This window comes from Ovis aries, chromosome 12, assembly GCF_016772045.2.
Source record: "Ovis aries strain OAR_USU_Benz2616 breed Rambouillet chromosome 12, ARS-UI_Ramb_v3.0, whole genome shotgun sequence".
Classification (NCBI taxonomy): Eukaryota; Metazoa; Chordata; class Mammalia; order Artiodactyla; family Bovidae; genus Ovis; species Ovis aries.
In genome coordinates, this window is record NC_056065.1 from 3,096,520 (window position 1) to 3,166,238 (window position 69,719).

Below are 69,719 nucleotides of genomic sequence, written 5' to 3' on the forward strand. Positions count from 1 at the left end.
GTGGAGGGGTCTAGACCCCGTCGCAGGAGAATCAGGGCAGCTGCCTCTGCAGAGGCCTCCTGAGAGACCGCCCCCTCCTTCTGCCCCTCGGCCACTCCCCTCAGGCAGCTTCTCTCCAAGAGGGGCAGAGCCTGTGGCCCACGGCCCCTTTTCTCTAAGGCAGGGGTCCACAGGCTTTCTGTGAAGAGCCACAGTGTAAATATTTCAAGCTTCGCGGGCCCTGTGGTCCATCCCGACCCCTCTGCTGTGATGTGATACGTGAGAGAATGAGCTCGTGGTTGTGTCGCAGTAAAAACTATAGACACTGAGATTTGAATGTCACATAATTTTCAGGTATCATGAAATATTATTCTGTTTTGAAGCTTTTAAACTATCTGAAAATGTCAAAGCACCCTTAGCTTGCAGGCAGCACAAAAACAGGCAGCAGGGCCTTCCCGACCCGGTTCCTGTTCTGAGACGCAAGTCTGTCTGTAAAGCACTCAGGCTTCAGCTCTTCCGTCTGACCGCGCCTTCTTTGTCCCTTGCTCTATTTCTCCTTCCGTCCCTCAGGGAGGCTGGAAGCGGGGGCCTGCTCTGTCTTCCTCTCCCGCCTCTCCCAGGGACCCTCGTTCTTGCTGCTCCAGGGACCTGCAGCATCCACCCACCTTCCCACCTCTCCTCAGCTACGAAGCTTTTGTGCAGCCACCCCAGATGGCCTCACAGTCCCTTACCTGTCTATTTTGGAAGTCTGACTTCTGCAAACCCCCTCACTGACGTGGAGCCCTCCAGGGGGCCCCCGGGTGTCACCGCCGCCCTGGCCTGGGTCTGAACCCTGGCGGTCACCAGCGGCACGGGGTCGCGGTCTTGTTCTCCTCCAGGCCCTCGTTTTGGCCCTGATCTCTGCTGCTTTGGTGGTGAGGCGATGCAGTGTGGCGGGAAGACTGAGTCAGGAGTGCCAGCTCTGAATTTAGGGGAGTCACAGGGTGTTGGGGTACATCAGCATACGCAGACCTGGGTCTCAGAAGAGATTAAGATTTGGGCAGAGAGTTCTCACCACCAAAAAAAAGTTAACTATGTGAAGCTATGAATGTGATAACTGAAGGGGCTGTGGTAATCATTCCACAATGTGTGTGTATGTATCAAATCAGCATGAATCCATGCTTTAAACTTACAATGTGTATATATATATACATATATATATATATATATGAGTCACTGTATTGTATACCTGAAACATTATAAATCAACTACACTTCAAGTTAAAAGTGCGGCGGGGAGGGGGGGAGCGGGAAATAAGCTGCTGTTGATAAGAATTTCTAGATTGTGTTTCAAGCTATTATAATGATTCAGTAAAAATAATCCAATATTTCTTTAAAAATTTATACAATGTTACATATCAGTTACGTCTCAATGATGCCAGAAAAATCTGGAATAACAAAAAAGTTATTTATCTGGGAACCAGCAGCATAGTCTCATGACCCTGGGAGATGCCTCGGCAGGGAAGAAGCCTGAAAAGCACCCACAGGGCCTGTCTTAACCCTTTGTGGCCAGGAGGTGGCAGCACAGGCCACTGAGGGGTGTTCTGAGGGGCAGGGAAGGGTGGCTGCACAGAGACACACAGCCCCCTCCAACCAGGAGGTCAGCCTCAAGCGGGCCGCTCAAAGAGGTCACGCCCTCTTCCCCAGCTCAGCGCACACACCATCTGCTGCTTGTCTGGTATTCAGGTGTGGGAGGAGACGCTGAATCACAGGGTACATGTGTACGGAAGTAGAGACACACATAGCTTTTGCCAACTAAAACCCTACTGGATGGGGATTGAGCAGGTGTCACACTGCCAGGAGCTCTGAATCAGGGGCCCAGAGGTAGCAGTCATTTAGGGAGTGGAGGAGGGGCGCTGGCTACTGCGTCCAGGATGCCTAGGTCCAAGCCCCTGCTTTACTGTCTCCTGGCTGTGTGACCACGGGCCAGTTACTCAGCCTCTCTGTGCTTCAGGTTCCTCAGCTTTATTCACTTGGCTGCACTGCGGCATGTGGGATCTTTCAGTGCGTGCATGGCCTTGTCTCTAGCTGTGGCGTGCAGGCTCTGGAGCACATGGGCTGGGAGCTACAGTGTGGGGGCTTGGTTGCCCTGTGGCGTGTGGGATCTTAGTTCCCCGACCAGGGATCCAACCTGTGTCTCCTGCCTTGGAAGGCATTTCCTTAACTACTGGAGCACCAGGGAAGCCCTGTTCAACTTTAAGATAGGGACAATGCTGGTATCTGTCTCCATAGGGTTGTGTAAGTATTAGATGATGAACTGATACCTGAAAACCCCTTAGAATGGAGCTGGCATATAAGGTGTTTCATATATATTAGCAATTAATGTTACCTTTAAAATCCACACTGAAGGGGAAACTTTCCAGGTCCCTCCTTCCCATGAAGAGGCCCTAAGATCTCAGCCTGAGGACTCAGAAAGGCAGCAGCCATGTCAGATCAGCCACTGGAGAAGGGTCCTGGGAGACACAGAGCAGATCACATCTCCCCAAACTCTCAGATTCCAGAGGCCACGCCAATGGTAAGGCCAGAGGGCACATACCTCCTTACCCTGATGTCCTGTGTACCTGAAGAAGGCCTAGCAGCTCCCTGTACCAGTCTCCAGGAGGAACTGGTGTTTGTGTGTGGATACATGCGTATACATACAGAAGATGGGGGGCTGTCTCTTTTTCCCTCACTACCCCGATTTTTCTCTGAATCTGAAGTCAAATGATGTGATGGAAAGAACCCCAGCTGGGCCTTAGGAGACCCAGGTGCCAGTCCTTGCTGTGTGACCTTGGGTGCCTTTCCCTCTCTGACCTCAGTTTCTCAAAGGTGCCTTCTAAGGCTGATGTTTCACAGTCTTTGAGTGGGCTTAAGACTCCTCTCCCTGGCTCCACAGCTGCACCCCAGCCTCCTCTCCCACTGTCTTCCTCACCTTCCCTCTCCCGACTCCAGTGTCCTTGTCAAAGGCTCCTGGACCTAGTAGTGAGGTAGGCTGCGAGAGTGAATGGAGGAAGACAGACAGCTTTCCAGCCTGTTAGTCTCTCTTTCCCCTCTTCCCCTGATGCTTCTCAGAGTTCGGGAGGTGGGCCCTGACTGCCAGTCTAGCAAACAGCTGGGCCTCTGGGAACTAGAGTCTAAAAACAGCTCAGGGGCAGACACAGCCAGAGGCAGAAGCCTCCGGCTTCTGGCCTCCGGGAGGGCGGCCTCTGGCCCCGCCTTGGGGTCCAGGCCTGGGACCTGCGGTGTCTGGAGGCTGCCCTGCCCATGACCAGAGCTCTACCTCGGCCCCGGCCAGCAGCCCTCTCCCCCAACGCTCTGGAGACATGCAGGCTTGCCCTGGAGGAAGAGGGTCGCGGAGTTGGAGGCTCCCAACCTCACAGAGCTTTATTCCTAAAGGGGCTGCTGGCATCTGGGAAGCCACGTTGACCACCAGGAGCCCGGGCTCACAAGTCTCTTCAGGATGAGAAAGAGGGGGATCCTCTCCTGCCCCGCTGGAGGTGCTGGCCGCCGAAGTGAGACGAGGCTCTGTCTGCTCTCCCTGATTGCTTGTCAGCAATAAACACTTCCCAAGCCTGGAAAACCATGAAATGATGAAAGGACAGCTTCTTCCAGACAGCGGGAGTCAAAAGAACTGAACCCAGACCAATAAGCAGGATTCAATAGATAACTTGGGGGACCCAATAAGACACAAAAATGCTGGGCCCCTGGTTTGAAAAGTATTCAAAATTTCAAGAAGGCAACAATAAAGCTTTAAACCAAGCATGGAGCCTCCTATGTGTGGGCCCCTCTGAGCATAGAGCCCTGTGTGATACATGATCACAGGCCCCAGCAGGCCACGCTGCCTGGAACCATCATTTACTAAGCGCCTACCATGGGCTAGACTCTTTATATGCAATATTTCATTTAATTCTCAAATAGCTCTATGAGGTAGACGTGTGTATGTCCTCTTCACAGATGAGCAAATTTAGGCTCAGGGAAGTTAAACATTTTGCCCAAGGGCACAGAAGCTAATGAGCAGTGATCAGTCACTCAGTTGTGTCCAATTCTCTCTGACCCTTTCGACTGTAGCCCACCAGGCTCCTCTTTTAGGCAAGAATACTGGAGTGGGTTGCTATTTCCTTTTCCAGGAGATCTTCCTGACCCAGGGATCAAACATGCGTCTCCTGTGTTGCAGGCAGATTCTTTACCTGCTGAGCTATGAGGGAAGCCCAGTGAGTGGTATGTGAATCCAGATTTTTCTAAGGCTAGAGCCTGTGTTCTTCTCTTGAGTGGTGCTGCCTCTGATGGGCGGTCTCTGGGGGCTGCTGGGAGCATGACCTCTGAGTGTGGGCACCCTGAGGTTGTGGCTGGGACTCCCTCCCCTGGCTTGACCTGCCCTATGCTGGGCTCTGGTGTCTGGAGGGCGTCTGCAGCCTGGTTTGAGCAATGTAGCATTGCAGAAGACACATGGGCTCTGGACTCAGACCTGGATTTGTATTCAGCCCTGCCTCTCACTGGGGACCTTCCCTGGTGGCTCAGACAGTAAAGAATCTGCCTGCAATGCAAGCAACCCAGGTTCCATCCTTGGATTGGGAAGATCCCCTGGAGAAGGGAATGGCTACCCCCTGCAATATTCTTGCCTGGAGAGTTCCGTGGACAGAGGAGCCTGAGGGGCTACAGTTCATGGGATTGTAAAGAGCTGGACATGACTGAGAGGCTAACGCTTTCACTCACTAGGGACCAGCAAAGTCACTTGACCACTTATAAGCCTCGGTTTCCTCATCTGTAAAGTGGGATAATAATGTCCACTTACTGTCATCACGAGCATTAATTCTGATCTGCACAGGGTGCCTGACACATAACAGGCGCCTGTAAAGCAAGTTCCCATCAGGAGTACACACTGGCTGCTAACCCTGTCCCTACTTTTCCTTTCTTCAGAAGCCTCCCCACCACCTCGGCCCCCTCCCTGCCCTTTGAAGCGCTGTCTCTAGGGCTTCTCCTCCAGGCCCGGCTAGTAAGAGAGATCCCTCAGCTCTTCTTTCTGGAAGAACCTGGCAATTACATCGGGTTTCGAAAGAAAGTGAAAGTGGAAGAAAGCAAAAGTGAAGTTGCTCAGTCATGTCTGACTCTTTTACAACCCCATGGACTGTAGCCCGCCAGGCTCCTCTGTTCATGGGATTCTCCAAGCAAGAATGCTGGAGTGGGTAGCCATTCCCTTCTCCAGGGGATCTTCCCAACCCAGGGATCGAACCCGGGTCTCCTGCACTGCAGACAGATTCTTCACCCTTTGAGTGTTTTCGGTTTCAAGGTTTATGGCTAATCGTGCCAGGGGGAGTTCCAGTGCCTAATGCAGGGAAATCACCAAATTCCTGGATTCTCAGTCTCAGGTCTGAGTCCTTTGCAGGAAGGTGGCCCAGCCCTGTTGCTGAGGAGCCATCCGCTTTCATTCCTCTGAGAGGCTCGCCAGCCCCCCTTTCCTCTTCCCATCCCCTTCCAGAGAAAAGCAGGTTGGCTGCTTTCCCGCAGGGAGGCTCCTTCCCCCGGAAGCCTCCCACCCACTGGGTCCAGGGCAGGATCCGGGGGGCCTTCTTATCTCGAGGGAGAGGTTTGGGTTTCTAACAGCTTCTGGCTGAGGTCCCTTATCTACTCGACTCTCACCCTCCTAGGGACAGTCCCTGGGGACAGAGTCCCCTTTCTGTCCCTCCCAGCCCGAGCCAGGAGGAGGCGGGAGATGGCTGCCCGGGGGCACACCTGTGGCCTGAAAGACCCTCCGGTGCCCAAGCAGATATTCATGGGAAGGACTGATGCTGAAGCTCCAATACTTGGGCTCCCTGATGCGAAGAACTGACTCACTGGAAAAGACCCTGATGCTGGGCAAGATGGAAGGCGGGAGGAGAACGGGACGACAGAGGATGAGATGGTTGGATGGCATCACCAACTCAATGGACATGAGTTTGAGTAAACTCTGGTAGTTGGTGGTGGACAGGGAGGCCTGGCGTGCTGCAGCCCATGGGGTCGCAAAGAGTCGGACACGACTGAGCTGCTGAACAACAACGACCCAAGAAAAGACAGCAGGGCCTCCCTCCCTGGCCCTCCCCCCGCACCCAGCTGGCTGCGGCGTCAGGCTGCCCTAGGTGACGCCTGCTCTTTTGCCCTCTCTCCAGGAGTAAATACTGGGTCAGGTTCAGTCACCAGCTGTTTAACTAAGAGCGGAGTCGTGAGTTCATAAATGGAGGGGATCCTGGGGAAGAAACGCAGTGTAGTATTACCACCCCCGAGTAGCCAGGGGCCAGCTCGCCGCGGCCAACAGCGGGCCTGGGATCCCGACCGTCCCAGTGCCCCCCTTCCCCTTGCCACAGTGGGCACTGCCAGATGCCCAGCTGTGAGGCCGGGCTGTCACGTGCGGAAGCTGGCTCCCCAGATGGGTCTCTCTTGCCAGGTGGTTTGGCACTCGGGTCTGCTCTGGGGCAGCCTGGTGTGTTCAGGTATTGTAGCTGGCCACACCTGTTCACGCAGATAGACTTATCTTCACCGCCTGGCCTCTCAGGTCTGTTTTCACCCGTTCGGACCCGACACAGCCAGATGTGCTTTGACCAGACATGCTTGCTCATGCAGATGTAGGGGCCTGCACCTAACTGATCACCCAGGTATGTCTGAGCTGATCAGGCTTATCTGCTCCCTCACGCAGACGGGGTGTGTTCCTGGGAGGCTCTGGCAGTCTTCACCATTCTGGTCATGGGCTCCCCCCAAAGTAAAAGGGATTGTGAGTATAACCCCCCCCCCCCACTTCCTCCTCACTCCTCCAGGAGGGGCCCCACACCGGGGCCCGTCCGGATTGCTTCTGGCTCCTGACCCCCGCTGACCCCTGCTGTCGGCCTGGCTCCCTCCCACTCCTCGAGCCACACCTGGCCACCCGGGAGCCCCAACCCCTCCCTGGCTGCAGGAAAAGGGGAAGCTGGACTGGGAGGAGCCCCCAGGAAAATGAGCCATGGCTCCAGGGAACAATGGTTCCTGGGCTGGGCTCCCAAGGTGTGGTGGCGAAGGGCTCCCAGTGGGCCTGGCGGGACAGGCTGGGCTGGGAAACTTGGCTCCTTTGGGCCGCTGTGGGAGGGGGGCCCTGGCCCAGGGCTGCTGATGAGCTGGGGCTCGGAGCGGGCGCTGGGAGGAGCACAGCCCGCCTGGAGTTGCTCCAGGCTCTGCCAGCCTCAGAGACCAGCGGTGTGAGTCACCCTCTGAGGCCGTCCGCAGCCTCCTGTCCTCTCGGTCAGGACTGGGGGGGCCGGGGTGGGTGGCAGCCTCAGCCTGGGCCAGTCAGAGCTGGGAGAAGCACCTGGGGGAGGGCAAGGCCCAGGTCTGAGCTCTCTTCTCTCAGCAGAGGCAGTTCCTGAGCTCTGTGCCCCGTTAAGACGAAATGCCTCACTGATGGATGCCAGACGGCGCCCACCTCCGTCCGCGCCCGCCCTCCGGGCTCCGGCTCAGTCTCCCCGTCTTTGGCCATCTTGCCCTTCGCCGTCTTTTCTCTGCGGTGCTCCCCTTTTCCGTCAGAACCGGGCTGCTGGAGCTGGAGGTCGGAACAGCACTCATCAGGGCCCAAGCCGCTTGGGCTGGGGAGGGGGCACAAGAGGGCACTCCGAGGGGCACGGTGCTGCCCTCTCCAGGCCCCGGGAAGCTGCCTGCCCTGCAGTCTCCCCTCTCTTGCTTCACCCTGTCTCCGGGGCTGGGCTGCCGCGTACGACGAGTGCTGTGGGCACCTGCAGTGTCCTCTCCCTCCTTCAGCGGGCGGTCGTGGTTGGTTGGAGACCCGTGGGCATCAGGGCAGGCCGGGCACCCAGCACGCCTCCCTGGGGGCCTCTCTTCACCTGTGCAAAGCGGATCTAGAAGAGAGGCTGGGGGCTTTGTGGGGGTGGGCAGAGAGCTGCTGGGACCAGCTCGGGGCCCTCTTGCCTTCCCAGGGAGTCTGCGTCCTCCACTTGGCAAAGCACAAGCTCTGTGGTGTCCAGCCCCACTGTCTCGTCCCTGGAGCATTCCTGACCATTAAGTGTGCTCATCTCTGCCCTAAGAGGCTTGGAGAATGATTTCTCCTACACACATCTTGTTATATTTCCATCTTGGGCACCTGCCTACCAGCCCAGCCCTTACTGTAATTCTGGCTACAGGGGCCTCCGGGGGCCGTATTGCCCCAGCCCTGAGTCCTCTCCCGGCCCCAGGTACCATCCCCACCAGCCCACGGGTGACTGAGAACCAGTGTGTGTGTGTGTGTGTGTGTGTGTGTGTGTGTGCGCGCGCACGCGTGCTAGGTGGCTTGGGTGCTTAAATGTTCTCAGACAAACCTGGAGCAAAGACTTCACCACCTCCTGACCTTCCTGGAGTTCACCTCCAGCCCAGAGTCTCCCGGGAAGCCCGTCTGGCCCATTGCTCCCGGTACCGGGTGTCCAGTGGAGAGAAGGCGGGGTCCCTGCCCTAGGCCCATGCCCTTTCACTTCCTTCCCCGAGGACTTCCCAGACCTCCTCCCAAGGTCACAGCAGGGCTGGGACTCTCCACTCAGACCTGCGCTCTGACCTCCCTTCCCCTGAGCAGGGCTCGCAGCCGGGCCGCCCGTGCCCTGCACCTGCCCCTCAGGATGGGCGGGTGGGCGCCTTGCCGAGGTCGGGGCTCTGTGTCTAATTATGGAGCAGGCGCTTGGCAACGGGGCGGCTCCCAGCAGGGCGTGTAGCGTCTCTGGCACGCGGGCTAATGAGATAGCGCCGAGCCGGCTGACAGGCAGGCTCTGTAATTTACGGGGGTCTAATTGCCGTGCAGGCTATTGCTTTTTAATGTGATCAGGAGCAAAGGCCTTCGTCGTCTTCTTTTTCCTCCCTTTAATCCGTCCAACTGGAAGAAACGGAGTTCTGGTCTCACCTCACATGTTGTTCCAGCCTGAACTCAATGGCCATGAGTGGTCCATTCAACCTTTACTTCTGAACCACCGTTCAGAGCAGGGTCCTGATCCACCCGGTGCTTGGGGGACGCAGGGCGGAAGGTGAAGGTGCCCGCAGCGCCCCTTGGATGAACACCCATTAGCACCTGTTACTGCGTGCCCTGCGGTCAGCACGCAGGTCAGTCTTGCCCACTGGACGAGACTGGCCTTTTCTGGACCAAGAATCCTTTGAGAGTCTCACGAATGCTCCTCTCACTCCCTCTCCCTCGAAAATAATAAGAGCTGACACTGATCGTCCTCTTACCCTGTTCCAAGCACCGTGGCAAGTCATTCTGTACGTCCCCCATTCAAGCCTCACTGTGACCCCAGGAGAAAGGCACTATGTGGTCCCCATCCCACAGACCGGGAAAAGGAGGCACAGAGTGGAGAGTAATTTGCCATACCACACAGATCAGACTCGGATCCAGCTGCTTGACTCCGCTTGAATGTGTTCATTTGTAGAGTCCCCCATGCAGTCTCCATCTCTGACACACACACACACACACACACACACGCACGCACGCACGCACGCACGCACACACACACCCCGAGTCAGTATTGGCATATAACAGGATGGGTTTTTACAGACTCTCTGAAGCTCTCTGCTGGCTCCAGGGTATAAAATTCTCCACGTTCAGGTCTCCTGAACCCAGACTGTGAGACAGCTGAGAGCAGGAACTCTAGCCGTCATCGTGACCGCTGGAGAGACAGCACTTAATTAGTGTTTACTGAAGGCAGGAAAGGGGAGGCGGGGGGGAGGACATCGTCCCTGCCTTTGAGAAGTTCAGGATCTAATTATTTGAACAGGATACACAGATTCAAAGAAGACTTTCACAACTCCAAAGAAGAGAGGACCCCCAAGCTGTCCAAGCAGAATCTGCTGGGCTCAGTGGACAAAATACACAGAGGAGAGAGGCCGCAGCTGCCGCTCTGGGGATCAGGGTGTTGGGAGGAACAGTCGGGCGGCGGGGCTGGAGCCCTTCGGGAAGAAGGCACCCGGATGCCCACAGTGCTCCTGACGGCTTTGTCTGCTGTCTCTCCGGAGCGGTGGGGCTGGGGAGTCGCCCAGGTTTTTGCCTGCTCTCCCCTCTCAGCACAGCCTAACAACTCAGCAGTCATAGCACCCTAATCTCCCTTCCCCGCCTCCATCACTCCTCGGCTCCTCACATCAGGCTTCTGCCCACCCCCGCCCGCAGAACTGCCCTCATCAAGGTCGCCGATGTTGAGTGACTGACCACCTCCATCTGCCCAGGGCTTTTCATCCTAGAGCTGGATGAGCTCTGGGAGAAGTGGGACTGTTTGATTCCTAGTTGCCAAATTCGATGGTGATTTTCAGTCCCTCACCAGCTTGACTGCCAGGCCCCTCCCGATGCCTCCTTCCTTCTTGGTACCCTCTCTGGTCAAGGCTGCTGGCTTGTTCTTCCCCTCCTTTGTCCGCTCTTTCCTCTGCCAATTCAGTCTCACCATTTTGATTCTCCAGACCTGTTAAATGCTAGATCCTGGGAATACAAAGGCTCGTTGTGGTGTCTGGCCTTAGGAAGCTCACAGCGTAGTACAGAAGACAGATAGAGTCCCCAGGTATCAGGAGGCCCTCGGGGAGAGAAGTGTGTAGACGGAGCAGAACTGATCCAGGCTGTGGAGTGATTGAGCCTGTCTGGACAGCATCGAAGAGGCGGTGACTCCTGAGCTGGGCTTTGAGGAACAAGGAGGCGTTAACTAGACCCCAGGAGGAAGCCTCTCTAGCTGGTGAGGACCACATAAGCAAAGCCACAGTGAAATACAGCAGGTGTGCAAGAGAACTCATGCAGATTGACATGGCCAGGCATACCCCAGCGGGGGAGGTCAGGATGAGCGGGCGAGGGAGGCAGAGGCTGGCTCACCCGGGGGCCTCGCAGGCCATGCCTCCACAAGCGACTCCCTGAATGAGCTTGAAAGAGGCCCGGAGTCCCCCAGAGGAAAGAGATAAACTGCGCCCAGGTGACTCTGGGAAGGGAGCCCCTCAGGTTCACCGAGCTCTGAAGGGCCTTGGGGGCTGGAGGCCCACTGTTTGGGAGCCATCACACAGCTGGGCAGAGGATTCCACTGTCTGCTCTTCACTCTTAACTAAGATCCTGCTGGCAGCTGACTGAAGGGAGGAGTCTGAGGTGTGGAAGCAAAAAGCCAGTGGAGCGCGAGGCTCGAAGCCTCAGCTTTCTCTTTGGCCCGAGTGCTCTCTGCAGGCAGTCTGCCGTCCGTACCGGCACCTCTTTCAGGCCCACCTCGCTGGTCTCCTGGACCTTTCCAGTCGCCTCCACCAAGACGCGCTGCAGGCCCCTTGAAGGCTGCCCAGCCACGGCCAAAATCAGCATCTGTGCCTGGCAAATGGTACGTCCCAAGTAAGTGTTCTCAAGTTGATCTGAGTTCCAACTCACAGTAAATTCATGAGCTGAATTTTAGGACTTGATTTTAGGTCTTTCTGGGGACCTATCAACTCTCTTTTTACTCAGAAGTCTCACATCTCTTCAGGTTTTTCTAAAAACGTAGCCTATAGTTTCCATCCCTATTAATTAGCTGAAAAGTGATTACATGCTCTGAGCACATAATGTAATACAAGCAGGAGCATTTGACGCTCGTCCATAGATGAGGAGACGGAGGCCCATGGCTAAAGCACGGGCTTGGAAAGTCTTGGTGAACCAGCTCTTTCTCCTCCCTCGTCCTGCATGGGGACCCTACTCAGTGTCCCAACCCCAGCCTGTGTTGCCTGCATTCTCATCCCAGTGTCTGTCCGGTCTCATTGCCAAGGGTCACTTTCCCATTTTCTTGGCTGTATGTGGTGTTTTCGTTGCCGTGGCAATGCAGCAACCTGAAGGCTGTGTGTGTGTGTGTGTGTGTGTGTGTGTGTAATGTTTGGGAGGTACTGCTGGATACAGGGGTGGGGTTCTAATTGGTCTGATGGTTGCTAGGGTCAACGGGACTGTGATTGGCTGGCTCTGTTTATGTGCCCGCCCTGTCCTAGAACCCTCTAGGGATGCAGCTGTTACCCCATCTGAAGTCTGGAGTGGTCGTGCAGTGTGCGTGTGTGTGTGTGTGCATGTGTGTGCACAGGCACAAGTACAAATGTGCCTGTCCATCTGGCACAGACAGTGAAGAGAGGATGTGATGTTCGGTGCGGTGATTAAGTGGAAACTCCTAGGCCTTCTACCAGAATCATAATGGAATCAGGTAAATGACATTTTTCTCCTACTCATCCTCACTCTCCACAGATCACTGGAAAACATTTGGCCTGGGTCTATTTAGAGGAGGAGTGAGAACTGGCTGAGTCCAGCCACATCCTGCTTTTCCAGCCCACTGGTACAGCCTAAGGAGCAAGGCCACAGGGGTCCAGCCTGTGGGCTCAGGTCTCTGCTGCCACGCTCCCTCCTCCCTGCCAAGGACACATATGCCCTTCGGGAGAGTTTCTCTCTGTCCTTACTTCTCAATTCTCTTGTCTTTGCTTGTCTCCTAGAACCCTAAGAAGGGCCCTTTGGCCAAACACTAATGATCTACACACGTGCAGATCTTCCTACAGTTAAGGAAGCACTTCTGCATTCTTTCTCTCATAGAATCCTCCCGAGAGGCAAGCATTCACTTTATTCCCATTTTGCAGAGGAAACTGAGGCCCAGAAAAGGAAATGACTCCTGCACCTTAGGGGCAGAGTGAGGTCAGGGCCCGCCAAGTGCTTCGGGAAACTGTGTCTGCCGGGGTGAGGGTGGGGTCAGAGAGGAGAGCCCGAGGCACTGGGGCAGGAAGGGGGTTTCTCTGCTGGCTGAGCTCTCCCTGTCTGGATGCTGCGCCTCCCAGGAGAAAGTGGGGCGGGCTTGAACTTTGGTTTTTCAGAAGCTGCCCACACAGTCTGTGAGGGAGAGCTGTTTCCAGCTTTGGCACTCAGCCCTCAGGGCGCAGGGATGTCTGTCCTACCTGCAGGGCAGTGGCTTGTCGCTGGCAGCAGGGAGGAGGGACTGAATGGGGCAAGGAGTGCCCTGGGCTGCCCCTGGGCCCCCACGGTCATGCTGCTTGGCCTCCCAGCCTGTCGTGCTGGGGCCGCCAGAGCCTCCCAGGAAAGCCGCAGACCCTCTAGGTTAGCAGAGCAGAGGGGTCTGCAGAAGAGGGGCCCCGGGGGCTAGGGTGCCAGGAGAAGCCCCAGCTGAGTCTTGTCTGACTCTCCGCAAGGAGACAGTTATTGGGCTGCAGAGAACGGAAGAAAGCATTGATTGGGCGCAGGTTTACATCTCACAACAGCCTCAGGAGAGAGGGACCGTTACCATCCTCATGTTGCAGACGGGCAAGCAGGAGACGTGAGTAACTGCCCAAGGTCACATGTCTATGTGGCTTTACAGCCCGAGGTCTTACCTGATGGGGCGGCAGGGCGGGGAGTCCCTCCTTAGTGGAGGACCCAGGCAGTGCGGTTTCTACTAAGCTCGGCTTGTTGAGAGATGGATGGAAAGAAAATAGGCACAGGAGAATGGTGGGGACATCTGAGGCTTTGGAGGCAACTTTCCAAAGAACAGAGAAAGGGAGCAGAAGAATCAGGATGAGCCACACACTCACACGTGCACACAGGCTCTTCACCCAGCTAGCAAACTCCGCCCACATGCCCATGGTCCCTCTCACCTGGCTTCCCCTCCTACCTGTCCATGTGCTCGTGCCCTTCCCGGGGGCTGCTGAGGCTCCATCTGCCACTCAGACCCCATAGAGACACCCATCTACAGCCCATTCCCCCCGCCCAACTCCAAGGAGCAAGGCTTTGCCGTCAAAACTGAAGATTTCAAAGATGCTGAAATGCAATCCCAGGTCAGGGGGTGGGGGCGACGGGACAGTCTGAGCAGGTCGCAGACTCTCCATCATTTCAGCTGTCCCCTCTCCTCTGTGAAGGTGTCCCTGAGTCTCCTGGGCCCCGTATCACCTTGCTGTGCAGCTCTTCCCCTGCACATCTCTCTTCCTGGGGACGCTCACCTGCATGAGAACAGGCACTGAGATTTAAATCCCAAGGATCCACTACAGACCCTGGCACATAGCAGATGCTCAATAAATGTTAGTTGAATGGACAAAGGTAAATACATCTACCATGTGCTGAGGTCCTGTTACAAGCCGAACCCTGTGCCTTGGCATACATTATGTTTAATATGTACCACAACTACACACTTTAATTTTAGTATCTTTACTTACAGATTGCAAAACTCAGCTCAGAAAGTTTAAGTCACTTGCCCAAGGGTACACAGGAGGTTCTGGGAGTCAAGGTGTCCCAAAGAAGTTCCCAGCTTGGCTTACCACACCAGGACACTCTGATCCCTTATCTTCTAGGCACAAAGTGCCATGACCCTGTCTCCTAACTGCCTCTCCTCCCCTCCTCTCTGCTGCTACTCCTCATGATGTTTCATCAGATTCGGCCTCCAAACTGGGCTTCTCATCTCCCAGTTCGACCCCACATCAGTCCTCCACTTGACTACCAGAGAGCGTATCCTAAATCACAGACTGGGTGATTTCTCTTTCCTCTGAAATGTTCTAGCTTGCCTCCTTTTGTAGGAGAGGACCCTGGCTCATTAGCCCTGGTGCACGTAGAAGGCTCTTCAGCCCCGAGCACCTGCTCCCTTTGTGAAGTCACCTCCAGCCCCACTCTAAGCTCTGGCCTCGCAGAGCTGTGTGGCCAGATTCTCCACCCTTGCACTTTGCACTTGATATTATCCCTGCTGGAAAAACACAAAAGCCCTTCCTCCCCTCCACTGTCCTCTCATCCTGTAACCCTGCGCTCAAGTAACAAAACAACCCCTCCAGGCGGCCACAGCTCTGACCTTGGCCCTCCAGCCCAGGAACTGGTCACTTACTGCCCCATGGGAGAGTGAGCTCCCTGAGGGCAGGGCGGCATTTCATTCATCTTCTGTGCCTAGAGAATCGGCTGTTGTTTGCAAAGAAGAGATGATCAGTAAAGTTTTGTTGAAACCTCTTAACTACATATACGCCCCTGGTTCCTTTAGCCTCATTCTCTCTAATCCTCTAAAATACAGTTCTTCAGCATAGCTCCTGCCCTGCCACTGCTTGGACCCCTCCCTGCATGCCTGTATTCTTATCACACAGGTGGATTATGGAGCCAGGCAGGTTGCTGTGCTTCTGAAAGCCTGGAGTCTCCAGATCCAGGAGACTTTGCTCCAGACCATCGTTCTTTGCACCCCTTCAGCACGCAGCAGATTTATTCTTATAGAGCACACGGGCCCAGGAAATATGCATGTGCTGGCAGAGAAGACAGAGGGAGCAAAGAGTTGGGAGGCCCTTCGCCGGGTCACTGTCCCAACGGGCCCACTGTCTCTCTTCTCCCTCCCAAGTCCAAGCCCTGTGGAGTCACGAGAGAGCTTGTGCAGCAAGCTGGATGCAGGCTGATGTCAGAGGGCAGATCTCAGGCCCATGTCTTCCAGAAAGAAATTTTTCCTATTCTCAACCACTCAGTCTCTCTCTCTAGAGAAAGGGCCCAGGCTCAGAGTCTAGGACTTAAAGAGTGGCAGTCACTTTCGATCAATCGTCAGAGAACATTCAGCAGAAACACATCCCCACTGTGGACTACCCCTCCTCAAGAGTCCTCTGCCAGGAGCCCCAGACTGCAGAGGCTACATCCACCGGCAGGGCAGAGGCCACAGACCTCCCGATTTGGTGACCATCTCCTCTCCTCACAGCCTTCAGGAGGAAGTGGTGCTGGGAGGGGGCCAGATTGGGCACTTGATCCCATCCCAGTTTTCCTTTGATCCCTGAAGTCTGATGGAGCAGGGATGGAGGTGGCCATTGGCTTAGGTCCTCATCGTGGTTTGCCACTAACTCTTTGTGAGACTGTGCCAATCCAATATCCTTTCTGGGTGTCAGTTTCCCCTTCTCTAAAATGAAAGTTGGCCTAGCACGAGGTATTCCGTAAGCCTTCTTGGGTAATCCTCAGTTGGCTCGCAGGGTTTTATTCCAAAAGGAGATACTGAATTACTCCTCGGGGTAGGAAGTGGGAGCGGTGATTATCTTTACTTATCTGTGTGCAAGTGTGTTAGTCACTCAGTAGAGTCCAACTCTTTGCAACCCTATAGACTGTAGCCCACCACTCCCCTAGCTATGGGATTTCTCAGGCAAGAATACTGGAGCGGGGAGCCATTCCCTTCTCCAGGGGATCTCCCGACTCAGAGACTGAATCTGGGCTTCCTGCATCACAGGCAGTCTTTATTGCCTGAGCCACCAGGGAAGCCCTTACTTACCTGAAGGTAAGTGATAAGTCCCATTGGACAGAAGGACAGCCCTGCCAGGACTGCTGCTGTCAAGAACTCTAAAGGCAAAAATGACCAACGGGACCTGTCTGTGCACATTAGCTCCTGGGGTGCCAGGTGCTGGGATCCAGCGTCAGACCCAGGCTGGGAGAGCTTCACTGAGAGGTGGACACTCAGCAAATCCCCCCCACCCCTCCAAAGCCTCCCCGGTGCCCTGGCCCCAGCCCTGGGTGCTCCAAGTCTGGAGACCTCATCCCCGGGTCACGGCGCTCAGGGCAGCCCCTGAGGGCTGACGGAGGCCAGGCGGAGGAACGAAACCGGAAGAGGCGCTTGGACCCTGGCTCCCAGATGTGAAAGAGGGGTGGGCACCAGGGCAGAGCGAGCCCCAGGGATTGGCAGCGGCTGTGGGCAGGGCGGGCGGGCCGGGGGCGGAGTCGGGCCGTGCGTGTGAAAAACTCCGGCGGGGGCCGCGCTCTCCCCTCCCCGCCCCGCCCTCCTCCCCCCTCCCCCTCCCCTCCTCCCCTCCTCCTCCCGCTCAGGTTGCAGCCTCTCCGGGGAGCCGCGCACCTTTCCCGACCGGCGGCCGCCGCTCCGGGCGCGGGCAGGGACCCCAGCAGGGCGCAGGGCCCGGCCCCTCGGCTGTCGCGGGCGGGAGCCGGCGCGCCGCGGCCCCCAGGACACGCGCGGTGAGTCCCGCGGGCGACTCGCGGCGGCCGGCGGGCCGGGCGGGCGGGCGGGCGGGGGGCCCGGGAGGAGGGGGCAGCGCGGCGCCGGGTAAACGGGGCAAAGGTAAGCCGAGCGGCTCTTAAAGGCGCAGGTCTGCTCCTGCCGGGGGCCGGGGCTGCAGGGCGACTCCAGGGCGACGCGGGGAGGTCGGCGATCGCCGGGCGGCTGGGCCGGCGTGCTGGGGGGCGGGCGATGCCCTCCCTGCGCAGGCCGGCTCCCGGCGTCCAGGGGCTTAGGACGGAGGGCTGCTTTCCCTTCTCAGGTCCGCCGCCCCTCCCGGGCGTCTCCAGCGGGACTCACTTTGGCCTCCCCCGAGCTCCTAGGAAGCAAAGTTTTTCACCTGGTCGGGAATCGGGCGCGTTCTCTGCTCCCTTCCTCTTGGGAAGGGCAAGGGTCAGGAGCCTCCGGTAATGGGAGAACCCGCCAGTGTGGGACCAGACCCCGCCTTGAAGGGCTTTCGGGGCTCCGGTGAACTTTCCAGAGAGGCAGGCTGGCGCGGGTGGGAGGCCAGGGCCCTAGGGTGAAGGTGGAAGGACAGGACACCTGAAGCCCTGCAGCTTCCAGCGCTAGGGGGTGTGTGGGGATGCAGGGGTTGAGGGGGCTCTTTTCTCCCTGGCCAACCAAAGGGGCAATGCCCCTTGCCCACCCGGCCGCAACAGGCAAAGGGTTAATTCAGTCATGGGAAGGGTGGGTGGCCAGTTGGGAGATGTGGCCTGAGGATTCTTGGGGAGGGGGGTAGATAATAGGAATCAAAAATCTGAAGTCAGCTCTGGCTGGAGGCCTCTCTTCTCTGCCTGTTGGGGGCCAGGGTTTCTGGAGCTGTCTGCAGGCCTTATGGTGGGAATCCTACAGTTGAGACAGCGACCGATCTCCATCTCCAGTGCTTGGGGTCAACACCCTGCTGGGCACCAGGGGCCTTTGATCCTCTCTGAACTCCTTCCCTACAGCATGAGTGGGAGACAGCTCCCCAGGACCTCATCCCCACCCCCAGCCCAGTCCTCAGCAGTTCCCCAACTGCGTCCTGAGCCCTGTGACTCACTGACACCACCGGCCTGGCCCGCCAGTGTCGGCGCCTCGTGAGATTCAGCGTGTTCATGGGGCATTTTCCACCGGGCTTGGGCACACAGCACGTTCCTGGACACTGGCCTGGGGGAGCAGAATCCTTAGGAGGATGCTGGAATATCTGGCTGACAGCCGCATCCTCAGAGATCCCCTACCTTTCCTCTGACCTGGGCGGGGGAGAGGGGGTGTCTGAGACCCCCTTGCTTAGGGTTGGGGGAAGGCAAAGATGGCCCCCCCACAATACTGGCTCCTAGGTTTGGGTCTGCATCCCAAGGTGTTCTGGAGAGAGAGTCACCTTGCCACGGGAGAGCTTCTGTCTCAGGTTACTCTGGTCCAGGCAGCTCCTGTGCACCTGATGAGCCTGTGAGCCTGATCTCCCCCCAGCCCTGCAAACTCCCCTCCCGCTGAGTTCCTGGGACTCTCCCCTCTGGCTGCCCATCCCCAGCCAGGAGCCTTCATTCTTCCCAAACCTACTGGGGTTTCCAGAGCCGGAGAAGTTTTCAGTAAGTTACATTTGATTTCTTAATGCCTTAGTGGCTGCCGTTTATCAATTATCTACTGGGGGCCAAGCAGTGTGTCACACAACTTCATGAGGTCGGTGTTATTTGTGCATGAGTGTTTGCTAAGTCACTTTAGCCATGTGCAACTTTTGTGACCTTGTGGACTGTAGCCCTCCAGGCTCCTTTGTCCATGGGATTCTTCAGGCAAAAATACTGGAGTGGGAAGCCATGCCCTCCGCCAGGGGATCTTCCTGATCCAGGGACTGAACCCGCGTCTCTTCCATCTCCTGCATTAGCAGGCAGGTTCTTTACCAGTAGCGCTGCCACAGCTGTTATTATTATCCCACTTTACGGTGAGGCAACAGGGACTCTGCGACACCGACTTTCCCCAGATCCACATGTGTGGGGTCCCACTTCCTCTGACCTCAAGGCCCCTGGCTCTTAGCCCATGCCCCCGTCAAGGGAGACCCCAGCCTACTCCGGAGATGTCTGGTCCTTGGAGAAGGAAGGATGAGGGCTGGGGCTCTGAGTAAGGAGGCTCCCACTTGTCCTGTGCTGGGCAGAGCGTGGCTTCTCCATGGGTCGTGGGAGAGAGGCACCCGATCTGAGGAGCAACTAAGTTCTTGGTCTAAGACCTCATGGGATCAGGCTGCCTGCCTTGGAAGTGCCCCCCACCTCCCCCACCTTGGGCCTCGAGGAGAGGGAGCTGCCTTTATGTCTGTATTTGTTTTCCCTACAGACCCAGACTGTCCTCTGGTGATTTGACTTCCCTGTGCCCAAGTAGACAGGCCCCATGCCTGGCTTGGCTCCTCCCAGCTCCTACCCCAGTCTGGCCTCTACTTTCTGGGATCACCCTGCTTTGGACTTTTGTTCAGTATCTCCACCTATCCCTTCTCTGATTCGTTTTTTCCTTCCCTGAGTTTGAGATCTAAAGGAGAGGGCCAGCCCAGCAAGCGCTCACTGTGTGAGTCCTCTCTCCCAGCAAACCCCTGAGCTTCTCCCAGCCTGTGTCCTCACCAGTGAAATGGAGGTTATAACAGGGAGGGTTGTTACCTGAATTAAATGAAGTAATGTACAGTGCCTGGCACCTGGCAAAGGGCAAATAACCAGTGGCTTTATTTGTTGTTTGGGAATGAATTCCTAGTTATCGCACTGTGCCTGGCTTTGGGTAGAGATGGAGGCAGGCTTTCCTAATCTTATTAAGCTGGGCCCTTAGCATTATCTTTTCCATTCCTCCAGACTGAGGAGGACATCCCTGTGTAAGAGAGTGGGGGCTAGGTGGATGAGAACTGGTAGATGAGAGCTTGCCAGGAGGGGACCAGGGGTCTGTGCTGTGGGACTCTACCCTCCCCTCTGTCTCAGCTTCCAAGAGGAGTAAGGTGGGCTGTCGGGGCTGGAAAGCTAACAGCCTCCTGCTCTGAGGGCCCTGCGCCAGGCCTCCCTTCCCTGGGGTAAGAAGACCCTCCCCCAGTGCTCAACTGTGGGCCCAGTTCTGCTCTGTTGTCTGGGAGGGAGTGGCTGGCCTGGATCCAGACTCACCTAATTAGCTTCGCCCCTTTGGGCGTGAGTCACATTTCTCTTCTGTCCACCCTGGACCCTTCGCCCTCCTGGCATCAGCTGCTGAGTAGGCACTTTCCCATCTCTGGGGGTGGGAGCAGACCAAGGTCTTGCCGTGGGCCCCACAGCGCATGTGCCCTCGCACGCACACAGAAGCCAGCTCTAAGGCTGGGCTCATGGCTGCTCAGACAGCCTGGGACCCAGGATCACGGCGGAGCCGGGGGCTGGCCTGTGGCTCAGCAGCAGACTACGAAGAGGGGGCGCTGTGGGAGCATCTCGGCCAGACCTCCCGTCGGAAGGAGAGCCCCCCAGCTCCTGACGTCTTCAGGGTCCCGTCTGCAGAGGAGGAGCGGTAAGGAGGTAGGGTGAGAAGCACCTTTGAACTCAAGAGGGTCTTCAGGCTCCCTGACAGCATGAGCGGCCCTGGTAAGACAGGACACCCTGGTCTTGGAGACATTGGCCTGAACCTCTGAAGGGCAGTGGTGAGCCTGGGAACTCTGGAGAGTGGTTTCACCCTGTGCTCCCACCCCACCCTTCTGATGTTAAATAAAGTCTTTCCTGGAAATAGAGGGATCAGTATAGACAAGTTCAGTTCAGTTCAGTCGCTCAGTCGTGTCTGACTCTTTGCGACCCCATGAATCGCAGCACGCCAGGCCTCCCTGTCCATCACCAACTCCCGGAGTTCACTCAGACCCGCGTCCATCGAGTCAGTGATGCCATCCAGCCATCTCATCCTCTGTCGTCCCCTTCTCCTCCTGCCCCCAATCCCTCCCAGCATCAGAGTCTTTTCCAATGAGTCAACTCTTCGCATGAGGTGGCCAAAGGACTGGAGTTTCAGCTTTAGCATCATTCCTTCCAAAGAAACCGATGCTTTTTAAAAATATTTATTTGTTTGGCTGCCTGGGTGTTAGTTGCAGCGCGCAGGATCCTCGCTCTTCCTGCAGCACGTGCGATCTTTAGCTATGGCATGCAGACTCTTAGTTGTGGCACGTGGGACCTGGTCCCCTAACCAGGGATCAAACCTGGGCTCCTTGCTTTGGGAGCTTGGAGTCTTAGCCTCTAGACCACCAGGGAAGTCCTGGGTGGCCTGCTAACGATGGCACGCTGGTATGTTCATTCATTTTTGTGTGTGGAGGGTGTGTCTCTTGCCCGCCATGGGTGGGGGCAGTGTTTGAACTTTGGGGTCAGTTCAAATCCTGCCCCTGTTGCTCAGGAAGTGGTTCCCTTAGGTGAAGGACCTTGCTCACCCAAGTTTTAGTTTCCTTCTTTAGAAAATGGAGAGAGGAACAGTATTGCCTCGTGTGGTTGTAAGAATTCCGATGAGATCATGTCAACGGTACTCCTCGCCTCTTGCCTTACCTGGTGTCGTGACCAAGGGCTGGTGGCAGACGGGGTCAGTGGACCGCATTTGGCAGTTTTCAGAACCCTGCCCTCTCCTTGATCCCTGGGCTCAGGCCCCCAGCTGGGGAGGAAACTCTGTTCTTAAAACATTTCCACGCTCCCTTACCCCAAGCACCCTCTCCATGTTATCATTATCGCGAGAAGCTCTGGCAAAGCTCCAGAATGATTTCTGTCCTCACCCCTCGCTTCCATAAAGGAACCTCCCCTTTTCTTTCTTTGGGGGTCCCCTCAGGAAACAGGGCTGCTTCTCCTTTCTGGCCCTGGCCACCCAGCAAAGGAGATTCTTGCTGAGAGAGCAGGCCTGGGGAGGGGGGCCGTAGCTGTCCTTCCCCACATCCTGGCAGGATCCAGCACCTGGGAGCAGGTAGGGAGTAGGTCCTATGCTGGAGGGCGTCACACTCGTGACATCAGCAGTGCTGGGTCCCTAGAGCCCCCCTACCAGCAGGCCATGGGCCGAGGCCAGGAAAGGGGGCCCTAAGCCCCTCCCTGTTCCTGGCACGGAGCTCAGCTGGCAGCACCCCTTGCCACGGCTGGGCCGGGTGCCACGCTCTGGGCTGACGCCAGACCTGCCTGGCTGCTTCCCTGGGCAAGGCGGCTCTCCAGTGAACGGCTGATGTCCCTGATCATGGTGCCTGGTGCAAGGAATGCCATCTCTGGCCAGACCCTTGCTGTCCTTTCCAACCCCAGGGAGCAGAACGGGCACTGAGCGCAGAGTCACAAGCCCTCGGTTCTAGTTTGGCTCTACCCTGTCGTCCAAGTGGCCTTGGGCAGGCCGCTCCCCTTTCTGAGTCTTCCCTTCTTCACCTGGTCGATGAGGGCACAGACCTGAGGGTTCCTAGAGCCCCGTCCTGGATGGCTGGTTTGCGGTTCCAGCTTTTGACAATCCTGCTGGCGAGGGGAGCTGCCCTTAGAGACCCCAGGAGGGACTCTTGATCCCCCAAACTCTGAAGTGCAGGGCCTTCCCCCAGCTGAGGCCGGGGTAGCTGGCCCTTGCCACAGCTCTGGTGGATGAGGAAGCCCTGGAAGGCCTCCTCCTTGTCAGACGGGAGGAGAGAAAGTACTTCCCAAGGCAGTGGGTGTGGGATTCAAACATCATACAGGCACGGATGCCCAAGGGCAAGGCTTGAAGAACCATGGCTCTCGGCCAAATCCAGCCTATATTAGTCTGACCTGTGAGCTAAGAATGATATTTATAGGTTTAAGTGGTTGGGAAAAATTCAAAAGATGAAAGTAATATTCTGTGACACTTGAAAATTACATAATATATGAATTTTAGTGTCCACGAGTGAAGGTTTACTGGAACACAGCCACGCATTCGTTTCCATCCTGTCTGTGGGTACTTTTAGGGGGATAGAGCTTGTGACGGCAGCAGAGACCGTATGGCCACAAAGCCTAAAATACTGGCAGTCTGGCCTTTACGGGAACGCTTGCCCACCCTGCTTAGATAATCATAGTTCTCCCAAGGTTTGCACTAAACAGTTCTGGAATCTCTATCTAAAAATACTTTCTTTTCATTTAGAAAGAAGCGTTGTTCTTTTAACATAAGCAATGGAAGTTCATTATGGAAATATTAGAAGCTGCAAATAAGCAAAAAGGAGGTATTAAAATCACCCATAATTCTGTCACCCAGTTAGATAACTACTGTTAGCATTTTAATTTAGAACCTTCTGGAATATATATATATATGTTGTGTGTGTCCTGCTGGGTTATGTCTACGTACAGTGTTTGTCTACATGTATTTATAGGGTGTACATGTATGACACACATATGTCTAGCACACAGCGTTTACAAGTTGTACACAAATGCCCTTTTCATTTAAATACACATCTCAAACTACTTGCTGTCTCAGGGACTGTCCTAGGCCCAGGGGGGTAATTCTAGTATCCCAGACCCTGGGGGAACATCCAGACCGAGGTGCCCAGCAGGCATTTGGGCCTGTGTGTGAGGCACAGGGGCTTGGTGGGGCCTGAGCTGCGAATCTGGAAGTCATCAGCACATGGGTGGTGATTTCCACTGCAGGAAAGCCTGAGGTCACCAGGATGAGCGTAGGGGCGGAAGAACAGAGGACCGAAGAGGGAACTCTGAGCAGCATGACATTCAGGGCCAGGTAGAGGAAGTGAGCTCCCAGACAGGGGAGGGAGGAGGAAGCCGGAGAACCAGGGGCTGGGGGAGGGGAGACGTAAAGAGAGCCTGGGACGGAGCCTGGAGCCTGGAGCCTGGAGCCTGGAGCCGGGCAGGTGTTTGTGGAATGAGACCAGGACTGGGAGAACCCTGCTCTGAGTGGTGCCGCTGACGGGACATCCAAAGCACGGGATGTTCAGAGTTGTCCCAGAGCGGGCCTTGGAGACAGAGAGGAGTAGGGCAGTGGTGGTGGCTGCAGCAGCTGCCTGGACCCCGCTGGGTGAGAGGGAGGCCACGCTGAGTGTGCGGGGGCCAGCGTGCTCTGAAGGGTGGAGAATGTTGGCCAGGGTCCTTCAGAACGTGGGCGTGGCGTCGCTGGGCCAGACTGGTGGTGGGGAGTGCAGTATAAATAGGAATGTGGTCTGGAGATGTGGGAAACCCTCCCCTCCGGCCCCCTCACTACTCGTGAGGCAGCTGTTCCCCTGGGATGCGCGCTTGAAAGCCCCTGCCGTTTGTTAAAGTTGGGTGTGGTGAGAAAACCAGAGATGTTAACAAAGACCCCGCGACAGGTTGTTCAGTCTGGATGAGGGAAGACTAAAGGGAGGGTGACCTGGCTGCTCTTTATTTCTCCTCTTGTTGGTTGAACAGAGGATGGTGGGCATCAGGCTTTGTGCTTAGGCAAACAGAGTGGCAACAGATGAGGTGTTTCCACCGAGATTTAGCAAGGAAGACTTAAGAAAAGGCTCCAGACTCTGGAATTTTAAAAACACTGATGGTAGGTGAGGGACTTTCCTTGAGGGTCTTTCTTTAATGCACGCTGCTGAAAGGAGTGAGAGCTGGGGTGGGCCTGGTCTGGAAGCAGACGTAGGAGACAGAGGTCTTGCCTGCCCTGGCTCCTTGCTCCCGCCTCTGGTCTGGGGTGTCTGGGATGGCTAGGACCAGAGCTGACAGAAGGGTGCCTTGCCCCACCTTATCTCTTAGAAATCCACAGCCTCTCCAGAGATTCCAGGGCAGCCTTGGCTGGGTGTCCAAAAAAGGCCGAAAAAGAAAATGCCAGAAGATGACATATGTGGCTTCATTCCTTGAGCCCCAGGAAGCCAGAAAGAGTGATACAGTGTCAGCAGGGCTGAGGCCGCGGTCTGGGGTGAGGAGGGGTCATCTGTAGGGGTCGAGGTCAAGGTCTGAGCCCAGGTAGTCTAAGTGACCTGTAAGGCCCTGGAAATCTGCCCCTGGGGGATGGGAGCCCAGGAGGAGGGCCCGGGGCCTGCCAAGCCCCCTCCCCACAAGACCTGGGAGCCCCAACGCACTACATGTTCAGCTGGAACCTCTCTTGAGGATCGTCTCCATCCCTTGTCTATTCCTCACCGAGCTGTGGCAACTGCCCACCCCAAGGCCTGCGCAGACCTCAGTGGGAGCGCGGCTGCTGGGCCGGAAGCTGCCGTCTCTGCTCCAGCCCCCCACCCCACGCCCCCACTGCCCTGGGGAAGGAACCTAGCTTATAGCTGAGTCTTGGAGTCCAGTGGGCAACTGGCAGCCTCGGGGCGGCCCGCTTACCTCCAAACATTCCCCAAACCAGGAGCGCTCGGTTTTCGTAGATTCACTCACTGTTCTTTCGAGGGTGTGCGTGATGCCAGGCCCTGTGACAGGGGCTAGGGGTGTAATGATGAGTCAGACCAGTCCTTGCCCTTAACCCGCCCACAGGCAAACTAGGGAGACAGACAGGCCAGCAGTTACAATACAGCAAGCCGAGTGCCCTGCTTGGGGACATCTAGAATGCCGTGGGAGCCCAGGGGCCCACGTGGCCAGCAGAATTTCAGGCTAGAGAGAATACGAGGGGTGTGGCAGAAGGCATATGAGGAAGAGGTCACGTCTGCCTTGAGCCTTGAAGATGCAAACACTTGGTTGGCTTTCCCCTTGTCCCTGGTGCACCGGTCCCTGGGTTCCCATTCCCATGGAGAGTCAGGAGAACCGAAGAGGAAAGATGTCTCAGGGAGCCCTGGGCTGGCCGATGGGCCCCCAGGCTTGCCTTCGTGTCCCCAGGAAGAGGGCAGGGCCAGGCCACCCACGTGGGCTCAAGTCCCACCTGCTAAGAGTTGGGGCTGGCCTGACAAGGGGAAGAGAAACGTAGCAGCAGGACCTGGCCTGCTTGAGAGTGGAAGAAAGGGTCTGTACACCAACAGAGTGTCCTGGGGGGTCAAGGCCTTTGTCTTCAATGAGTCTGATGTGTAAATGTAGAGGAGAGGCTCAAACGAGCAGTAACAGCGCACCAGCTATGGTCTAATTCAGTGTGTCCATTCATTCCACCAACACCGGCTAAGCGCCTGAGGCCGTGGAAGCAAAGCTGCCTGAGTCCATGCTCTTGCCCTGAAGGACATGTCAGTCTGCAGCCATCTCGTTTTACTTCCCGGGAGGGGGGGCGGCCACGTGCAGCCTCCCAGGGGAAGCAGCAGCTGAGTCTGGGAGCAGTTTTACTGAGGGAAAAGTGAGGAAGGCCTTCCCAGGGGTGGCCAGGAGGGTGCTTTCCTCTGAGAATGTCAGCTGTGTTCCTGAAAGCGGGACCCTCCAGGGAGGGCTGAGAGCAGAGACCAGGAGGAGACAGGGGTCAAAACACAAGAGGCCTAGTCTTCTGGCCGCTGGAGTTTGGACTTTTTCCTGAGGGTGGTGTTAATACTGAAGGATTTAAAATGGGGAAGTGACGTCATCAGAAGGCAGATGAGAAAGTCAGGTCTCGCGGCTGGTGGCAACTGGAGAGGGGGTTGGACATTCTCCCCATTTTGCAGATAAGGAAGCCGAGGTCTTCCCAGGTCACAGCGCTAGTAGATGGGAGAGCTGGGGCTCCTCCCATGACTCCAAACTGCAGAGCCTTCTGACAGCAGGCCCGGGCGGCACGTGGCCCTCACGGTGGGACTTTTGCATCAGGCAGGACGCCGTCCCTCACCATGCTGTGGCGCCTGCCCTCCCAAGGCCCGCACAGGCCTCCCTGGGGAAGTGACTGCTGGCCGGAAGCCGTCCCCTCTGCCCCAGCCCACCTTGCTTCCATTGCCAGGGGAAGAATTGGGTGCACTTGTCTAGGACAGGGGCGACCCTGGGCCCCAGACAGCCGCCTCCTGACCAGCTCCCTGCAGATCAGCCCAGCTTGCTCCTGGAAAGCCTTCTCCACCTGCCCCCACGCATTCTGGTAGGAGCTGTGGGAATCTTCTCTGAGCCCTGTCCCTGCGTCCAGAGCATCTGTTCACTGGCAGGGTGACCACAGGCCTCTCTGTCCCCTGGATCCCGGCCCCTCAGAAAGGCGCAGGCTGACGGCCTCTCCCCGATGCTGGAGCTCACAGAGCAAAGTGAGTGATGAGGAGTGATGAGGGCTCCAGGGCCTCTGCTTCCCCGCTTCCTCCCAACTCCTGGTGGTCATGGGGTGACTGGCTTCCCCTGAGGTTTGTTACAAGCTAGGGAAACTAAAGCCTCAAGCCATGCAGGGCAGGGTCAGTGAGAGGGTGCAGGAAGAGATGCTATCTGCCAGCTCCCTGCAGGCACGGTTCTGCTAGGGGAAGGGGTGTCTCTGAAGTCCCAGCACGTGACGTGTGCAGACTTGGTCAGCCGTGGCCCCTGGTTATTTTTAAAACCTGCCCATGGGCCCAGAGTGGCCGAGACAGGGCCAGGAGGTGGGCAGCAGAGAGTGTCATGAGGGCCACAGCTGGCGGTCAGCCTTTGGGAACGAGGGACAGACCCTCGGGGCTTCGGAAAGCGGGCAGTTGGAAATTACTTCCTTCATCCCCTAGCCCTGGGCTCACAGAGACTGAGGCCTAAAATAAAAGAAAACAAAGCAAAAGGGTGGACTTGAAAAAGCGCTCGCACACCTGGAACTCGGTAGGTGCTCCAAGCGCTGGTGAAACGGCCAGCCTGCTGTCGGAGCTAGCCTGGGGGTCGAAGCGCGCCTGGTAAGGGGCGTGAGCAGAGTCCTCCCCGTGGATGATGCACTTTCACGAGTGTGCCCGTCGGGAGGGTGCCCGCCTGGGGAGGCTTCTGGAGACCTGGGACCCGAACCGCACGGTGACGAGTGGGGAGAGCTGAGCCCCAGAGGAAGGCAGTGCGGTCTCTGAAGGGCCCTGGGTTGCAGGCTGCGAATCAGGGATTTTTAAAAATGAACTGCATCTCTGTTATTTTGGCTGTGCTGGGTCTTTGCGGCTGGGCACCAGCCTTCCCTAGCTGCGGTGCACGGGCTTTTCTTGTTGCGGAGCACAGGCTCAGCTGGTCCGCAGCGCGTGGGATCTTTGCAGGCCAGGGGTCGAACCCGCATCCCCTCCACTGACAGGCGGATTCTTAACCACTGGACCACAGGGAAGTCCCAATGAGGGCTTTATTCAGGAGGAAGGCAAAGAGTCTTCTCATAAGGTTTCCTGAGGGGTCTCAGAGCTGGCTTCCCTGAGATTTAGGAGGAAAAGCTGACCTCGGCCTCTGCAACAGCCTGCAGCCAAACTCCCGTGAGAGGGAGGCCATGGGATGTTCTGCCAGCCTCCTCTGTCTCCAGGATCTGCCCGCCCGGGTCTTCCAGGCGTCCCAGCCGGAGGGCGGGGGTTAGTTCTGGGTCCTGGCGGCGGTTGTCCTGGGGGCTGGGAGCCTCTGTGCCTCCTGGACGGGGGGTGATGGGGCCTCTCCGGGGATGGGTGCTGTCCGCCCGAGGGCTGAGGGCTCTGCCTGGGGGTGTCAGCCACGGGGACCCCTCCTGCCTGCCCTGCCCTCTCTGCCTGGAGGCTCCGGCCTGCCCATTGCCCACCACGTCCCCTGCTTCCCGTTCCTCTTCCATCCCAAGGCCTCAAAGCGCCTTATGGACGGTAGGAATGTCTGTGAGGGATGTGTGTTATAGGATGAGCTTTATATGGGACTCTTTTCTGATATTTTTACATCTGTGCCGGAAGCCGAGGGAAAAAGAGAGAAAAGAGAGCTGACATTTTCTGAGTGCCTTCCTTGTGTCAACTCAGCACTCCAACTCAGACATCAGCGAACGTAAAGCTGTTGCCCAAAACCCACCAGGCCTCCGCCCCCAGCACCTCACCCCCACGGTGCCCACCCATCCCTCCCTGGCGCAGGCAACCCCTGCAGAGCCCCGCGTGACTCTTTTCTCACTTTTCTCTCTTTTCCCACTCACAGCCTGTCAGCAAATCCCTCCAGCTGCCCCTTTGTGATACACCGGGACCCAGCGCTTCTCCCCGCTTCCGCTGTGCCACTCTGATCCCGGTCATCGCCCCCGTTACTGCCACCTCCTGGCCAGGCTCCCTGCGGCCCCTGTGCTGCGGTCAGAGGGAGCCTGTTAGAACCTGAACCCAATCAGATCACTCATCCCCTTAGGCCCTCCCAGACCCCGCGGGGACCCAGCACAATCTGCTGCTCTCTGCTCTCCAGACCACCCCAAACTCACTTCTGCCTCAGGACCTTTTCACCTGCCGTTTCCCTGTTACCTGCTTCCCCTGAATTCTGTATGACTAGCTCCCTCCCTGGTGCCTTCTCAGAATTTTCCTCAGAAGATGCCACCTTCTCAAGGAAGACTTCCTGATCACCCTATTTGAAATGACAACACCTCGCCTCTCACGCCCCGTCTCTTTCCTGTTTTTTCTCCCTTGCACTTGTCACCATCTAACATGCTGTGCATTTTATTTAATTGTATTTAATTATATCGTCTGCTGCCTCTCCCCACCCCCATTAGAGCGTCAGCACCATGAGGACAGGATTAGTGCCCGTTTCGTTCACAAGTAGGTTCTCAGGGTCAGCAACAGTGCCTGGCATGCGGTGGGTGTTCAACAAATAATCTGGAATGAAAGACCAGAGCCGAACTACGAGCGATGGCGTCCCTACGAGCGACGGCCGCACACTGTCCTCGGCCTGTAGCGTTAGCGCAGAACTGCCATCTGAGGTGGTCTGGCTTTGAATTTGGGGTGAGGGTGGAGGATACCGGGAGGCAGAGAGCAGCACTTACGACCTGGGCCTCTGGAGGGGCAGGGGCAGTTCCAGCTAGGAGAAGAAAGCAGCGGCGCGGTCACGGAGGCTGTGCACTTGGCAACAGCCGGGAAGTGGCTGCATGATTTTGAGCAAGGCAGCTCCCCTCTGGAGCCAGAGAGGATTGGAAGGGTGGCTCTGAGTGCCCGCTCCGGCCAGCGCTGCAGGAGCCCTGCCCTTTCTCTCGGCGGCCTCTGGAGAAGTGTCAGTGTCCTCCTGGCCCAGCTCCCCTTTCCTGCCGTGTGACACACTTCTCTGGCTGGCGGGTGTGTGCCTAGGAGGAGGTGATGGCAGGTAGGCGAGAACTTCATGGACTCACCTGGGCAGCAGGAAGGGCTGGGCTCTGCCTTCCAACCCTGCAGCTCCCGAGGGGGACTGCTCCTTCAGCACCCCCCACACCCAGCCAGGCCAGCATCTCTGAACACGCGTCTCCCTCTTCCCCTGGCACCGGTTGCCCGGGGACAGCCCCAGATGGCTCCCTGGCCCTGGGGACAAAGGCCACACTGTGTCCAGCCCTGGGCTGGCTTCAGGCTGGGTGACACTGAGCCCTTCTGTCCCCCGAGGTGGGTGAGGGGCCGACTGCATGAAGGTAACAGGCCTTTTTCCTGTCTCCCTTCCCCCTTGACCCTCAAATCTGAGGAGCTGACACTCCCCAGAAGTGACAGAGGCATCTTGTGTCCTGAGCTAAGAAACAACAGATCCTTCACTGCCCAGTCTGCCCTGTCGCACTCAGACCCTGCTGGGTTCAATGCCCCAATTGTCCCCATCGGAGAGCAGTGTCCACTCTCTGCGTGGTTACCGCTGCCTGCTCCCCGGCCGCCATCAGGAGGCCCATCCTGACGTCTCGCCCCCATCGCTGCTGCTGCAGCGGCAGCCACTTCCTCTCTCTCTTCTCAGGCCGGCTGGGAGCAGCTGGTCCCCCGTGTCGTCTGTCTGCATCACTTGGCTCTGCGTTCCTGCTCAAGTCTCCAGTTTCACTCTTTCCATGCCTCCTGGGCCCACTGGTGGCTCCTTGCTCCTAACTTAGCCACGAGGAGGGCGGGTGGAATTCAGGCTGGTTCTCCTTTGTCTTGTAGAAATTGGGGACCTCCCTCCCACAAGGCTTTTGATGAGTTTCCCTCCCCCTCCCCTCCAGACAAGAGCAAGGGCATCAGATTTATGGCAGCTCCTGGTGGATTCCTGAGTCACCAACTCAACCCGCCATCCCATAAATCCCAGACTGTAGGACAGCTTTATGGGGAGCCCTGTTTCTAGAAGAGGGTGTGACTGCCCCCCCCCGCCACCTTGGTGGAACACGACCTCAGGAAGCCAAGTGCCCAGTTCCCCCACCCCCTAGGATGACCATGACTGAGCTTGGGGCGTCAGTTCGAGCAGGGCAGTCGTTTCCTTCCCTCCCGGTGGGGCCTTGTGCTCCACTCAGCATTTACCCCACCTTCCTGTGCCCCCCCCCACCCCCTGGGTTCCCCATCGCAGCATGTTAGGGCCATCTGGAAACCTGGGCAGATTCCATCCCTTACCTGGGCCTCAGCTACTTCCCAACCATGTCTCAAATGTTCAGATCACTGGGGATGGTTTTTACAAACACATTTTCCCAGACACCATCCTCAGAGCCTCAGTTCTAGAATCTGAGAGTGAGACTGAAGAATCGGAATTTTTTCTGACGCTCCTTGCTGATGCTGATGTTTGCCCAACTTGTAAACAGGCGGTCTGTGCAATGGGGAGAGCACTGTCCCGTCGTGTGGGAGGTGTGGGCAAACATGCAGGGCATGTCGAGGCCCTCCTGTCACTGGAACTTACATGCTGCCTCCATCAGTTCCTGCCCCCGTTTCCCTGCGAGCTCCACACAAGAGTGAGGTGGCTGGCAGCCTCTGGGAGCTTTCTGTCCATGAGAATCCTGAAGACTGAGGGCTCGGGATGTCACACAGAGCCCAGAGGGGCGGCTGAGGTTGACTGATGGGGATGAGCTTGGAGATGGAGAAGCAGGGAAGCTCCAGGCAGGTGAGGTTTGCAGGGAGGCTGCAAGAGGAGTTCTCAGCTACCTTCTCACCTCAGGAGTCCTCGCAGCCCCACGTCCTTGAGAAGAGGGACCAGGCTTTACTCACCACTAGCCCCAGTGCCTGGCTCTTCATTTGTTGGGCTGAACTGAGTGAGCCTTCAGGGCCCACTGGCAGAGATAGGCTCAGCGGGCAGTGTGGACCTGAGGCCTGTTCTCTGAGAGGTGCCAGCCTGAGGAAGCAGGGGGTCTGGGCTAGGAGAGCTGGAAGGTCTCTACTTAGCTGCCTTTGGAGGCAGCCAGGAGCCTGCAGGCCCAGGGGAAGGACCCTTTCCAGGCTGGCTGAGGACAGAAGGATGTGATCATTACACAAAGTAAACATGTTACTGACCCATCATCCCTTAAACCAGGATTCAGGAGGGGCCTGGTTGCCTTGGCAACTGGTTACTGGCCAGTGACAGTGCTGAGAGCATCCTCTGGGGAGGGGCCGTGCCTGGTGCACGGGTGAAACCCGGAGAGAGTGCAGGGTGGTCCCTTCCATCACAGGGCTGGCCCCGATGGCTTCTTGGCAGGTGTGGGGGGCGGGGGGTGCCTGGTGAGGCCTCTTGATCCCAGCCCTACTGTAGCTGAGGGAGACGTGGGCAGAGCAGAATGAGGGGGTGGACACACTGGAAGCTTATGAAACCGCGGAGAGGAGGGGAGGAGGGGAGGCGCACTCTGAGTTTCCAGGGCAGAACGGAGAAGGAGTAGGCGTGAAGAAGCAGTGGCGCCAGTGCCGCTGAGAGGCCGGCAGGGGGCCCCTTGTCAGGGGCCAAGATGGCTGCGCAGCCTCAGGAGGAGCCCCTCCTCGCTGGGGAGGGGGCCCAGGGGCGAGCAGACGGCCCGCCCCGCTGCTTCGCTGTCTGCGCTGCAGTGGAGGCCCTGCCTGCTGGCTTCTGTGTGGGAAGGACCAGTGCTCGGCATCCTCTCCCCAGGGGGGCCTGTCTGTTTCCGGCAAACTTCTGCCTTTGCCCTGAGACATTCAGCTGCTCCGGACCTCCCATATTTCAGCAGGAGAGATGGGAGCAGGGCCAGCTCCTCCCCCCATCCTCCCCTTCATCCCTTTCCCCTCTTTTCCTGTCTCCTGCAGACTCACAGCAAACCAGAGAGGGGCTTCTAGGTGTCAGTATTAGGATGAAATGGTTTGGGCCAGACTGCATTACAAGGGTGTAGGCTAAGGTGCGTTCAGCTTATGGACATCCATCAGTTAGGCTTACTGTCCGTTGACATATTCAGCCTCCTCCACGTAAGTCAGTAAAGAGCTGCTGGCCCAGGGGCCACCTGGTTCTGGTGTCTTCCCTGCCGCCCCCCCAGCCTCCTTCCAGAACTCTCTAGGCCTCCAGCAACTAAAAGGCTACCGTCTGGCCTTGGGGGGGCCTTCAGGATCCTGTTGGTACATCAAGCCACTATTATGAGCAATACTTTTCTCTGCTTCTTGATATACATTGTGAATATCTCCCCAGGGGCAGGGAATCCAGAGGGGATAAGATTCCCAGGAAGGAAGACGGTTAGGAACATGTTGCCCTGGCCCCCAAGTGCAGGGTGATTGACAGAGCTTGATGGGAAGACCCAGGATTCACATTTGCTGTCGACCAGACCCGCTGCACGTTCTCATCCGTTCTTACCTGTTCTCATCCATTCTCGCTCATTCTCAACCATTCTCACCCGTGCTCACCCGTTCTCACATGGTCTCACCTGTTCTCAGCCATTTGCACCCATTTTCACCTGTTCTCACCTGTCCTCACCCGTTCTCACCCGTTCTCACCTGTCCTCACCTGTCCTCACCCGTTCTCACCTGTCCTCACCCGTTCTCACCTTTTCTCACCTGTCCTCACTCGTTCTCACCTGTCCTCACCCATTCTTACCTTTTCTCACCTGTCCTCACCTGTTCTCAACTTTTCTCACCTGTTCTCACCCATGCTCACCTGTTCTCACCCGTTCTCACCTGTTCTCATCCATTTTCATCCGTTTGCACCCGTTCTCACCTGTTCTCATCTGTTCGCACCTGTTCTCACCCGTTTTCATCCATTCTCACCTTTTCTCACCTGCTCTCACCCTTTCGCACATGTTCTCACCCTTTCGCACATGTTCTCACCCTTTCGCACCTGTTCACCCATTCTCACCTGTTCTCATCCGTTCTCACCTGTTCTCATCCATTCTCACCTGTTCTCATCCTTTCTCACCCATTCTTACATGTTCTCATCTTTTTTCACCTATTCTCATCCATTCTCACCTGTTCTCACCCATTCTCATCCGGTCTCACCTGTTCTCACCCGTTCTCATCTTTTCTCACCTGTTCTCACCCGTTCTCACTCGTTCTCATCTTTTTCACCTGTTCTCACCCATTCTCATCCGTTCTCACCCGTTCTCAGCTGTTCTCACCCATTTTCATCTGTTCTCACCAGTTCTCACCCGTTCTCATCTTTTTCACCTGTTCTCATCCGTTCTCTCCTGTTCTCGCCTGTTCTCATCTTTTTTTCACCTGTTCTCACCCATTCTCACCTGTTCTCACCCATTCTCACCTGTTCTCACCCATTCTCATCCGTTCTCACCAGTTCTCACCTGTTCTCATCTTTTCTCACCTGTTCTCACCCATTCTCACCTGTTCTCACCCATTCTCATCCGTTCTCACCTGTTCTCATCTTTTCTCACCCATTCTCACCTGTTCTCACCCATTCTCATCTGTTCTTACCAGTTCTCACCTGTTCTCATCTTTTCTCACCTGTTCTCACCCATTCTCACCTGTTCTCACCCATTCTCATCCGTTCTCACCAGTTCTCACCTGTTCTCATCTTTTCTCACCTGTTCTCACCCGTTCTCACCTGTTCTCACCCATTCTCATCCGTTCTCACCAGTTCTCACCAGTTCTCATCTTTTTCAACTATTCTCATCTGTTGTCATCCATTCTCAACTGTTCTCATCCGTTCTCACCCATTCTCACCCATTCTCACCTGTTCTCACCCATTCTCACCTGTTCTCATCCATTCTCACCTGTTCTCACCCATTCTCACCTGTTCTCACCCGTTCTCATCTTTTTCAACTGTTCTCATCTGTTGTCATCCGTTCTCACCCATTCTCTCCTGTTCTCTCCTGTTCTCATCTTTTTTTCACCTGTTCTCACCCATTCTCACCCATTCTCACCTGTTCTCACCCATTCTCACCTGTTCTCATCCGTTCTCACCTGTTCTCACCCATTCTCACCTGTTCTCACCCGTTCTCATCTTTTTCAACTGTTCTCATCTGTTGTCATCCGTTCTCACCCATTCTCTCCTGTTCTCTCCTGTTCTCATCTTTTTTTCACCTGTTCTCACCCATTCTCACCCATTCTCACCTGTTCTCACCCATTCTCACCTGTTCTCATCCGTTCTCACCTCTCCTGCCTCAGGACCCGCCACTGCTCCCTGCCGATCATGAACAAGATGAAGAACTTTAAGCGCCGCTTCTCCCTATCCGTGCCCCGCACTGAGACCATTGAGGAGTCCTTGGCGGAGTTCACAGAGCAGTTCAACCAGCTCCACAACCGGCGCAACGAGGGTGAGGGGTCTGGGGCCCTTTCCCCACCCCTCGCCTACCCTGCCTTCCCACACACCAGCACAGCTGGCCCTGGTGGGGAGGGACAGAGGTCAGGGTGGACTGGACTCCCCACTCCGCCCCCACCCCGGGGCAGAGGCTGGGAGGGTAGCTGATGCCTCTCCCTTCAGACCTGCAGCTTGGTCCTCTTGGTGGAGATCCCCAGCCAGAGTCCAGCACCTTCTCCCCCACAGACAGTGGGGAGGACCCCGGGCAGCCGTCCCCAGGTGTGCAGTACCGGCGGCAGAACCAACGCCGCTTCTCCATGGAGGTGAGGGGCTCCGGGCTCTATGCTATGGACGTGATAAGAGACACATCCACAAGTGTGTGTGCCCAGGAAGGTGGTTGCCTTGGAGCCAGACTTCAGGGGTTCAAAACCCAGCTCTGCTATTGATTAGATCTGTAACTTCGAGTGGGTTACTCAGCCTCTGCATACCACAGTCTCCTTATGTTAAAATGATCATGATGAAGATGAAATGAGTTAATATATGCCACGTGCTCAGAACATTCCTGGTACACAGCAAGGGCTAGACAATTTGACTATTGTTCTTATGGCCCATATCCATGTGCCCAAATGTATGAAAAACAGGCTCACAGAAGCAGTGTCTACAGGAGTCTCAGGCTGCAGATGGTGACTCTGAGGCTCAGAGAGGGCAAGGGACCTCCTGAGGTCACCCAGCACCACCTGGATGCTCATGTTTGCCCCTGAGCACAACTTTGAAGCAATCCTCACCCATGATTCAATCCTGCTAGGACTGTTCACAGGGAAGGAGAGACCCAGGCTGGGAGATGCAGGCCCCACAAGCCCTGGCTAGCCGGGAGCAAACTCGGACACCTTGTTCCATCCTGGCCCCTGCAGGACATCAGTAAGAGGCTCTCTCTGCCCATGGACATCCGCCTGCCCCAGGAGTTCCTGCAGAAGCTGCAGCTGGAGAGCCCAGACCTGCCCAAACCGCTCACCCGAATGTCCCGCCGCGCCTCCCTGGTGAGTCCTAAGAAGGTCAGAGGTCACCAGAGTGGCCACCCACTCCCCTGCATGGTCCTGGTTTAGCCTGTCCCAGCTGAGGCCTGCAGCGGTTTCCAGGGAGGTTTCTGGGCCTCTAGCGCCACCTGCTGGCTATATAGGATTCCCACAGCGGATCCTCCTTTGTCCATCTCCATTCCCCAGTTGGGTCCCACCAGTGATGGAGCTGGGCCCACTCTGGGTTCCTGAGTCTTCACTGAGATGAGATCAGTAAGCCAGCTAGCACGTGTTTCTGAGCCTTGGCCTGTCAGATTTCCTTTGGAAATCTTACAAAACACAGATTCTGATCCCCCATCCAGATACCTACAGAATCAGACTCTGGGTGGTGGGGCCCGGGAATCCATACTTTTAAGGGTTGTAGTGCAAGGAGATCCAACCAATTCATCCTAAAGGAGATCAGTCCTGGGTGTTTATTGGAGGGACTGATGTTGAAGCTGAAACTCCAATACTTTGGCCACCTGATGCGAAGAGCTGACTCATTTGAAAAGACTCTGATGCTGGGAAAGATTGAGGGCAGGAGGAGAAGGGGATGACAGAGGATGAGATGGTTGGATGGCAACACCGACTCAATGGACATGGGTTTGGGTGGACTCTGGGAGTTGGTGATGGACAGGGAGGCCTGGCGTGCTGTGGTTCATGGGGTCGCAAAGAGTCGGACACAAATGAGCAACTGAACTGAACTGAGTGCTGAGTGAGAGCAAGTGTGCTGATGGGAGGCTGTAGGGAAGTGGGTTCTGAACTGGACACTCAAGGTGCGGTGACAGAAAAGGTACAGTTCCTGTCCTTGAGGGGCTTCTGAGCAGGATGGAGACAGGTGATGAAGGCATGGGGCAATCCCAGGCCTGCACCCTGGGCTCTGGTCCCTGCGCTGCCATGGGAGAAAGAAACTCACTCCCAGGGCCAGAGAGAAGACGGGGAGAGAACACCTGGCACTGCCCTCCCCCTGCTCGCGTCGGACCCGCAGGGTCTCGTTCCCTTCTCGCCTGGAGCCCAGGGCGGGGAGAGTGGCCGTAGGCGGGGGCCTTCGGGCTCACAGATGCTTTGTCTCTCTCTCAGTCAGATATCGGCTTTGGGAAACTGGAAACATACGTGAAACTGGACAAACTGGGGGAGGTAAGAAGCCAGGTTGCCAGGCAGGATGGCGAGGAGGAGGAAGGGGGTCTCCCCAGCCTCTCTGGTCTGCACTCACATGCCCCTGCCCACAGCTCCTGCCATCTACGCTCTTGGCCATGCAGTCTGTCTGGCCAAGCCTTCGGCAGGTGTTAAGGTGGGCCCAGGTCCTGGAGGAGGCCCTGAGGCCCTAAGGATGGAGTGGCTGATGGACTCTGGGTCAGAATGCAGTCTTTTTATTCTGCAAGTACTTCATGCCTAGGATCACGTCCCAGCTCCACTGTTGGCTAGCTGTGTGGCCTGGGGTGAGCTCTGGGGTGACCGCCCCCTGTGCCTTGATTTCCCCCTCTGTCAGTGGAGGGCACTGTGAGGACTGAGGAGGTCCCTAGAATAAGCTTTTGCACTGTGTGTTTACTGGCTATTTCTGTTGCCACTGCACTGGCCTCTGTGTTCCAGGCTGGGGGGTGAGCAATGGTTTGCAGAGAGGAGGAGAGTGTAGCCCTATCCTTCTAGGGAGCCAGAGGAGGCCTGCGTGTAAACGTTGACAGAATATAAGGGAGAACAAAACTAATGCTGTAATAGAGGGGCACCTTGCCTGCTGGGAGCGTGCAGGAGAGACGCTCCTTCCGACCGGGGAGGAGTTAGGGACGGCCTCACAGAGAAGCAGGCTTTGGAGGAATGAGCATTCCAGTGAAGTGCACGGGGTGGGGAGGGTAGGCAGGGTGTGCACGCCAAGTCACTTCAGTCATGTCCGCCTGTTTGAGACCCCGTGGACTGTAGCCCACCAGGCTCCTCTGTCCGTGGGATTTCCCAGGCAGGAATACTGGAGTGGGTTGCCGTTTCCTCTTCCAGTTGGCAGGGCAGTCTGGCCCACATCACAGCCCAGGCAGAGGCACAGAGAGGAGGGCGTTGGACAGAGGAGAGCTGGCCCTGACTGCTGTTCTTGCTCCCAGGGAACCTATGCCACAGTCTTCAAGGGGCGCAGCAAACTGACAGAGAACCTCGTGGCCCTGAAGGAGATCCGGCTGGAGCACGAGGAGGGGGCGCCCTGCACTGCCATCCGCGAGGGTGCGCACCGAGGCTCCTGCGGGCTTGAGGCTCCGGGGGGTCCTGAGCCTGGGGGCAGCTAGGGGCTAGGAGACATGGCTGGGGGGGGACCCCCGAGGCTGATCCCAGGAAGAGGGGTGAGGGGCACGCGGGGCTCAGGCGCGCCTGTCGCCCATAGTGTCTCTCCTGCGGAACCTGAAGCACGCCAACATCGTGACCCTGCATGACCTCGTGCACACGGAGCGCTCCCTCACCCTGGTGTTTGAGTACCTGGTGAGTGGGCATGGGGCTGGGGCAGAGCGTGGAGGTGGCCCGGGCCTTGTTCCCAGAGGCCAAGGGCCCAGGCTTAGGGGCGGCTCGGAGCCGGGGGCCTGTCCCACTCCCGGGCTGGGCCCCGCCTCCAGGAGGGCTTCTGGCCAGGGTTCGGGTCAGGGTGGGGCTGAGCCAGGCGCCGTGTTCCAGGACCGTGACCTGAAGCAGTATCTGGACCACTGCGGGAGCCTCATGAGCATGCACAACGTCAAGGTGAGAGCCTGCTTGTCACAGACCGCCCTGCAAGGCCTGCTTTAACCCTCCGCGCTTCCAGCTCATCTGTCCATGGACCACCCCCCACCCCCAGGGCTGCTGTAACCCTCCCCGCTTCCAGCACATCTGTCCATGGATTGCCTCCCCCAGGGCTTCTGTAACGCTCCCCGGTTCCAGCACGTCTATCCATGGACTGTCTCCCCCAGGGCTGGTGTAACCCTCCCCGCTTCCAGCACATCTGTCCATGGACTGCCCCCCAGGGCTGGTGTAATGCTTCCCGCTTCCAGCACATGAGTCCACGGACCGCCCCTGCAAGGCCTGCTGTAACCCTCCCCGCTTCCAGCACATCTGTCCACAGACTGCCCCCCCAGGCCTGCTGTAACCCTCCCCGCTTCCAGCACATCTGTCCACAGACTGCCCCCCTAGGCCTGCTGTAGCCCTCCCCGCTTCCATCACGTCTGTCCATGGACTGCCCCCCCAACAGCTGGTGTAACCCTCCCCACCCCAGCTTTTGTCGCTTGAGAGCACCAGTTACCTGCCAGGGTGAAGAGGAGCTTCCGGGGAAGCTCGCAGGAGTGAATGGCTCCTCCTGAGTGGGCACGCTTCCTGGCCCACAGAGGCCCCGCTCAGCTCCCTGCTGGAGCGCTCTCTCCTGCCCACCCTGCTGCCTCCTCTGTGTGCCTGGTGCCCTCCCCTCTGGGTGGGCCTAGGACAGGGTGTCCACGTGGGCAGGAGAACCAGGTAGCCTCCAGTACTTCACCTCCACCCAGTTGGTCCCCCACCCCGCCCCAGCCCCAGGGCAGAGGTGCAGGCTCCCTTCCTCCCCAGCCCCAGGCGTGCTCCCACCTCGGGCTGCCCCCTCCCTTCTCTCCCCGCAGATTTTCATGTTCCAGCTGCTCCGGGGCCTCGCCTACTGCCACCGCCGCAAGATCCTGCACCGGGACCTGAAGCCCCAGAACCTGCTCATCAACGAGAGAGGGGAGCTGAAGCTGGCCGATTTTGGTGAGGGCCAGAGCCCCCGGGGCTGGGAGGACCCCAGAGACTCTCCGGGACGCGAATGCATGGAGCAGGGAGGTGCAGTGACGGTTTGCTCCTAGGACTGGCCCGGGCCAAGTCAGTGCCCACGAAGACCTACTCCAATGAGGTGGTGACCCTGTGGTACAGGCCCCCCGACGTGCTGCTGGGGTCCACAGAGTACTCCACCCCCCTAGACATGTGGTAAGCGAGCCTGTGGGACCTCCCGACTCACCTCTGTTGCCCCACGGGCTTCTTCAAAGGACTGTCTAACTTCCTTTGAATAAAAGCTATGTGGCATCCTACTGAACTGGATATCAGAGAACTAAGTCAGGGCTACATCAGGGTTTCCCTGGTTCTCAACAGACTGTGCTGGGCTGTGCTTCTGAAATACCCACCAGGAGCACACAGTGGGTCACCAGAGGGTACAGGGGTCCCCCACAGTGCATATGATGAATCTTCCCCAAGCATCAGTTCCGCTGAAAAATTTAGAAAGGATGCATTATTTTTGTATTAAAATTAACACACACAGGATTCAGTGTAGAATGAAAAGTTGGCCCAGGTTTCCAGGTAAAACACAGATCTCCGATGAATGGCCTCTGCAGTATGCCGTGGTTTCCTTGGAGAGTGAATCTGGGGGCTTCTCTCTTCCGGTGGGGGTACCTGATGGACAGAGTGAGATAGCGCAGCTTGAAGAGCTGCCACAGGGGTGCTGGCTATGCAGACGCCAACCCTACAGAGTAAAAGGGGGAGAGATCAAAGCGTCCTGAAGCCCAGAGGCTCCCCAAACGGAGACTGCAGTGGAGGGCCATGCTGTGCTAGGAGCCTCGGCCCCCCCATCCCCGTGCCGTGACCCACTCGAGCGTCCGTGGCGGCGATCGCGGGGGAGCAGCGCCAGGGAGCGTGGGTGCAAGGACGCCCAGGCTGACGCCAGCCCTGCCCATCGCTTCCTGCAGGGGTGTGGGCTGCATCCACTACGAGATGGCCACAGGGAGGCCGCTCTTCCCTGGCTCCACGGTCAAGGAGGAGCTGCACCTCATCTTCCGACTCCTCGGTCAGTCTCCTGCCGCTCCCCCCGTCTCACCTCGAGGGGGCGCCAGCACCCCGTCCAGCGCGGACACTTCCTGGGACCGGGGAGATCCTCCAGGGCGGGGGTCCCGGGGGCGGCGGCCACTCTCTGCCCCCACCTCCTCCCTTGCCACCCACCCCCACCCCAACGTCGCCCTCGGCCCTGGCCTCTCACCCTCCCAACCCCTTCTCATCTCCCCAGGGACCCCCACGGAAGAGACGTGGCCCGGTGTGATGGCCTTGTCGGAGTTCCGAGCCTACAACTTCCCCCGGTACCTCCCCCAGCCGCTGCTCAGCCACGCTCCCAGGTAGCCCCTCCGCCCCGCTCCTGTCCCTGTGGTCCTCACGGCCCCTCGGGGAAGCGGCCTTGGGGCTCGCTGCGCCCCCACAGGCCTGAGCTAGCTCCTTCCTCCCGCAGGTTGGACCCTGACGGCATCAACCTCCTGAGCAGCCTCCTCCTGGTGAGTGTGCTCCCTGCAGGCCGTGGCCCAGCAGGCAGGGAGCTAAAGCCTCAGGACGTCATCCTGGCCCCCAGTCCCAGCCCCGGGCCGGGCTTGGGGCTCCCTGGGACCCCCCCCCCCCCCCCCCCCCCCCCCCCCCCCCCGCACGAGAGGAGCGCCGGCCTCCCCAGACTTCAGAGCAGGCGTGCTCCACATCGAAAACCCAGTTCAAACCCCAGCTGCGTAGCCCGTGGGCAGGTTACAGAGCTCAGCTGTGCCTCGCTTGGCTCAGCTGCACAGTAGAGTGAATCACTCACACCTTGTAAGATGGTTGTGAGGGTAAAGTGAGGTTGTTGAAGACACTTAGAACGGTGCCCGCCTTGCTCAAGCGCCCAGTAAGGGTGGTTCTTAGCATTACTTGTTAGCATTACTGGTATTCAAGTTATAATTGTGTATACTTTTGCATCTGTATTTCCATCCCCCAAAGAGATCATTTTCTTTAAGTCCCGTGTCTTGTTCTCTCCTGGTGGCTGGGGACCTGGGACCCTGAGCTCTGGGCCAGTCTTGAGCTGGGCTAGCAGCTAGGTGGAGAAGGCAATGGCAGCCCACTCCAGTACTCTTGCCTGGAGAATCCCAGGGACGGAGCAGCCTGGTAGGCTGCTGTCCATGGGGTCGCACAGAGTCGGACATGACTGAAGCGGCTTACCATGCATGCATGCACTGGAGAAGGCAATGGCAGCCCACTCCAGTACTCTTGCCTGGAGAATCCCAGGGACGGAGGAGCCTGGTGGGCTGCTGTCTATGGGGTTGCACAGAGTCGGACACGACTGAAGTGACTTAGCAGCAGCAGCAGCAGCAGCTAGGTGACCCGAAGTGTTGCTCAGGTCAGACTGGCCCTCTCATCTGGGCCAGGGGACTAAGCGTAGGGGTCATATTGCCAGAGGGGTCCCTGCAGCCACCACCCTCTGCCTTTCAGTATGAATCGAAGAGCCGAGAGTCAGCAGAGGCGGCCCTGAGGCACCCCTACTTCCGGTCTCTGGGGGAGCGTGTGCACCAGCTGGAAGACAGTGAGTGCGAGGGCGAGGCTGGGGGGCCTCCCTGGACCCGGGAACGGGGCAGTGGGTCTGGGCGAGGAGGGAGCAGAGCCCAGAGCCCAGGGCCCAGGTCTGGCTGAGCAACCTGGCTCCCTGTCCCCGGGTTTTCCTTAGTAACGAGGGGAGCAAACCCAGTCATCCTGGGGCTGCCAGCCTGACTGAAGGGGTGCCCAGCTCCCCGCGCGTGGTGGGCGAGGGGCTGCAGACTGCGGGAGTGGAGCCGGCTCGCTGAGTGGCCTCCCGGCCTGTGCCCTCTCTGCCCGCAGCTGCCTCCCTCTTCTCCCTGAAGGAGATCCAGCTCCAGAAGGACCCCGGCTACCGGGGTCTGGCCTTCCAGCAGCCAGGTAGGGGCCTGTCCTCCCCATTGCTCACCCTGACTAGAGGAGGCCAGGGCGGGCAGCACTTGCCTTCCTGAGGAACAGAGATAGGGCCGGGAGATGGGGGCTCCTCCCCGACCCAGGCCTCTCTTCCGGGGGCCTGCAGGGAGCAGGGCAGGGCCGGTTTCCCTATCTGCTGCCCAGGCTTCCTCCTTGTGTCTTCCTCCTCAACCCGCGCCCCAGACAGAATGCCACATCTGAAAGTAGCCCCATGAAGGTGTGCCCGTTTCCTGGTGCCTTCTCTCAGCACATTCTGAGCTCCAGGTGTAGCCTCTATCCTGGGAGAACTGCACTTATTTCCAGACTAGCTGATGGCCTCAGATGTGATAAGTGCTTTCCATATAGCATCTTATTTAATCCTAAAATTTTCATTGAAGTCGATGCCATTGGTTAATGCTCCCCATTTCTCAGGCAAGGAGACTGAGGCTCTGGGAGGCTGAGCTGCAGTTTCACATAGTGAGTGAGTAGAAGGGATGGGATTAGAGCTCAGGACTGACCAGCTCCTGAGCGCATGCCCTTGCTGGCTCTGGCAGAGCAGTCCGTCCCTGCTGATCTCAGGCGACCTTGGCCCCCGCCTCCTCCTTGCAGCTCCACATCTTTCCTTCCATTTTCCAGGGCGAGGGAAGAACCGCCGACAGAGCATCTTCTGAGCTGTGCCCGCCCTCCTGTGGCCCAGGGGCGAGAGGTCACACCGTGCACAGCTGCAGCGGGATGGGGCCCGTGCGGCCTCGGAGGACAGATGCGTGAGGGCTGGTGGCCGGCCCGGGAGACCTTGGGCAGCCCAGCTGTCCGTGGCTGCTTCCTCTCCCTGCTTCCCATGTGCCTCCCCAGACACCAACCCCTTGGCCCAGACACCAACCCCTCCACTGCCTGCCCTGGGGCCAGGCATGAACTGCTTCCTTTGGAAGAGGTGGTGGGCAGAGAGCAACCTCAGGCACTTTCCCACCCTGAAGCCCTTGGGCACCAGCGGGGAACCCACAGGGACTGGAGAGTCCAGAGGCTGAGCTGAGCACTGTGCCTTGGACATGGGCGGCGCTGTGCCCCCCGACCTCCCGGGGGCCTGCCTGCCTGCCTGCCTCATCAGTTTGGTTGAGACCCTTTCAGGCCCCTGGGAGCCCGCACATCTTTCCCCTGTTTCCCCTCTGAGAGCAGGAAGTGACATGGCACCTTGTCTGGGACCCTGGAACCCTGGGTGCCAACGTTTGTGCCAAAGCCCCTCCCACCTGTGGGGGCGGCCGTCCCCAGAGCGACAGAGCCGCACCCCTCTCCCATTCCCCCCGACTTGTCCCCATGGCCCGCTCCTTGCCAGGGGCCCCGTGTGCTGCTGGTGGCCCAGCCAGTCCCACGGGGCCCTGGCTCCCTGGCCACGCTCCTGCAGCTCCGTGGAGCCCGCCCTCCCCCCCAGTCTGAGCGGGATCGCCTTAAACTGCAGGCGGTGGGGCACTGCCCTGGGAGCTCTGCCTCCCGCTCCTACCAGTCTGCCGTCTCCCGAGAGCTCTTCCTGCTTCTCATCCCCGAGTGCGGGGGCGGCCGTCCCCAGAGCGACAGAGCCGCACCCCCCTCTCCCATTCCCCCCGACTTGTCCCCGCGGCCCGCTCCTTGCCAGGGGCCCCGTGTGCTGCTGGTGGCCCAGCCAGTCACATGGGGCCCTGGACCAGCATCCTGCGGGCAGCGCCTGGGTGTGCAGGCTCACCCTGAGCCTGGTGTCAGGCCGGCCCCAGCTCGGTGGTGTTGCACAGCCTTCCTCTTCTGCTCCTCCCCAGTGCCCGTGGCTCTGTCCTTGCTCTGGCCTGACTGGAGCCTCTCCATGCCCAGAGGAGGCCAGGCCCACAGTCTGAGATGCAGGAAGGTGGGGCGGGATGGGGTTGGCTCTTACCCTGAGCTCCAGGGGACTGGGAGTGTGCTGGGCCGTGGCCCCAGAGAAGGCGCCTCCACCCCCCTATGGAGCATACCTCTTGTATTCCCAAAGTCTCAACACTGGGCTGGGTCTTAGACGTCAATGCCAAAGGGAGGCCAGGCCCCCTGCCCACCCTCTTCTGCCTGAGGAGCAGCCCTGGAGGGTCTTGGCTTCCCCATAAGTCCCCATCCCCACCCCCCACCACTGTACTGTGAATATCCTGTGACTCAGCATAAAGACAGATAATATATTTAATTCATGTGGTACAGAAAGGAGTGAGGAGTCTCCTGCACAAAAGCTGATGTTGACAAACTGATGCCAAAGGTGGGGGACGGAAGGGCCTCCCCAGGCCCCCGAGGGCAGGCCGGGCTTGTGTCTGTGCAGATAAAGCGGGGAGAGTTTGGTTAGTGTGTGTCCCTGAGCCCACTCTGGCCATGGGCCTGGTGCCCTGTACTCTCCCTGCTGTATTCTGGATGCTGCTGCCTTCAGGGCTGGCAGTCAGTCCCGGGCACCCGGGATGGGTGCAGGAGAGGCCTGGGACTTGGTTCTGTTGCCGCCGTGGCCCGAGTTGCTGCCAGGGGTCCTGGGGAAGGGTCTGGGTTCTGTCTGATGTAGCTGACCTTTGTGCTCCCCCAACCGAGTGAGTCTCTGACTTCTTGGGAGGCAGGGAGGAAGGTTTAAGAGAGGGCTGACGTGGAGAATGGTCAAGGCCAGCACAGCAGAACCAGGGAGACCTGTATTTCCAGCCCAATGGTAACTGCACAGACCTGACTCCCCTTCCCGCTTCCCAGATGCCCCCTTACCCTGGGTCTGTTCACACCTCCTTTCACGCTAATCTCCCAGAGTCCTCAGCATCCTGCTGTGTTTTCCGGTTCAGTGTCCAGGTTTGTTCTCCCCAAGCCCACCCTGAGAATGTCAGGCTGCATCTGATGCCTCGCACGTGAGTACTTTGCAGTTTGCTGGCACACGTGAGGGGCTGGCAGCTTCCCAGGGGAGGAGGCTCGTGCTGAAGGCTCGGGTGGCGTGCCCAAGACCGTGGACGTAGAGGGTGGATTGGGGCCTGGTTCTCCACGCTGATTCTGCCAGCCTTAATCCCCTCACCTCCTAAAGGCAGCCGGTCACCAAACTGGAGGGCAGGGGCTGGGAACCACATTGGTGGGGATCTGCAATGGGCTTTTAAAATTGAATTTGAGAGGAGACTAGCAAGATCTGAGGTTTGCTGAGCTCCCTACTATGTGTCACCGCCGTGCCTCTTGTCGAAGCCTCACAGCAGCCCCCTTTCTGCCCGTTTTGCTGGTGAGGACAGCAAGGTTCCCCGGGGTTAAATGACTCGCCTGGGGTCCCACGGCAAATTAGTCCAGGTCTGTCAGCTGCTGCAGCTGTGGGTCTTCAAGGAGGGCAAAGAGAGAAGGGGGGCGGACCGGAGAAGCGCACAGGAGGGAAGTTGGAGCAGATGCTGCTTGGCTGGAGCTCCTCTCGGGACCAGAGGCCACCGCTGTACCCCGGGCAGCGGCACCCAGGGGTTCACACAGGCGCCGGCCCCACTGAGAGTCTGGAGGGGCGGGGTGGCTGCTCTTGCTGCGGCAGCTCCTGTCCTCTCTGGAGGCTGAAGTGGTCGAGGGGACTCTGGGGGTCTCTGTGCAGACATCACAGCACTCTGAGTTTCTGCCCCAGAGAGCTCCAGGGGCGGAGTTGGGAGGCTCCCCCTAGGCCTCGTGTGTGATCAGTGCCTGAGGAAAAAGGATGTTACTGGAGAAGGGAGCTGGTGGAGTGATGGTTGTGAGCGACTGGGGCAGACGAGCCTTGAGGGCCGTCCTCAGCCTCTCCAGTGGCCAGACCACCACCGCACAGGGCAGGTGTCCTGGGCCCCTCTGTCTTCTGGGCGCCCCACCGTCATTCTCATACGCCTCTCCCGAGCGGCGGCCTGCCCCTGGGCTGGAGTCCCTGGCTGGCCATCTTCCCCTCTGGCCGCCCTTTGCTGTCTTCTGTCCCTGGGATGGGTCAGGAGCGCCTGGGGCACCCGCTGGCTTGTCCCTTCACCACACCAGCCCGTCTGGCCGGGCACGGCGCCCTGCAGGGGCCCTCAGCTGCTGACAGGAGGTATTCTTCAGCAGTGCTGCAGGGGGATGCTGGGCTCGGCCCTGGGGCCTCCTCTTCCCTTCCTGCGGCTCTCAGTCACGCCATCTCTGGTCTGGGTGGTCAGGGCTGCTGGTCTGACCACGGCCACCGCCCTGTTTGCCTGCTGGGCTCCAGGTGTGAGGCACGTGCCGGACTTCCTTTCCTTCCTCCTTGAAGCAGCTCAGTTCCTTCTGGGCTATCTTTGCACCTTCACCTCTGCTCAGACCCCTGCTTCCTGTCTTGATGCAACGCAGCATCCTCCGAGCCCTGGTCTCCAGAGCAGATCTTCAGCCCCAGGAATTTGTCCCTGCCTGGCCCCCAGCTGGGAGCTAGCACACTGAGTTGCGGGACCCTGCACCCTCGCTTTGCAGCAGCAGGAGCTCAGACCAGTTGGCATGGATGACCTTTCAGCAGATTTGTATCAAGCATCCGCCGTGTGCCAGGCACGGTGCTGGGCCCAGAGGACGGGGCCGTGAGCAAGATCGCCTTGTCCCTGCTGTTGCAGAACTGATGTTCTGGTGAGGGGGAAAAGCATTACCCAAATTAAGCATCCCGATGTCAAGGGCTCAGGTGTGAAGAGGCAGAATCAGAGTCAGGGGCCTTGTGATGGCACAGTGTGGTCAGGGGCCTCTGGTGAGATTGGGGAGAGCAGTGCCTCATCAGTGGGGGACTGTGTGGACCCCCAAGGACAGAGTGCTCCAGCGAAGACCCCCAAGGGAGGGTGCGTGAGGATGAATGAGGAGGCAGCCGGGCTGGACGAAGCACAGTGGCCCGGCAGGGTGGCAGGTGAGCTGGCACGTGTGGAGGGACAGACGGTTCTGTACCTCGCGCCCATTGTGGAGCATGTAGGAGGTGTGGTTCCAGGTTTCCATGCTGGAAAGTCACACGTTTTCCAGCAGTGGGGCCAGGTGTCAGAAGTTTTAAAAAAATATTTTTTTTGGCTGTATTCAGTCTGCAGCATGTTCCCTGACCAGGGATTGAACCTGCACCCCCTGCATTGAAGCGTGGAGTCATCGCTGGACCACGAGGGGAGCCCCATCCGTCACTTTTTTAAAAGCTCCCCAGTTGACCCCAGTGCGTAGCCAGGATGGAGTCCTGTGGGGCATGGGAGGGACTCTGGATCTCACTTTGAGCTGGGAAGCCCCTGACCCCTGCTTTTAAAGGCTGAGAGAGGCCAGTAGCATCCCCGCCCCCTAACTGCCCCCCCCACACACACTGGGAGGCTTCGTCTGCGGAGCCTCCCTGGGAGCAGGGCCCTGAGATGGGACTCTCGCTCCTTTCCCGCAGGAGCCTGAGGCTCTGGGCCCCACGAAGCAAGGGGGTTGTCAGAGCTCACATCCCGCCTGCCACCCTGAGGCGCGGCGCTCACAGGACGGCCCCTGCCTGCCAGGGCTGTGTGGGCGGCTGGCATCTGGCTTGCCTGCTGCATTCCTGGCAGCTGGGAGCAGGCCTTCACCCTCGGGTCACCTGCGGGCATGGCTGACAGGCCGCCAGAAGCCCCAGGGGGCGAGGCCCTGCTTCCCATCCCACCGCACGGCCCCTGCCGTTGCCCAGCCCCTCCTCGGGACCCTCCGGGCCTCCCCACCAACTCAGCAGGCAGCCTTGGGCACTGGGGGCCCAGCTGCCACGCCAGTGCTGTGGGCAACGTCCGTTTTGACAGGCGGTGCCCTGTTCCGGGGGGGACACCAGCTCTCCTCAGACAGGACAGACTGGGCGGGTGGCGGCTGGAGGGGCTGCAGAGGCCACTTGGTGCCTTCTATCTCTCTGCCCCTTCCCCTCTGCCAGCCTCTCTTTCTGCTCCTCCCCCGTCCCTTCCTCTTGCTGCGGGCCCCCCGGAGTAACACATGTCCAGAGATGAATCATCTGATGCGGCCTCTGCCTCAAGGAAGCCTCTCCTAGCTGCTCACCCAGCCCCCCGTCCCTGGGACGTTCTCTCGACGCTGGGCACCATCGCTTTCTCCTGCACCCGCGTCCGCCTCCTCCTGGTGAGGTCAGCACGAGGCATGGCTGTGCAGCAGCTGTGTCGCTTGGGGGCCCATCCAAGTGGCAGGGACACGCTCAGCCCTCTAGGATGCCATCAGCGCTCCTCCCTGCTCAAGCTTCTAGCCCAGCCCCTCATCTTCCTGTCTCCGAGCTCCTCCCACCCACATTTACTCGTTATTCATCCAAGGCTTCCTGACCACACGCTGCACTGTGTTTCCAGTATCTGGGACACCAGCTCGACCCTGACTGAGACCCCATTTGCAGGAACTCAGAGTCTCAGCGTCAGTTAGGATGTGGTCTTTGCTTCCTCTCATGAGGTCTGGGTTACTTGGGGGAGGGGAGTTATTCATTTGAAAAAAAATGTACCAAGAGGTTTTTTTTTTTTCGCTTTTCTTTTCTTCAGACTCAACCAAGACTTAATACCATCCATGTTTTCCCTGGAGGAGGGGTCAGTGGGCTCCTGGGTTTCCAGGGAAGAGTCTTGCACATCCGAGGCTCCAAAATACAGGAATCTGGATTCAGATCCCTGCTCTGCTGTTTGCAAGCTGATAAATTAGATCATACTTTTTTTCTTGCATTCTTCACCCTTGATAAGATCTCTATTAGCAAGAATCTATTAAGTCCTTTCCACCTAAAATATTTTGCAAGACTTTAGGATGACCTCATCCTGGTTTTGTTTCCACAGAGCTTTAAGTATAGTTGGGGAAGTAAACATGCAGAGTTTTATGATAAAAAACACTGGGTCATAGGTATTACTTAGTGGATCAGCTGCCTTCTGAGGTGGTGAGCTCTCTGTTCCTGGAAGCATCCAAGCAGAGGATGGGAGACCACTTGGGAATTCCAGTGGCATGCAGTGTTTCTGCCAAGTCTTACCAGGTTGCATAGGAAGGAGCTGTCTTGGGGTGGGCCAGATCTCTGTTTTGCCAAGCAGGACAGGAAGATACAGCCTGCAGGTAAGAAGCGTCCCTCAGAGATGCTAAGAGGGGTGTTGCCAACCGCGGTTGTAGGCTTGCAAAACCCTTCCACCTGGATTACAGGATGCCTGGAGCGTCCAGTGGGGCCATTTGCCTTGAGGCCAGACCACCTTGGCCTTTCTAGACCTGGGGCTGACTCTGGGCTGTGGGAATTCCTAAAGCTGGAGCTGATGAGGACAGGAGGGAGGGCTGCCTTGGAGCCGGAGGAAGGGCCCAGCAGTCAGGGCCCAGTGCTGTTTCCTGCCTTGAGGGGATGACTTCAAGTTTACCCTCAACTGCCTGTGTTTCTACACCTCTGCTAAGTGTTCTGCTTGGTGGCGGAACTGACCGCCCCGCTTCAGGGTACCAGAGGAGGCAGGGAGGTTGGAGTTTCCAAGCGACAGAGGCAGTGGAGCGTGACGGTCGAGAGCAGAGCTCTAGCGCCGGGCTGTCTTGGCTTGAATCCTGGCCCCATCGCTTCCTAATTGTGGGATCATCGAAAACGGCTTCCCTGTGCTCCAGTTTCCCCATTTGTAGAATGGGGTGATCACAGCATTAGTATGAAGATTAGATGAGAATACGTGGAAAGCACTCAGACTTTATTGGCCACACAGAAAAGTACCACTGAAGCGTCGGCTGTTGCCACGTTGCCTGTCCCCTACGGCGGAAGCCAGCGTCATTCTCTCAAGGGGGAAGGGTTGTAGGAGCACAAGAGGGAATAAAACCCATCTGTCCGTAGGAACCCACCCATCCTTCCAAACTGCCACCAGAGTTCCAGAATTCTGATGTCCCCCGGACTTCCCAAATGGTGCAGTGGTAAAGAATCCTCCTGCCAACACAGGAGATGCAAGAGACTTGGGTTCTGTCCCTGGGTTGAGGACATCCCCTGGAGGAGGAAACGGCAACTCCTCCTCCAGTATTCTTGCCTGGAGAATTCCCTGGACAGAGGAGCCTGGCGGGCTATAGCCTGTGGGGTTGCAAGGAGTTGGACACGACTGAGAATGCTCACACACATTCATTCATATCCTAACATGTATGTCAGGCAAGGTACTGTGAACTTAACAATTACCTAAATCAAAATTTTTAGGTAAAATTCAGTTCAGTTCAGTTCATTGCTCAGTTGTGTCCAACTCTGCAACCCCATGGACTGCAGCACGCCAGGCCTCCCTGTCCATTACCAGCTCCCGCAGTTCACTCAGACTCATGTCCATCGAGTCGGTGATGCCATCCAACCGTCTCATCCTCTGTCGTCCCCTTCTCCTCCCACCTTCAACTTTTCCCAGCATCAGGGTCTTTTCAAGTGAGTCAGCTCTTCACATCAGGTGGCCAATGTATTGGAGTTTCAGCTTCAGCATCAGTCCTTCTAATGAATATTCAGGACTGATTTCCTTTAGGATGGACTGGTTGGATCTCCTTGCAGTCCAGGGGACTCTCAAGAGTCTTCTCCAACACCAGAGTTCAAAAGCATCAATTCTTTGGCACTCATTAAAATTTAGATAACAAACCATTACCTAAGTCCACATTTTTCTCTTTAACAGACATTTATTGAAAATCTCCTTGGTGCAAACCACTCTGTGAAGCGCTAAAGACTCAGAACGGAGTCAACTCCTCTAGGAACTCACAGACGCAGATGATCCCATAGGGTATGAAAAGCCTGTCTAGCGTCTTTTCACTTAGGACCACCTTCCCTCCCCTTCCTCAACCTCTGTGTACCTGTTAGTTGGCAGGTTTCAGAAAGTGAATTGGATCTCTGGTCCTCATAGTTCATAGATGTGAATGAGAATGAATTAACATTGAAATGAAATATCCGATACATTAGGAACTTGCTGGAACCCGCCTCTGCAAGCCCTTCCCTTCCTTGCCTGCTCCCAGGTAGTGAGTGCCCCCAGGTGACCCTCAACTTTGAGTTAAGACCTTTAGTCACATGGCAGAGCCAGTCTTATTTCTAGGTGTTTCCATACTCTACTCCTCCAACCCCCATCCCACCCCCAGAATAGTCAAAAGAATGTGGCCCTGGGCCACAGAGGTGCTCCTAGAGGCCTCAAGACATCCTGCGGGCTCCCACCATCATCTCTAAGGGGCTGTGCATACCCCAGCAGGGTGCCCTCTGGGTCCCAGCCCTGACCCTCCTCTCTCTCCAGTCCTGTGTCTGCCCACCCACTGCACACTCCCCTCCTGCTAGCAGACCAAGGATCACCTTTCCCTGGAAGGTGACTCCTCCTTCAAGTCTTCCAGCCTCTGCCTGGACATCCCCTCCCACCTCCTGCAGCAGCTCAGCCGGACGCTGGGCCTCAGGCAGGTGCTGGGACTCAGAGCTCCTGTCCCTACAGTGATGGGGGTGGGAGGTGTAGATGCCCGCAGAGTGCCCTCCCTGCTCCCGATTTTTCATCAACGTGTCTGTTTTCACTTTAGGGTTTTGTGGGAACCTTTTCCCTCTGTCTTCCTTTCAGGCACGCCTCAAATCCTCCTCCAGGAAGCCTTCCTTGATCAGTCCCTTGAGCACTACGTGCTCAGTTCTGTTGACGCCAAATAGGCCTACACCAATGCTGATGCGAGGGCTTCACGGGGGCCTTAGCCCCTTATAACCTCCATTTCCCAAAAGTGAAGTGAAGTGAGATCGCTCAGTCGTGTCCGACTCTTTGCAACCCCTTGGACTGTAGCCTACCAGGCTCCTCCGTCCATGGGATTCTCCAGGCAAGAATACTGGAGTGGGTTGCCATTTCCTTCTCCAGGGGATCTTCCCAACCCAGGGATCGAACCCAGGTCTCCTGCATTGCAGGCAGACACTTTAACCTCTGAGCCACCAGGGAAGCCCTTTTCCAAAAGGCCACCCTAAATATACACAACCTAAGGAAAAACACAGAGCTTAGTATGGAAACGTGGCCTCCGGGTAAGTTCTCCAGTAAACGCTCCCCTGCTCCCTCTCCGCTTATCCTACCCGACCCCGCCCTCCAAGCCTGTCTGAACATTCACAGCCTGTGGTCGGCCTTCACGTATCCACGTTTCCAATCTGTTAGGTCTCTTCACTGGGTTCAGGTTGCCAGCTGCCTGGGCTGAAGAGGGCCATATCCTCGTGGGTGTGCCTCCCCAGGCATGCCACCCCACTCCCCGGTCACTCTGCAGTGATAATGACACCAGTAATGTGTTTATGGTTACTGAGGTGCTTTCATGCGTGGTAGCCCATTTTGCTCTGAGAACACCCTGTGTAGTAGACAGGACATACAGGAGTACTCCCATTCAATGGATGTGGAAACTGAGGGCCTGGGAGGTTTAACACCTTGCACAGTCAATTAAGTGTGAAGCAAGGCCTCCCACCGGGTATGCTTACCTGCTGACTGCCCTTTGAACAGCTTTGTTTGCCAGCTCAGGTTTTATTCCATTTCAGTGTCGGGGCTATTAAGCAGTGGTCTCCGGGAGCTGTCAGGGGAGCCAGAAAAAGCAGTTTTGACTTGTAATCTAACCCGCCCAGCTGGTTCCGGAGGCAGCCAAACTGGGGAGATCTGGTCCTGCTTCTACCCCCTTCCCCTCCTCCACAGCTGCTCTGGCATCCCTTTGCCTCCCTCCACACTGCCATCCCCAAACTCTGGGAGCCGCAGGGTGGGGCCCCAGGAGGATGTGAGCCTATGGACAGGCGGGATGTTTTTCCTGCTCTGCCCATTGTGTGGGCTGAGAGCATGAAGTCACCAAGTCTCCTGGCAAGCTTTCCGCAGAGCTGGGAGCGTTTCCCGAGGGAATTGACCCGTTATGAATGGCTGAAGCTTTTTACAAGTTTTGGCATTTCTTTGGATCAGCCAGACTAGGGGAGCCCGGGAAAGGAAGGGTTTGTAGACTCCCAGTTCCTGGCAGCCTGCTGCAAGGCTGAAGGTCCCAGGGACCTTGGCCGACCGGAGGTTTGCCAATGCCTGACCCTAACTAGGAATGGCTCCACACTGAGGGTGAGAACAGACCTAGTCACCTTGGAAACTTCACTGAGCTCACCCCAGAGGAAAGGCAGGGTCAGAATTGTTTTAAAGCTGCTCTGTGTTTGTTGTGGGGTGAGTAGTGTTCAGCGCTTCCCTCCCAGGGAGGCATTTATATCTGCATCCTCTTTGCCACTAGATGGGGTGTGCCTTCAGAGAGGGTTCTGGATGCCCGGTGCTCTGAATCAGTTTTCTCAGGGTCTGATTGAATCCTCACAGCAAGACCAACAAATAGGCATAGTACGCCATGTCTTATAGATGAAAGTGAAGTCGCTCAGTCGTGTCCGACTCTTTGCGATCCGTGGACTGTAGCCCACCAAACTCCTCCGTCCATGGGATTCTCCAGGCCAGAGTACTGGAGTGGGTTGCCATTTCCTTCTCGTCTTACAGAGGAGAGGTTAGGAATTAGTTCCAGTGCACGTAGCTACCTCGTGGCAGGCCTGGGATTTGAACCCAGGTCTGTGACACTCCACAGTCCTTGATTAACAGCAGGACTTCCCAGCCATTCGCGTGCGTACGAGTTGACCGGACAGCTGGCCAAGTGCAGATTTCTGGGCCCTGCATTCTCCCCTACTCTAATTCAATAAATCAAGATGGAGTAGGCATCTGCATTTTTGCCAAAGAAGAGGGGATTCTGTAGCATGTGAGCAGGTTGAGAAACACTGCCTTGGCGGCTGGGTTCTGTTTTGAGATTTCAGCCAAGAGAGCAGCATGCTGGTCGAAAACCGAGGTACAGCCGCAGGCTCCTGCTAAGACCCCAAGAGGTGGTCCTGTCCCCTCACCTGTCCCTGCCTATGTGTAGACCCAGGAGAAGCAGCCTGGAGCCTAGGAAGTCAAAGGGAACCCATCTGCAGCCTAGAGGAGTCTCCCATCACCTTTGATAATATTTGAAATACAGAGGGAGAAAACTGAGCAAGAAAGGCAGAATAAAGGGGCCCTCTCCATGGGAGCTTCCCGGGTGGCATAGTGGTAAAGAACCTGCCTGCTAATGCGGGTTTGATCCCTGGGTCTGGAAGATCCCCTGGAGGAGGGCAGGGCAACCCACTCCAGTATCCTTGCCTGGAGAATCCCATGGACAGAGGAACCTGGTAGGCTACAGTCCATGGGGTCACAAAGAGTTGGACACAACAGAAGCGATTTAGCCCACACACAAACCATGGGAAAGGGCTTGGGACAGACACCTCTGAGTTGGATGCATCAGGAGCCTCCTGCTTCAGAGATACCTGGAGTTTGCTAAGAGTGCAGAGTCCTGGGCTCCGTCCCAGCCTTCAGCAGTCAGAATCTGTGGTGGTTGAACTCTAGGAATCTGCAATTTGTTTTAAATGTCTTCCTCAGACAATTCTGAAGCAAATAGAGGTTTGAGAACTGGTGGCCAGAGGGTCTGGGGAGGAAAGGAACTCCCGAGGTGAGGGCCCCAAAGCTACAGCCCGTGGGGGATGCCTGGGGCGCAGCTGTAGATTACTGAAAGGGGTGCCACACCCACACTCAGTGTGTGGAGTTCAGGGTTTGAATCCTGGCTTGGCCACTCTGCACTCCGGGGCAAATGACAACCTCCCTGAGCTCAGCTCCTCACAGACCAGATGAGGGTCATCTGGTCCACCTCTGCACGTGGCAGTGAAATCACTGCACACACGCTGGGCTCCCTGCAGGACAGCAGCAGGAGAGCAGTGGAAAGAGTGGGCCCTCCGCGTCCAGGCCGTGCTGACCGAGGGCTCCCGGCAGCAGCCCCCTGCCGCTGGCCCACTTTACTCCGTTGAGAGCCAAGGGCTGGGCCGGGTTGGGAGTGGAGGGTCAGAACTCAGAATGAGACTCTGGGCTCTGATGAGTGGCCTGGGTCACCCTCAGAGGGTCAGGGGTCAGGCTGTGGCCTGCAGGACCCTGAAGCCCCGGTCAGGTCTGGAGGGCTGCTTACCCCATTCCACTCCTCTGTTGGTCCACTCCCCAAACCCTCCATTTCACATCAGGAATCACACCAAAAGCATGCACTCTGAGGGGTCATCCCAGGGGCCCTTCCCACACAACCCACACTGCTGCTCAGGCTTATTTCCCTGGAGTTGTCTCTGTTGAGCTGGGGGACCTACCCGTTCCTCCCTTCCTCCCCATCGCCTTTGCGTGCCTCCAAGGACCCCTATCCTCTCTCCATGACCACCATGCCCTCTTTCGAGGTTCCTGTTCCCCCTCCTCATCTCAAGAAAGCCAGGGGTCATCCTCAGGCCAACTGCCAACTCCGTTTGGGAAAAGGATCTGATAAACCAATTCATCCCCAGTGGGTGGACGAGGCAGGCCTGTGGTCCTCCCCTGGAATAGGTGCACTTTACAAGCAGCTGCGAGAAAGTGGTCTTGGGGCACCTGAGAAGGCCTCTCCCCTGGCAGAATAGCCTTGAGGTTAAGAGCGCAGGCTCTGGAGGCAGAGGGTTCATCCCGGCTAAACCGTTCATTAGCTGAGTGACCTTGGGCCACTTGCTTCCGTTTCCTTAGGTATCAAACAGAACTATAACAAGTGTATTTGCTTCTTTAATGCAGGAGAAGCACCCAGAATGGTCTGGCACATACTGAGTACTCAGTAAATATTACTCATTATTGCTCATTAAGGGAAGGATTCGGGGCATGGGGGAGACCCTTAATAGTTTGAATTTCATAGGTAAATGCCTCTGTCCATTCCAGGGTTGTGTGCCGGCCACATCCAGCCTAGCCCTGACTGTCACACAAAGCAGACGCTGCAAGTGTCTGGGGCCAAGTGTCTGAGTTCTTGGGCTGAGATTTATCCTCTTAGTAAATCTCTTTGGGAATAAGGATATGGATGAGAGCAACAGCAGCCGGATTAAGGGAGAATGTTAGCATCTCTTAAACCGGGGCTTAAGGGAAGGCATGGATGAATCTGAAAGGAAATTCACATCTGCTCCTCTCTGCCCTTAAGGACCGGGGGAAGGGCTTGGTGAATCACTGGGTATCCGCACTCTGAGAGCCGGGGAAGGAGTGGGATTCTCTGACAGCTTTGTTTCTCTGTTCCAGTCTGTGAGTCTGTGAAGAGGCAAAGTACAGGCTCAGATCTTCCAAGAAAGGGGACGGCTGACTGGGCCTCCTCCTCCTGCTTCTATCTGCTTCCCTTCCAGCCAGTTTCCCTCTGGAGAGGAGTGGGAAGGAAGACTCAGAAGGCACCTGGAGGGATTGGAAGTCTTTGGGACAGAGACATCTCCCAGCCCCGCTTTCTCCAACAGACACGAGGAAAGCACCTCCTCTGTCTTGGGCAGACCAGCCACCCTGGGGAGAGTGCGTTCCCCTCAAACTGGACTGCTGGGGGCTGACGTGCAGTTCTCTGTGAAGAATGCCACTAGGTAGAGGGCCCTACCGGGATGGGAACAAGGACTGCAGCTAGGTCCTGCAGGACACCAAGATCATACCCCAGAAGCCCACAGACAGAAAGGAGACACCAAAGCAAAGGGAGCTTTGCAGCCAACAGGAACTCTCTTACCACCTCCGTGTCGCAGAAGGTGGAGAGAGCCCCAGGGGCAACGTTGGGCCCATACTTTCCCAGCGTTCATCCTGAGTCAGCCCCTGGGCTGCTCCTGGGGGCCCAGTGACTCATGAAACAAGGGCCACACGCCTAAGGAGTCCAGGCCCGAGGTCACTGAGCACGGAGGAGGGCGCCACTGATTCTGTCTGCGTGGGAGGACAGTTGAGCTGATACTGACGTCTGGGTGCATTTCTGTGGCACAGGAAGAACAGCCGAGGAGCCTGTTCAGGGGCCCAGAGCCTCCTGTAGGGGCCGTGGGAGGGCTGGTAGGAGAGGAGGGGAACATAGGCAGGGCCTCAAAAGGCACGTTGACGTCACTGGGCTTTATCCCTGGACGGAGGGGAGTGGGAGCACACATGGTTTTTTCCTGATTATTAGAAGCAGTATACCTTTGGCATGTAAACCAGAGAAACGGAAAAAGTATAAAGAGGAAAATTAAAATCACTTATATGTCAACTACCCAGAAATAATCACTGATGTTTTCCTTTCAGACTGTTTCTTATAAAAAGACCTTTAAAACAAATATATGTAGGACAGATACAACATGCAATACATAGTCAAATCAGTACAGCAAAATGCATATTTCCTATTAAAAGATTGTGTTATATTAAACATATTCTGAATTCATAGAATATATAAACATATGAGTTATTTTATAATCATTTAGTGTAATACAATGCCTTAAAAAACTAAATTGAGATAATATAAAGAGGGTGCTTTACTTTTTATTTGTTTATTTTTAATAGACAGCACATTCATGTGCTCCGTAAATCAGAAGGCATGAGAGGGGTGGGTTCAATCCCTGTTCAGGGAACTGAGATCCTGCATGTTGTATGGCATGGCCAACATTATTTTTTTCAAAGAAAAGACTCAAGAAGTTAGTTATAGAGTGAAAATACCCTTTCATGCCATCCCCCACCATGCATCTCCCCTCCTTGGACTCAATAAATGTTCTTGTAACCTTCCAGGAACTTTATGCATAGACAAGAAGATAAACATGTATTATTTTTCCCTCTTTACAAAAATGTTACATAAGTGTTAGTCCCTTACTTTGCATCCTTCAGTTTTTACTTAGTATATCTTAGATACCATTTCCTATAAATATATAAAAAGTTTTCTTAGTTTTTTATAACTGAATACTATTCCATCATGTTGTTGAAGGGAAAAGCCAATTCTGACTCCATGTTGGAAATGCTTCTTTGACTTGCTTTCCATTGCTTTTATTATTATACTTATATATAATAGCCTGTCTCAGGAACCCTGCCCCTCTACTTGACTGTTAAGGCGCCTTTGTTCAGAACCCTGCCCACCTGTAGATGGCAGGAAATGAAACTGAAGTTGCTCAGTCATGTCTGACTCTTTGCAACCCCATGGACTGTAGCCTACCAGGCTCCTCTGCCCGTGGAATTTTCCAGGCAAGAGTACTGGAGTACTCTTTTCTTCTCCAGGGGATCTTCCCGACCAGGAAGAAATAAACACATCCCCTGCCTGAGGCTTGCCATTCTAGGAGATATTTGCAAGATTAATGGCTGTTTTACTTTGCTTCCTCACCTCTCCCATCTCTGATCTATAAAAGAAGCTGGCATCCAGACCCCACTAAGTTGGTTATTTAGAGATATTAGTCTGCCATCTTCTCAGTCAGCTATATTCCCAAATAAAGTCATATTCCTTGCCTCAACACCTCATCTCTCAGATTCATTGGCCTGTCATGTGGCAAGCAGAGAGAGCTTGAACTTGGTAACAAATTAGGCTTAACCGTCCAGGATCCTTGCTGCTAGAGGCTAGCTGGCCCTGGTCAAGGAATATTGGGACGAAGCCCTAGCAACTGCCAGGACCATCTTCATCTTTCCTTCAAGATTCTGGGAAATGGCACCAGCTGCCCCTGTGCTTGGCAGTTTGAAACAAGGAACTGACCAACTTCTATAAGTTAATGAACTCAGTTTCATAGGGTAAGTCTCCCCAGTTTGATAGCCAGTTGATTTGTTTGTGGCTTTGCATGCCCTTTGTGTTATGAGTCAACAGACTTGATTTTGTAGGGTAAATCTCTCTGGTGTGCCCACTGGGAACATATTTCCCCCTCAATTTGGATTTTTCCTTTATGGGACAAACCGATTTGGTGGGGTACCCTGTTGGAGAGGAGAATTATCGTTGGACTCTGCCTCAGTTGGACCAGTTCACGGGGGAACTAGTTCTGACGTGGGTGGGCTACCTAGATGGACTTCGTTCACTTGTTTTGTAGGGCCAATTTGCTTACCTGAGCTGGGGCTGTGCACAGTTGCTCTGTGCATCGACGCTGGAATTTGTGCCATCTTTGTTGAAATTCACCTACATCTTTTGTGTTTTGGTGTTATCAAACTTATAGAAATGGGAAATATTTCATCTACCCCAAAGGAAAGCTCTTTGGGGGCATATAGATCAGAAAAGCAACGGCCCATGAATGGCTCACAATTATGCAATCTTGCAGTTAGAAGTACTTTGCAAAGGAGAGGAACACTCTGAGAACGAATGAATAGATCTGGAGGCTCCCTTGGACTTGAGGTGTCCAATTCCAACTTCCCCTGTAGGAGCCCTGGGTAACTTTGACAGTGGAGAACTTCAGTTCCAGCTTGGGGAGCTTCCCCTGTGAAGGAAAACTCCTTTTATAAAGCATTTTGGACAAATGCCATAGACCTAATGGAACTGAGAGGTCACGTAGTGTGACTTTCCAGCTAGCTAGGTTTTGGTTTATTTTGGTTACGTTGGTAATTTGGTAATGCGCAGACATCTAGTACTCACTGCTTAAGCTAAAATGAGACGTGCTTCCTTTAAGGTTCCTGCCCACCCCCACAGCAACTCTCTTATTTCTCTCTCCTCAAACCCTCTGTAAACAGGCTACTGGCTATGGAAGCGGTTGAGGAACTCCGGCCAGGATTACTCTGGCGAGTTCTGAAGATCCCACAGCCCACTGTGGCACAGTAGCTATCGCCCAAGGAGGTGAGGGCTCTCCTTTCCGCTTTCTCCTTTAAGTTGAGGACTAGGTCAATTAAACTTGTGTGCCATGGGTCAGGCACTTAAAAGCTATTAGGGCAGCTGCTGCTTGAAGACCCGCACAGCAGGATAAGGGGTCACAGAATAGACCCAGCTCCTAGGGCATCTGCCCCCAGAAAGACTACTTCTGTGTGGTGTCAGCACATACTGGTTCAGACCCACTGAGCCCACTTCTGTGGCTGCCGCCTTCCCGGGAGGCCAGGACTACGAGGCGGGTTCCTCAGCCTGTCTTTCCTATCACCTTCACCTCTTTCCCCCTCAGTACTAAACAAAGGATAGACAAGTCATCCTAGGAAGAACTTGCCTGTGTCTTTGAGATGCAAATGTCGTATCTGCTCTTCTCAGGAACCCTCATCTCTGCTGTCTTCTAAAATTCAAATTTTAGAGAGGGTAAAATAATTTAGAAGTTGGCTTGTCCAAGGTAATTATAAATCTTAAGTCCTTTTTCTGCAAATATTTAGCCATCTAGTCAAGTGAGCTTGACTTGTTCCATGTATGAGAAACCCAATTTTAATCCAAGCTTTTTTGTAAACTTGGGGTTTGCATGGCTGTACCTGACTCAGGACTAGAATCTTGAAATAAGCACTGAGGCCACTCTGTGGATTTGGCCTTTTGGCTAAGATCAAGTGTAGTATCTTCCCTGGTGGCTCAAATGGTAAAGCGTCTGCCTACACTGCAGGAGACCCAGGTTTGATCCCTGGGTTGGGAAGATCCTCTGGAGAAGGCAATGGCACCCCACTCCAGTACTCTTGCTTGGAAAATCCCAGGGACGGAGGAGCCTGGTAGGCTGCAGTCCATGGGGTCGCTAAGACTCAGACACGACTGAGCGTCTTTACTTTCACTTTCACTTTGCCATACATTGACATGATATGTCAGCAAGGAAAGTAACTCACGTGAAGAAACTTTTGAGAAAAGAAAGTGCAAATGGGAAAAGAGTTTTGAGTGAACGTTTAGAAATATATGTTTTAGAATCTCTCCAGATATTCTAAAACTCAAAAGTTAAAATTGTCCTAAAATAAGTTAAGGGATGAAATATTTGTGGAAAATGGACTCCCAAAAGGGTTTTGTACATGACCAGTCAGGACTAAGTTTAAAACAAGCTTAATTGAGTAAATGAATCTTTAAAGTAAGCTGGTGCAAAACATAAATTTAGTTTTTCTCTTTGTCAAAACAGACAAATTTTCTAAAGATGCTAAACTGCCCTTGATAACATATTTTAAGTTTCTTTACCTCTTAAGTGATCTGTTCTATATTTGCTTTTGGAATCTTTTATTATCACTTTGGCAAAGTAAATAACTATTTTTTCACAGGAAGCTATGATTCTGTTGTAGTTTTAAATGGTTTTTAAGGTTCTTTTGACAAAAATTCTCAAATCAAATTACCTCTAGCCAACTTTGGGATGCTTCAAAGGGTCCCTGAAACACCCCAAAGGAAGACATTAACCTAACTAGGTTTCTTTGGTGTGTTAAACTACATGAGAGGTATTGTCACAGGAGCAATAAATTTTAAGCTACATGGTAAATTTTACAGATATTCTAGAGAGTATATGGAGTTCCCTAAAATCTATCTCCTGGTAGAATGTTATCAGTCATAATTCCAAATATCTGAAAGTGTTGCATATCACAGCAATAACTGGGTTGCTTTGTCAACTACATTGTAATCAGATTTAAACTTGCCTTCACTAGTCTTCTGTCATTACAGGCAGTTATCCACACTGACACCTTTGCAAAAATGTCTCCTCTTCAGGAAGATTTATAAAAAGGACGCTTGGGTAAAATACAGGTTTCTGACTTTTAGGTTATAATGCTGAACTGGGAAAGACCTTGAAGAATTCTAACAGGGAAACTGATGGCTTCATAAAGCTGTTAACAAAAAGGAATAGCTACATAAAACTGAGTAAACTGCAAATATGGTTATAATTTCTATGGTTTCAAACACATGAAAAGATGCTCAACATCACTCATTCTCAGAAAAACACAAATCAAAACCACTTTGAGGTACCATCTCATGCTGGTCAGAGTAGCTGCTATTAAAAAGCCTGCTGCTGCTGCTGCTAAGTCACTTTAGTCATGTCCGACTCTGTGCAACCCCATGGACTGCAGCCCACCAGGCTCCCCCGTCCCTGGGATTCTCCAGGCAAGAACACTGGAGTGGGTTGCCATTTCCTTCTCCAATGCATGAAAGTGAAAATTGAAAGTGAAGTCGCTCAGTCGTGTCCAACTCCTAGCGACCCCATGGACTGCAGCCTACCAGGCTCCTCCGTCCATGGGATTTTCTAGGCAAGAGTACTGGAGTGGGGTGCCATTGCCTTCTCCAATTAAAAAGCCTACAAACAATAAATGCTGGAGAGGGTGTGGAGAAAAGGGAACCCTCTTACACTGTTGGTGGGAATGCAAACTAGTACAGTCACTGTGGAGAACAGTGTGGAGATTCCTTAAAAGACTGGAAATAGAACTGCCATACAACCCAGCAATCACACTGCTGGTCATACACACCAAGGAAACCAGAATTGAAAGAGACACATGTACCCCAATGTTCATCGCAGCACTGTTTACAATAGCCAGGACACGGAAGCAACCTAGATGCCCATCAACAGATGAATGGATAAGCCGTGGTACATATACACAGTGGAATGTTACTCAGTTATTAAAAAGAATGCATTTGAATCAGTTCGAAAGTGAAGAAGAACTAAAGAGCCTCTTGATGAAAGTGAAAGAGGAGAGCAAAAAAGTTGGCTTAAAGCTCAACATTCAGAAAACGAAGATCATGGCATCCAGTCCCATCACTTCATGGCAAATAGACAGGGAGACAGTGGAAATAGTGGCTGGCTTTATTTTTCTGAGCTCCAAAATCACTGCAGATGGTACTTGCAGCCATGAAATTAAAAAAATGCTTACTCCTTGGAAGGAAAGTTATGACAAACCTAGATAGCATATTAAAGAGCAGAGACATTACTTTGCCAACAAAGGTCCGTCTAGTCAAAGCTATGGTTTTTCCAGCAGTCATGTATAAATATGAGAGTTGAACTATAAAGAAAGCTGAGTGCCGAAGAATTGATGCTTTTGAACTGTGGTGTTGGAGAAGACTCTTGAGAGTCCCTTGGACTGCAAGGAGATCTAACCAGTCCATCCTAAAGGAGATCAGTCCTGGGTGTTCATTGGAAGGACTGATGTTGAAGCTGAAACTCCAATACTTTGGCTACCTGATATGAAGAGTTGACTCATTGGAAAAGACCTGGGAAAGATTGAGGGCAGAAGGAGAAGGGGACAACAGAGGATGAGATGGTTGGATGGCATCACTGACTCAATGGACATGGGTTTGGGTGGACTTCAGGAGTTGATGATGGACAGGGAGGCCTGGCGTGCTGCAGTCCATGGGGTCGCAAAGAGTCTGACATGACTGAGCAACTGAAATGAACTGAACTGAATGAGGTGGATGAAACGGGAGCCTGTTATACAGAGTGAAGTAAGTCAGAAAGAAAAACACCAATACAGTATATTAACGCATATATATGGAATTTAGAAAGAGGTAAGAATGACCCTATATGTGAGACAGCAAAAGAGATACAGATGGAAAGAACAGACTTTTGGACTCTGTGGGAGAAGGCGAGGGTGGGATGATCTGAGAGAATAGCACTGAAACATGTATATTACCATATGTGAAACAGACTGTCAGTCCAGGTTTGATGCGTGAGACAGGGTGCTCAGGGCTGGGGCACTGGGACGACCCAGAGGGATGGGATGGGGAGGGAGGTGGGAGGGGGGGTTCAGGTTGGGGAACACATGTGCGCCCATGGCTGATTCATGTCGATGTATGGCAAAAACCACCACAATCTTGTAAAGTAATTAGCCTCCAATTCAAATAAATAAATTAATTAAAAAATAATTTCTATGGTTTCTATCTGAAAGGATTACTGGTTTAAATCTGTGTTTTCCAGTTATAAGGAAAGCTTTCTCCTTAAACTAATGATTTACAGTAACTTGGTAAATTATATCTTTGTAAGCAAAATGAAACAGTTTTTTCTCTCTAACTGGTTGATCCTGCCAGCAGCACACACTTATCCCAGAGATTAGCCATGCATAAGTGTGCCTGGCCAGCACGGTGAAACTGCGGACAGCAGACCAGTCAGTTACGGCTCCTTCGGTCACTAGGTCATGGCAACTGGGTCACACCTGGTCACGCCAATCATTTCAGTTGTTCTTGTTTTCACGCTGTGCTCTGTGCCTCCCTGCTGCATGATGTCACCGTCAAGTGTTACTCGCTGCATTACTTACATCCCGTCTAATTTATAAGATTGTCCCTTACAGTACCCAGTGTATAACCAGGCCTTTAACAAAACTTATCTAGCTAGACATCATGAGACAATAGATCACATCGGTAACATGAAATGATTGCGATAGTGTGATTCTAGGTGTGGGAAGAAGCAACAAGGGAATATATCTCCTGGATTATAATTAGAATTCAGAGGATCTTTAATTATTGATGGGGCCTGGTTCAAAATTTAGCACCTAGGGTGGCTTTTCAAAAATGTTCACCTGATCTGGAATGAGTCTCCCAGCACTGTGGGACAAAATTTGATCACGAAGTATCTCCCAAATATTTTGTCAAATTCCTGACCAAGAGGGGAAAGTGAAGTGAAAGTCGCTCAGTCGTGTCCACCTCTTTGCGACCCCATGGACTGTAGGCCATGGAATTCTCCAGACCAGAATACTGGAGTGGGTAACCTTTCTCTTCTCCAGAGGATCTTCCCAACCCAGGGACCGAACCCAGGTCTCCCGCATTGTAGGCGGGTACTTTCCCAGCTGAGCCACAAGGGAAGCCGGAGAATACTGGAGTGGGCAGCCTATCCTTTCTCCAGCAGATCTTCCCCCTCCCAGGAATCAAACCGGTGCATTGCAGGTGGATTCTTTACCAACTGAGCCATCAGGGAAACCCGACTAAGAGGGGAGGATTTCTGAACAATGGAGACGTTCCTGCCATCAGCGGTTGCAGCCCTCCAAAGCAAGCTGGTGAATCCTGAGGAAGAATATCTGCTATCTGGGAGCCATAAGCCTCCCTATGGTGAGTGCTGAGAAAGCTCAGAATATGAGACACAGGATTATAGACCCCAGGTAGCTGAGGTGCACATCAAGAAAATAATTTTAATGAACCCTGACTCTTGCAACTTCCCATACGTAGAAAAGCACTCGATTCCTTGAGATGCTGCCTCCTGGGTTCAAAGTTCAATATTTCTAAGTCTACAGGTGTGGACACTTCACAAGGGGAACAAAGGAGGACAAATGTCAACACTGGGGACACTGGCACCAACGGCAGACACTCCCAGAAAGATCCACCTTGTGTAACAGTTCGCAGGGTCACTGCCTCCCTTTCCGCAAGACTGCGGAACGGGCTTTGACACTGGGGAAAAGCTGCAGGGAAAAGCCAGTTCTGACTCCATGCTGGCACTGTTTCTTTGACTTGCTTCTTGTTGTTTTTATTATTATAATCATACATAATGAGCTGCCTCAGAGACTCCTGCCCCTCTGCCTGACTGTTAAACTAAAAATGTCTTTTTTCAGAACCCTGTCCACCTGCAGATGGCAAGAAGGAAGAAACGAACACATCCTCTGCTTGGACTTGCCATTCTGGGAGATATTTGCAAGACTGATGGCCTTTTAACTTTGTTTCCTCATTCCCACCCCCAGCTCTGATCTATACAAGAACCTGGCATCCAGACCCTGCTAAGATGGTTATTTAGAGGCATCAGCCTGCTGCCTTCTTGGTCAAAAAAAGTCATATTCCTTGTCTCAACACCTCATGTCTCAGATTCATTGGCCTGTCCTGCAGCAAGCTGAGTGAGCTTGGACTCGGTAATGGTGTGAATGTATTCTAGTTTATTTAGCAAATCTCTACTAATAGTCATTTGGGTTGTCTCCAGTCTTTTTACATTTATAAGCAGTTATTGCGCTGCCGCAAATCACTCTGCACATATGTCCTCTTGCACGCTAATGGCTCCATATGCGGGAAAACTTCCTAGCAGCGCAAGTGCAGGTCGAGGCACAGGTGCGGTTATAATTTTGATGGATGTTGTCAAATAGCCTTCTGTAGAGGTGACACGAATTGCTTTACAATGTCCTTCCCTTAATGTAAAGGAGGGATAAAATCAGGTCTGAGCTTAGAGTATAAGGAAGCTGGATTAAAGGTGGGCACACAGCTTCCTTAGAGGCTGTTGCCACAGAGCAGGAGGAACCCACCCGGACGAAGGAGCTGGAGCCGTGAACTAAGAAACGTTAGGGACTTAGAACCGAGGGGACAAGACACAAACGGCATTTGGATGTGAGAGTGCAAAGGTCTGTGACAGGGTGGCTGGGTAGGTACGGAAATGGTGTCTGCGGTAAGAAGACAGGTGAAACAAAGGCAGGCAAACAGAGAGGTAAGGGGTCCCCCGAAGTCTCCCGTTCTCAAAGCGTAGAGACATTCATTACGATAATAAAGCTCTTAATTTGTTTCATTCTCCTATGTCAAGGAAAATGAGCTTTCCTCTGAAAAAAGGTAAAACGGTCACATTAAGAGGGGACTGAAGATCCCCCTGAAAGACAGAGTCTTGGCCGCACGTGTTTGCCACCTCTTCTGTGACCCCGCTAAAATGACTGTAAGCAACAAGGACATTTTACTCTCCTAACGATGAAGGGAATAGGAGGGCAGTCACTGCAGATAAGCATTGTCAGGGAACATACAGGAGCTGAGAAATGGAGAAAAGAGTGGTGGTCACTGACGAAGTGAGTGGAGGACAGAGGCGAAAGTAGCAAGACAGCTGCACACCATCCTTGCAGAACCAGAGGGGCTCAGGCCTTGCAGACGCCGTGAGGGGCAGAGGAGGCAGGAGACACAGCCGCCGCTGAAGTGAGGGGGACTGGCCTGCGGCACATGGAACAGCCAATTCCCAAGCAGGAGGCTTGCAGCCAGGGGTACACCCCCAGCTGGAGGGTTCAGTCCAATGCCTCCAGAGCAGGAGGAGCTGCCTCTAATACTCGAGTCCTTGTGTGATGCAGGCTCACTGCCAATCTGCCGTCTGACCTGACCAGCCTCACTCTTAAATATGAAAAGAAAACGATCATCAGACATTTGGAAAAAAAGTCTCTGGCATGAATAAAAGATAAGGATATAATAGAGATAAATAATTTAGGGAACAGAAAACTAAATAAATTTTCAATAACTAATAGGTAATCAGGGAGATTTGAAGAAGTGTCACATGCCTAAACAAGTACAGGATGCTATGAAAGGAGAACCAGAAAATAAATGTGAGCACCTGCAAATTAAAGGTAGGATTATGGAATCTGAAATTTCAAGAGAAAGTGTTGGGAGGTAAGAGAGTTAGAGAATTAGTTTGATGACTACATAAGAGGAGAAATAGCCAGGAAAAAAAAGAAGTAAAGAGAAAACAGAAGGGAAGAAATTCTCAAATAAGAAAACAAAATAATTCTTCAAAGCTGAAGAACAGCTTGCAAAGGGGACACCCAGGACCCAGCACCGTGAGTGAATAAGGGACCCACATATGAGCCTCACCACGGTGAAAGTTTAGAACAGCCGTGATAAAGACAAGGTCCTAAACATTTCCCTAGAGAATAAGAAAATTTTACCTTTAACCATGTAGGAATCAAACTGACCTCAGGGCTCTCATTAGCAAAAGCTGGAATGATGCCATCAACATTCTGTGAGAAAAACAATTCTCAACAAAGACGTCTATATCCACCCAAATTATCATTCAGGTATGAGGATGGAGCTATAACACGTTGAGGAGCTAGAGACTCAGAAAATCTGACATACCACACTCTTTCTTTCTAAAGAACCATTTTTTAAAATTGAAGTAAAGTTAATCACAATGTGTTAGCTTCAGGTGTACAGCAAACTGATTCAATTACACAGGTGTAATAGAGAAGCAACCAAGTGTATATATATATATGTATACTCTTTTTCAGATTCTTTTCCATTACAGGTTATTACAGGACATTAAGTATACTTCCCTGCGCTATATGGTCCTTGTTGTTCATACATAGTAGTGTATCTATGTTAATTCCAAACCCCTAAATTATCTCTCACCCATACAAACCCTCCTTTTAAGAACTTCCTGAGATGCGGTGCAGCAAAATAATAGCCTACACAAAAACAGAGGGAGGGAGGGACAGAATAAAGAAGGCAGGAAGGGGAAGAGGACAGTGGGACCAGCTCAGGGCAGCAGCGAATAGACGCGCCCAGCCAACAGCTGCCTAACAGAAAAGCAACACGCCCAGATTAGAGCATATAATGGAGGGGGCCCTGCGTGAGGTGCCCGGGAAAAAGGAACCTCAGAAAGAGAATACTCCATAAGCGGAAAACTCAGAAACAAACACGAGGAAATAGTCATGGCAAGGAAAGAGAAGAGAAGGGTTAAGAGAGAGGAGCAGAAAGGTAATCTGAAACTATAAGAAACGAAAACAAATACAAGAAAGAAATCTAATTATAGGACTTTGCTGGCTTTGCAAAAGATATATTTACATGGTTACAAACGTAAACATTATTTATTGGTTTAAACTTTTAGAGCCAACTAATAAATGGAGCACAGAAGACTTAACTACACCTAGAAGACTGTGGAGAAGGCGATGGCACCCCCACTCCAGTCCTCTTGCCTGGAAAATCCCATGGATGGAGGAACCTGGTGGGCTGCAGTCCGTGGGGTCGCTAACAGTCAGAGACGACTGAGCGACTTCACTTTCACTTTTCGCTTTCCTGCATTGGAGAAGGAAATGGCAACCCACTCCAGTGTTCTTGCCTGGAGAATCCCAGGGATGGCGGAGCCTGGTCGGCTGCCACCTATGGGGTCGCACAGAGTCGGGCACGACTGAAGCGACTTAATAGTAGTAGTAGCAGTAGCAGAAGACTGTACATGGGGTTCTCAACATTGATCATCTAAAATAAACCTGAAAAGACAGAAGCTGGGAAGGGAAGCCAAACAGAGAGGCAGGAGAGATATCCTTATCCTACAAAACAGTGGGTCAAGACTACTGTCAATAGCGGATGGGATGAGACATAAAGATATAAATTTGTTACTTAAAGCAGCATAGATAATCAACACACTGATTTTTATTTTATTTAGAAGATCTAAATAAAAACCGCTATATAACCACGTTGTGAGTGGGGTAGGGGGGTTATTTGGATGATGAAATAAATTCTTATCTTTTGTAGTTATAAACAAAGAAAGGATATTTTAAACTGAGAAATCCAGAAATAGTCACCTAAGCACATTATTTAGAGACATAGAAGTCCTTCCCAGAATAAAGTGCTAAAGACTTAGAAGCAGTTGCCTCTGGGAGCAGGACTACAGGGAGACCAACGAGGTGGGACTGTTCATTGTAAGCTCTTCTGTTCTGCTTTATTTTTAACCATGTACACAAGTTACTTGGCTATAAAAATTTAAGT

General features: G+C 54.8%; 1 protein-coding gene across 5 annotated transcripts; it reads left to right on the top strand.

The window, feature by feature from the left end:
- Positions 1–16,717: 16,717 nt before the first annotated feature.
- Positions 16,718–45,002, top strand: CDK18 (cyclin dependent kinase 18). Of its 5 annotated transcripts, none has more exons than XM_042256981.2 (16): positions 16,718–16,866; positions 34,950–35,098; positions 35,266–35,405; positions 35,994–36,119; positions 37,215–37,271; positions 38,222–38,336; positions 38,494–38,588; positions 38,778–38,840; positions 39,719–39,842; positions 39,938–40,058; positions 40,811–40,908; positions 41,125–41,230; positions 41,341–41,383; positions 42,339–42,429; positions 42,723–42,800; positions 43,449–45,002. In XM_042256981.2, exons 2-16 carry the CDS (start codon positions 34,975–34,977, stop codon positions 43,481–43,483), a joined length of 1,416 nt encoding a protein of 471 aa, XP_042112915.1. In that variant the 5' UTR covers positions 16,718–16,866; positions 34,950–34,974; the 3' UTR covers positions 43,484–45,002. The 5 variants fall into 5 exon arrangements, with proteins under 5 accessions (XP_042112915.1, XP_060252266.1, XP_042112916.1 ...); XM_060396283.1 differs by lacking the exon at positions 16,718–16,866 and adding an exon at positions 17,015–18,471; XM_027976213.3 differs by lacking the exon at positions 16,718–16,866 and adding an exon at positions 18,529–20,377.
- The last annotated feature ends 24,717 nt before the right edge of the window (positions 45,003–69,719 follow it).

Bases quoted from the DNA above. Each gene is read 5' to 3' on its own strand.
- CDK18 (XM_027976213.3), top strand. From the start codon at position 20,157: ATGTGCCCTCGCACGCACACAGAAGCCAGCTCTAAGGCTGGGCTCATG. The intron at 35,099-35,265 runs GTGAGGGGTCTG...CTCTCCCTTCAG, and splicing joins CCACAACCGGCGCAACGAGG to ACCTGCAGCTTGGTCCTCTT. The intron at 40,909-41,124 runs GTCAGTCTCCTG...TCATCTCCCCAG, and splicing joins CCTCATCTTCCGACTCCTCG to GGACCCCCACGGAAGAGACG.